The 71395-nt window shown below is 41.3% G+C and overlaps 5 protein-coding genes across 11 annotated transcripts; 1 reads left to right on the top strand and 4 right to left on the bottom strand.

The window, feature by feature from the left end:
- Positions 1-1863: 1863 nt before the first annotated feature.
- LOC122406516 (uncharacterized) lies at positions 1864-5297 on the bottom strand. Its single transcript, XM_043412015.1, has 3 exons — positions 5045-5297; positions 3750-4263; positions 1864-3667 (listed from the first exon to the last, which is right to left on the bottom strand). Exons 2-3 carry the CDS (start codon positions 4252-4254, stop codon positions 3294-3296), a joined length of 879 nt encoding a protein of 292 aa, XP_043267950.1. The 5' UTR covers positions 4255-4263; positions 5045-5297; the 3' UTR covers positions 1864-3293.
- Positions 5298-10092: 4795 nt separating this feature from the next.
- LOC122407366 (uncharacterized) lies at positions 10093-21399 on the bottom strand. Its single transcript, XM_043413531.1, has 9 exons — positions 21254-21399; positions 19460-20274; positions 18651-18770; positions 18270-18556; positions 16300-16712; positions 12391-12548; positions 11860-12175; positions 11572-11765; positions 10093-10907 (listed from the first exon to the last, which is right to left on the bottom strand). The coding sequence occupies exons 2-9, from the start codon at positions 20148-20150 to the stop codon at positions 10528-10530; spliced, it is 2559 nt and encodes an 852-aa protein (XP_043269466.1). The 5' UTR covers positions 20151-20274; positions 21254-21399; the 3' UTR covers positions 10093-10527.
- Positions 21400-24058: 2659 nt separating this feature from the next.
- Positions 24059-28051, bottom strand: LOC122405949 (uncharacterized). The gene is made up of 4 exons (XM_043411037.1): positions 27393-28051; positions 26905-27166; positions 25086-25346; positions 24059-24600 (listed from the first exon to the last, which is right to left on the bottom strand). The coding sequence occupies exons 1-4, from the start codon at positions 27666-27668 to the stop codon at positions 24467-24469; spliced, it is 933 nt and encodes a 310-aa protein (XP_043266972.1). The 5' UTR covers positions 27669-28051; the 3' UTR covers positions 24059-24466.
- A 7528-nt stretch (positions 28052-35579) lies between these two features.
- On the top strand, positions 35580-41367 carry Sfxn1-3 (Sideroflexin-1-3). Of its 7 annotated transcripts, none has more exons than XM_043411553.1 (6): positions 35581-35937; positions 36065-36194; positions 36276-36481; positions 37416-37592; positions 38554-38942; positions 40589-41367. In XM_043411553.1, exons 3-6 carry the CDS (start codon positions 36294-36296, stop codon positions 40831-40833), a joined length of 999 nt encoding a protein of 332 aa, XP_043267488.1. In that variant the 5' UTR covers positions 35581-35937; positions 36065-36194; positions 36276-36293; the 3' UTR covers positions 40834-41367. The 7 variants fall into 7 exon arrangements, with proteins under 7 accessions (XP_043267490.1, XP_043267494.1, XP_043267489.1 ...); XM_043411556.1 differs by having other exon boundaries at positions 35581-35922; XM_043411558.1 differs by having other exon boundaries at positions 35581-35889.
- Positions 41368-41370: 3 nt separating this feature from the next.
- On the bottom strand, positions 41371-43077 carry mRpL2 (mitochondrial ribosomal protein L2). Its single transcript, XM_043411561.1, has 2 exons — positions 42830-43077; positions 41371-42113 (listed from the first exon to the last, which is right to left on the bottom strand). The coding sequence occupies exons 1-2, from the start codon at positions 43068-43070 to the stop codon at positions 41437-41439; spliced, it is 918 nt and encodes a 305-aa protein (XP_043267496.1). The 5' UTR covers positions 43071-43077; the 3' UTR covers positions 41371-41436.
- Positions 43078-71395: the final 28318 nt, after the last annotated feature.

A 71395-nucleotide genomic window follows, 5' to 3' on the forward strand; every position in this document is an offset into this window, starting at 1 on the left:
ATGCGCAGAGACACGTTGCACCGAACTCTTGTCACTTTGCTGGTCGACTGTTTCTACAGAATAACTCAATGAAGCTTTTGACTCTCATCATATGTGCATTTAATTGTAATCTTAATCACGTTTAACTGCTGCCGCTTGCTCGCTCAAAGAAGCATCGGCTTGCCAGAATTTTGTTGAAATTAGTCTGTGCATTTTTGACTTGCATTCGATACTCGATCGCTCAATTACAGTGAACGAAAGGGAGAATTTATCTGCAAAGTATATGTAACGACTGAGGAAAATTTTTTAATTAACCCTAGAACGCATGACTGGGGTGTGAGCACACCCCACGCGAACTTCAAACTACGCTCCCGTCCTAACAAGCGACATTATCGACTGATTATCGACGGATTTTTTTATATATAAATTCAATTGAAATTAGTTTTATCGAACATCATTCTTTTCGTTATAAAAAAACGAAGAAAATGGTGTAGGATAAAGTCAGTTTAGCATCGTAGGACCGGATTTATAAGCAGAAAAAGATTGGGGTGCATTCAAACCCCGGTCATGAGGTTGAGGGTATGAAAAAAGGCACATGAGGTGTAGGGTTTATTTTAATGATTCTTGTATTTTAATGATTCGTGTAGGGTTTATTTTAATGATTCTTGAAATTTCCATATTCCCGAATGTTTCGTTCTCTCATTCAATAATTTATTAAACCATCGATGCCTGTCCTCAAGATCGCATTATAATTAAATGTTGTCTTAAATTTACGAAAAATTTAAAAAATGTGGAAGCCCACGAAAATGGCGACGATCTATGATCAGCACACTTGATCCGGCTGTGGAGAACAGTCGAAACCGGTAAACGCCTATAGTCGCTCTACTTTTGACTCGATTGTCCCATTTATGGATCTCATTCATCCGGAAACGAAAATATGACGATTTTTTTCTCGAACCGAAGCAACAGTGCGTCGAGAAAACGTTGTAAAAATAAAGTTGATACTGAGGAGGAAAAAATTGATTGATCGAATGAGATCAAGGGAAACTGAAAGTCCGGGACAGGATAATTCTTGTGTCAAGAAGTTTTAGCTCGTTTTTATTGTTTGGTGCACACAGCGAGTGTACGTATATAAGTATAGTGGGCTGGAGCTCTGGACGATCGGCTCGATCGCACGCAAGTGGAGAAAGCTGACCAGTCCTGGAAACGAGGACGAGACTCACTCGTATATAAAGGTTTTAAAATGGCCGTCTCCTTATTTTCTCCACTGCGACGAGGAGCGATTCCGAGCATTTTTTCCTCCGATCCGAGGTCATATGTGCATCCTCGTATGGCGATTGGAGATCTCAATTCGACCGGGGATCCGTAGGTCGATCGGCTTTGGATTTTGGCCAGGTTAAAACTTATAACGGTATTTTGCACGGTACGATTCACGCGCGACGTGATGAATGAACGTGAGAAAGCACCGATCGATCGCAGGGTGCTGATAATCGATCGTTACCATCGATTCGATACTGCTTCGATTTCAGATACGAATTAATCGAGTAATGTTTGAAATAAACTCGTTAAAAGGCATGTGCAAGCATGCGAGAATTTTCATGGCTTTACGCATAAGAGATAATGGGTGTTGGGTGAAAAATTAAACTTTATAATTGAACGGTCTAACAATATTGCTCGGTAATAAGCATTTGAATTCTTAATTAAGCTGATCGCTGTGTTTGATAGTTCACATTAACTTGTGCTACATTATTGTCTTATTAAGTTTTCAAACGCTCTAGAAATCAGGGCTTCCAAGAGGGTACATATCTTTCAACGCATTCGTATATAATACTCGTTCACAAACAGACGATTAAATGAAACAATGTAATAAATATGAATGGGATGTTTAAAAAACAACAATAAATACGTTTATTTTAACGATAAACAGTAACAATCGTATCATACAATCGCCAGGCTATATGTCAACATGATGAAATAAGTTAATACAATTACGAATGTCATAGCATGTTATGATAATAATGATAATAAGGTACCATTTTTGTGTAATGAGAAAAATATGATCGGTAATGAGGCGCTTTTCGACGCGAGCGTGCACGCTTTAATAATCTAGAATTGTCCCTGGATCTCGATTGAATCGTGTATAAATTGTTCTGACGTATCATGAATATTGTTATTACAGTCACGCGATACCGTCCTGTCGTCATGGCTCGCTGATATTAGCAGCTGAAAATAACGTCCGTCATTATATGCGGCAAAAGTTTAGTCGCTAAACGTCTGTCAGTCACAATAGGTCGTTTCGTGTCGCTTCGTTTATCCGCAAGAACAAACGTTTGTTTGTTAGACCGGCGGGAAAATATTTTTTCTCCCAATTTATTGATAATTTAATTTGCTTGTTTATCGAGTTCTCTGTGACCGTTTGTTCACTCGTGCAAATCAGACGAAATCTTAAAAATTCATTGTACATGCTCGGGCGAAACTAAAGTCACTAGTTTCGTTAGTCGCGGAATTGGAAAGTAGGCGAGGCCTGGAATTGAGGCGCGTAAACGGATCTCGTATACGAGATTAGGCACACGCACCTTGATATCCAACTCGCCGTAAGAATCCGTAATATCACATCGTCCGTGTTATCATATCAGTCAGGTAAAAGTAGGCGTGGATTTCTATGTTAAATCCGAGAATTCGCGTCCGTGTAAAAGCGTACCAGTATAGTCCATTGTCTAGGATCGTCAATGGGTCAGATTCGTCGAGTGGCAGGTCAGTAACTATTGTCCCGGTATTGGTTTTATGAAAATGCTGATTGCGTCCGCCTGTGAAGTTGCTGCTCAAAAATGTTATCGGTCCATTTGAACTTGGTTCATAATTAGATACGACATTCTGCTCGGTTCTAAGGCTTGGTAGGTAACAACGAGAAGAGACGAGAACGAGTTGAATAAAAGTGAGAGAAACGTGACGATTGGTTCAGGGACTGATGTGATTGCTTCGATCGACCGGGGGATTGAGACTTTTTTCAGGGGTTCGAGGTTGGTGAGCGTTAGACCCTGGTGAATGTGAACTATTTGTCGAGCTTATGAAATTCGGTTTAGTAGGATCGATGAAAATAACCCGATTGACGAAAGCGTGAGACGAGTTTTGAGATTTTCCCACTTTTTAAAAATCCAAGGAAAAGCATTTTTTTCTTTTTTCCCTCCTTCCTTCGAATGCGGTTACATTCACTTTCTCTTGCATTTGCTTTCTCTCGTCTCGCTCGTCTTTCGTCTTGATCCCGGCGGAGACCGCATGGCCTACCACTATCAATGCAATTCTTCATGCTCGCCTTAATTGTCCTTCTTTATGTGAGCGGAATACGCCATTTCCTGTGGACTTCGTGAGCCAGCGAGTGGGGCTACCTGACCGTGAAAACTTCTCGCCCATCCGCTGGAATAGCTATCACCGTGACCGTGTCCTTCGCTAAACGAGTGACTCGAGCTGTGATGAGGATGAGCGACGACCTCATACGTAACGTGCTTCTCGTGTGAGAAGAGCTTCTTCAAGCCAATTATACTTGCGAGGAGAAGCGCTATCTTCGAAAGTAGCAAAGCTTTACCGACGAGAAGAGCAAGCCCCTTGAAAGCTAAACCACCAATAAGACCAATTTTCAGGACAGCTGCAGCCAAAAGGGGTCCCATGTTGTTGTTCTTCTTGCCACGGCCTTGAAAAATTAAAGTGTAATTTTAAGGGCTTTATTATACATTGGAGCTTTCAATAAAAAATATATCAGCTATAAAATTTACCATCTTGGACTGCATTATCGGCTCGTTCGATAGAGAGACCAAGGTTTAAAGAACCACTGTCATCTTCCGAAGCTGAGACAACAACGTCGTCTTCGGGAAGTACTCGCCACTTTATGCTTCGCGATTTAACGAAGGAGTATGCCTTGCTCGTGATAAGGTCAAGCACCTCAGACTCATCATCCTGGCTTCGACCAGCTTCAAACGTCACAACCTCCTCCGTGGCCTGACTCGTTTTTCTTATCTCAATGTCATCTGTCAACTCGATCGATGCCTTTTTCAACAGCTTGTTCATGTATGTCACCAGTTTGAGCATAACACAACTGCTTATGTCATTCTGCGTACACTTCGAATTGAGTTTACGCATCAATTCCTCTTCGTATTTTGCACGATCGGACAGCGTGACAGTCTGTTGCTCGAGCACACTGATTTTATCCACCTTCTCAAGAGGGCTTGCTAGACTGACACTTATGGTGCAAAGCACGAGTAATCCGATGATAGTATTCATCTTTGTGATCTGTAAATCGATTCATAAAATCAATTAGTTTTCATTGGATACTTGAAGACAGCAAGGTTCAGGGATGATCATTCAGACAGGAATTCATGACATGACCCCAGACCTCAATATACATTTCTGTACGATTGATTGGTAGAAATGTTTGAAAATTTTTGGATTTTGGAATTTCAATTCTCGTCGCAATTCCTCGACTCTTCTGGTTAGCTCTGTGTTACGATTAGTCTTGCTATGGATCGAACTCTTGCGAAGACAGCAGGATAAATTGAAGAAGGGAATCGCTCATCAAAAATGAAAATGAATTGGAATGGATATGTCAGTTGAACTGCGGAATTAAACTTCTCATGAACGTATATCGACCCCTATCCAGCGCCATAAGTTGATATTGCTCTTTGCTGACAATCTCAATTTAACCCACATCGAAACCCGTTCATTAATTTATCACCTCAGGTGATGATCAGAATATTTTTAAAATATCGTTTTGCAGAATGAAACGTTCACCACTCGTGAATCCTACAGTTGAATAAGAATGGTGGACGTGCGATCTCTAGTGACAGAATACCCAGACAGTCGATGTTTTATTTTAATCTAGCCAATAAACGGCGAAATATTGGATTTTATTTGATGAATTTACCAACATGATTCGAACTTGAATGAACAGTGAAAAAGCCATCAACAGACACCTAATCATCATGGACCTTTGGAAATGTTTGAAAGCAAAGACTCCAAATTCAGTTCCTCAGTCTTCACTGGTTCAACTACTATAACAAGAAGAAAGACTTACCTCCTGGTGTCTTCTGGTCGCCGCTTTTGTACAATATCGTAGTCACTCACTCTTCGTCAACGTCCTTGAACTAGCACCAGCGTCTTCCTTCCCTCACACACTCACTCTTCTTTAAAAGTTGCCTCCTCCCTTGAATCTATCTCGGCGGATGTCCCGATAAGAGGGCGGGATAACTTGGGTGCTGGTACTGGGAAGAGGGACCCTTATCGATGCGTGAACGAGCGTAGCAAGGCTTCTGAACCGCATCTCGCCCTGGCGACTTTATATATGTAAGATGAGCGCTACAATGGAGCAGTATGCAGCCACCACCTCCTGGTGGAGATTCGCAGAAGACGAAGGTGGTGGTGATACGTTGGCACAAGCTTTCGTCCAGCAGCCGAGTGTCAGTGGTTGCAGGTAGTGGTAGGTTTCAGTTTAAGTGGTAGTAGTGCAACTTGTGGTGGTATCAGTGGAGGCTGTATTGCAGTAGGCATTAAAGTAGATGTGTTCTTGGTGTGGCTAAGCGAAACTATGATGGGGTACCGTTGATGAAGTTGGTAATGGTAATGGTAAAGCAGCACCGGCACCAGCGGTGGTGGTAGTAGTGGGAAACTCGCTCGGGCGAACCAACATCAAGATCTTAGGTGCTCAAGAAGAGAGAAGAAGTGATCCCGCCTTTGGAAGGATGTTCATCCGACTCGTTTAGCCAAAGCTAAACTGGTTCTCTCGTATGCACGTACGCGTACATACGACAACGACAAGCATCCCACGGCGATGCGATAGCATAATTTATACACGCATTCGCATACCACGCGAGTTATGTTCCTGAGAGTGGTCAGAAAATCGCCCATATGAATCCTACACCGACATGTGCGAGTGGCTTGTATTAGTAAAGTGCGATGCCTTTTTGTACTTACTCAGATGCATAATGCTTGCTCTACCATAAACGTATAGAAATTCTACAGGTGTGGAGACCAAGGGGAACTTCGCGGTTAATGCGCGCGCCCCCACGTTCATGATCTTGCATATGCAGGATGTGCGCATCTACGCAGTCTTGGTGCTTGCAATCGTCATCGTACATTCTTTCTCTCCTTTTTTTTCACTGCAATAACGTGTTATTGTACTGGTGTGCATCCAAGAAAGCCTTCGAGACTGGAGGAAGCCGATCTTCCAGACCAGACCAGCCACCATCGACCAAGAACAACCAACAGCACGAGAACCGTGTCACGGATGTGGAGCACGCACGCCATCCATCCAAGCTCAAACTATGTTGTATTTATATGTATACGTATATCTCACCTTATATGCCAAATAGCAACCTCCTCGACGCCTGAATCGCCTGATAGTTCATTATATGTACATATACATTCGTTATACGCGTGGATTCTAGTAAAACCTGCCGAGCGATGAGGCAGTCTCTTCATTCAACTGGTGCAGGATCGTATTCGCATGGCAGTGTTTCCCAATTCTGCCGATACTTGGACCACAATTTTCGGAGTAGACCGACTCGAATTCTAGATTAAGAGACAGCCCATCAAAACTGGACTTTTAAAAGCCAATAACTGGAAGAGCTTTAGATTGCAATATAAAAAACTTGTTTCCTTCGTGTGAAACGGGAACGCACGACGAGTGTCCGCAAGAGAAATCGAACTTCCGCAAATCTTTATTTTCCCTCTTTCTCCTTCTTCCTCTTTATTTACTGGCGAAACCCCTCCAAGGGACAAGGAGAGATGTCCATTCCTCATCGCGTGCACTAAAAGGTCAACCACTTGAGGCTGAGACTATTTTACGAACGTTCATTGCTTCAGTTTCGCGTACACCAAGATTCTCCTTTTGTTTCACAAACGAACAAACACCTTTGAACACTATTTTACCGGGAAAAAACGAATTCAGAACAAGTAGTTTACTTTCAAAGCATATCGTGACACAGAGATCGAGAAGCCAAGAAATTATAGATGTACGCTAACCTGCCATTCCCACGATACAGATATGAAACTTAATTATCGGTATGCCTCTCGACGTAGATGCGTTGCAGTAAGCGCTACCGCATACCCAACTGCCTAGTGAATGAAGTCAAATAGAACAGAATGCAACGAATGGCCCAGATTATGAGCTTCATATCCACTTTTCATCTCCTATTAAATTATATTTTCTCATTGTGCTTTTAAACATTTCATGATTTAAAATAAACAACGATTACGACAAAGTCACACGGTGCCGAATTAATTTAAAAAAATTGCATTTTTACCGTTCTGACACTAAATCCAGACCAATAAAAGACTAAAACTCGGGTTGATACAATTTGGAAAAATCGTAATAAACAGTAATTTCACATCAAGTAGCGAGATAGCTATGAATGAAGTATTTCGTAGTACAACAATGAATCACGAAACTCATGAGTTTATCGATGCAATATCGTTCAGAGGATCTAACTTCACTGATTATTGATTCGGAGGCTTCGCTAGCCTCGTCGTCTAGGTTTGATCTTTGACTTGCTTTTATTTTTTTCATTCCGAGTCCCCGAGTCCATTTGGACCACGATGCTGGAAATGCTAAGTGGTTCCGGACCTTTCGGTACTCATTGCATCCTTCACAACGTTCAAGGACCGTTAAATCGATTTTCACGATGACGAGGCAAGTTCCCATTCGGGGGAACATTGTTGCTTTTCATCAAGAGATATCGATTTTATTACATTAAAAAGTAACCAAATTGGTCGCGGCAACGGTGGACCATACTGCCATTGAGCCCCAGATTTTGGGTTCGACTTATTCCAGATCCCTCAGTTTCAACGACTCATTTCCGGAACGCTTGTTTTTTATGTTTTTTCAGTTATTTTGAGCGACCGACCCCCTTATTTTTATCTTGGTTGACCTCGATCAGAAACCGATGATGTGTAACATTGCTTAACGGAATATTTCCAATTTTTAGACAGTGTTCAAAAGCCTACGAGTTCACCGAGTAGGAATGTTCAAAAGCAGAGAAGATACTTAACCTTCGTATTTTCTACTCGCCCATATTTTCATAACCAAAAGCATCGGATCAGTAACTTTATACCTCCCACCGTCTTTCACTTCACACGTACTGCGTTAATTACATCTATCATGCCTTTTAATTAATTTCATTCTGTACTCACTACTGTGGGATGGGCGTCGCTGGTGTGTTCAGCATTGCTATGGAGCGTTAAAATATATGGTGTTCGTTAGAAAAGTTAATTGTGCATTAGTCAGTGAGAAAAATGTATTTCGTGGTGCCTCTGCTGGTTGGAAGAGTGTGCATCGAAGCACACCTGAAGTAAGTACATATCAAGTTCTCGCGAGAAGAAACAAGATGGCGAAAATCGACGTCGTCTATAACCGCCGTTTCCGGTATCGAGTTGAAGCCGAGGAATGAGGCTACTTGGTCAATGGGCCCGTTTCGTACAATTCTCAGGACCGTGAGTGAGAACGTATTCGACCGGTTCCTTCTCATATGTTCTATTCACCTGTTTCATCCTATGGCATTTACTTCTCTGTCACTGTTTCCAGATACCCTGCTGCTGCATCGAACTAAATCGGATTAGCGCGCAGCGAAACCTTTCAGCTGTCAACCATCCGGAATATCTGGAAAAATCACAGCAAATAATAAAAACGAAATCCCTGAGACACCCTGAACTTTAAAATACCTGGAGAAATTTTCAATCGTACGAATATCCAGCTGCAGGGTTACGTCCTTGAACCTGGAATGAATCGCGCGAGGATCCGGACGCGATCCTTTCTCCCGTTTCTTTTTTTTGCCCTCCTTCGTTTTTCGAACGATTCTCAGCACGCGAACGGCAGTATCGCATACACATAAGGAAAAACAACTTTCTGATTTCTTGCATGCATAAACAACACGATACAAGGTGGGACACCATAAATATGTTCATCCTTCCTCGTGATATATTATCCACTCATGTCAAAATTATTTTCACTAAGCGCATCATAAATTTCAAACATTTTGCTTACAAATTATTTGCAGCCTTAGACTTCAATTCAACCGTAGACTCTCTTTTGATTGAAAGCAAATCTGCCGTTAATTGACGACCTATTTCTTGCCTTCTGAAGACTCTGATTAGTCACAACAACTTTTAATCCGGTTATTAAACTTCATCGACCACTTTATTATTGGACTGCAAAATGTTTGAAGCCATAATCAACCAGTAAAAAATGCAAGGGCTCAGAATATTATTGGAACTCGATTTAGAGCAAAAACGACTTTGACAATGACATTCAGATTTGTCTTTCTGCAAATCTATAGAAGTCTCTAAAAAGACGTTTTTTCGAAACTTTTACTCTGAAGTTATCCAAAATTCAACATGCTTTGGTGGCCACCATTGAAAACCTTTAGCGTCGAGAATTGTTTCAGTAGTTGAAAGCAGCTTGAAACTTTCAAGCAATTTTCATTCTTGCATGTCTGTAATGACTTGTCCGTTAAGAGGCGAGGGGTTGTTTTTCCACTTTCCAGAGTACGTATAAACACTTAACTCATTAACTCCGCGCATTCCACTCACGTTGGCCGAATGATATTATACATATACCAGGCGAAGAGGCCGTAATCGCGCCGGCCGTGACCTTCTTTCAACAGCGCATTCCTTCCGGTTCGAATATCGCATCGTGTCTATGTTGCGTACGAGTTTCCCCATATATGTGCGGCGTGCCTATTCAGTGCTGTAAAAAACTCGATGCACTCGATCGTAATCACGAGTGAAAATGGCAAGGAATCAACTGTGGCAAATCGCCGCTCGTTGATCGACTTGACCAAGACAGAAAAATGGCATTCGAGTTTTTCTCTGCGTCTTGACGTGATTCGATTCGAGAGGGGATGCGGCTATAAAATTACTCAGCGTGTTACCACATCCGGTGTAGTGTCCGGCTTGTTCACCATGGGTGCGTTCGATTAAGCCAACGCTATTTTCAAATCAAAGTGGGAGTTTTCGGATGAAGAATCAAAACTCAAGTTTCAGAAGAGGAAGATACGAATAAATCACTAAAAAAGCAACGAAGAGGAGTGGAACGGGGAGCAGAGAAGGGTTGTTCAGAGAACTCATTGGATCAACGATTGAAGATCCAGTAGTGAAAGTCCCAAACTCTTCACTTTGTTTCACTCCGATACAACAAATTTTGATACACTTACGTTGTACTCCTTTATAATTCACATTTACATGTAAACATCAAAGTCTTAATTCTATACATAAATAAGCGAGTACAAAAAACAAACAATGAAAAACATACGGCACACGTGTTATACATTTCACAATTTCTCACTTTGTATTATGTACACCAACTAATGCAGTTACTGCGTAGTCAAACGGAAAAAACAGTTCGTTGAGCTTAACCGGAATATTGTATCGTATAAATAATAAATTTCAGTCTGTTGTAACGTTGTAACATTCACTGGCTTTCACACGCGTTCATCAGACGCTTTCCAATGTACATTTCTCGTAAACATCAAAATTAACATGTTCGTTCGTCCGGTTGAGTTAACTTTACGAGTTCTGATACGTTCTATATCCCTGATACGCGATATCCTGCCCGAACGAGTCACCCTGATACGTGTTATGATATCCACCCGGATTCTCGTGGTAAGAGGAATGCTCGATGGGGTATCCGTGATTTAGCGAGCTCTCCTTGTAATGTGGAAAACCGATGCCACTTTGGCTGTAAATCGGTGGCTGATAATTCTGTAGCATTGGCTTGAAGAATTTGAAAAAACCGATCAGGCCTGGGATCACGATTGCCATGAAACCGAGGAACTTTTTGAACGATGCGAGCCCAAGTATCAGGGGCAAGAATAACAGAAGCTTCAACTTGAACAGCTTCAGGACAATCAGCATTGGGATGAACAAACGCTTCAACCGGTTTCGAGCTGGGGAACGATCGAATTGTGATACAATTATAATGCCAAAAGAACACAAGGGAACAAAGTTTGATGTATGCGTTGAAAAATAATTTGGGATCATTGCGCAAGTCCGGATTCGAGCAAGAAAATTGTTGCTTCTGACAGGATATTCTTTTTCGATGGATGCTCAATATTTCAACAAATAAATGTAGCGACAGATAAACGAAATAATAGGATACGATAAACAAGTATGGCGCTGAAGTTTGCAACGTTGGACTCCAACGAAATGATCTAAAAAAATCTTCCAATAATTCCAGTAACTCTCCAATTTCCCCGCCGAACTAGTAGTTTTTCAACCTGCACCGATACTCCGTGCAATAAAAAATTGATGAATTACAAATACTTTTTTCCTTCATTTCGTTGACCTCCAACGTTGCAAACTTCAGCGTCGTTAGATAGTCAGGTAAACAAGTAACGAAAGAGTCAGATAAAAAAAATCGGCGGTTTTCTAGTTCCGACGTTCATGAAATCCCTACCTTAATAGGTGAAAAATTCAAGAGAGTCTATGATGAAAATGGGGAATCTCATTTTGGTCAGACGTTTTTAGACGATTGATAGTCGAATAATCACATCAATAGATCTCTCAAGTTCGTTGGGCAAAAATTTCTGGTAGATTCGTCTTAATACTTACAGAATAAAGTATCTTTTTTGTTTTCCAAAGTATCGATCTCGTCCGCAATTTCATCCAAAAATCTGGGTGAGTATTCATCGTGTTCGCCACTAGCCCAGGACGGAACTTCGACTTCGAACGCCGCAGTTTTGACGAACTTCTCGGCTTTCCTTACTGCGAATTGCACCAGCTGATCCCATTCCGTATCCCCCGATCTGCGATGGGGAAAAATTTCAAAGTATGTTGTCGAAAGATCGTCGAAAATATAACGAAGAAGGAACGTCTCGAAATTAGCATTCTTTTTATTACCTGGGCGTTCCAGTGTACTCGTACGGCTGACGATTCACTTCCTGCACAACGTCTCTAGGCATTCTTACAACTCTAACATTGTCGTTCACACTGTATTCGGATTGATCGAAAAATTGGGAAAAGGAGTTCAGTGCTCTGGATTTGAAACATTCGGCGAAGTCACCACCCAAACAAGCCTGATTAATTTTGGCCAGATAAGGATCAACGTGATGACCTGTACCGAGGCCGATCCAGTCGAAGAGATCCTTGCCCTCTCGAGTCCGATTTCTCACGTTGTTAGTTTCGGAGTTGGTGTCAAAAGGTGTTTGGCCACCGTCTGAAACGAAACACAACAATAAAATAGTCACGAGTGCTCGTCATTATTCAAAGTGCCAATTTTGCTGTGCTTCCGATCGATAAAAACCGAACGGTAAATCGATGACGTGAATTTTCTACATAGCAAAAGTTCCGCCCTTTCCAGAGATAGAAAAGAGCTTAGCATTGACCGACAGTCAGGAAGAAGGTGACGATGGAAGAACGAGTCTCGCGTACCTTTTTCTCCACGCTCCTCGGTCGGGGAATCCTCGAAGGTAACTCGGTCGTTCGCTTGACCTTGAGCAGTCGGTAACGTTATCGACAGTGCCAAAGCCCCTATTAATAATCCTACCACGTTGTTCACCATCTTCTCTGGGTGAAAGACCGCCGGTAACCTGATTTGTAAAACAAAAAAGATTTTTATCAATTTACTGAAATATTCAACAACGTTTTTACCCACGGGGACGAAGTATAGTTACAAAATTCATTTTTTCGTGTCGACGCTTTTGACTTATCTTTCAAAAATTTTTCTATTTTTACCGCACCAAAAATGCATTCGTTTGAATTCACGTGAGTAGCAACAACACATCGTTTTACGTCCACGTGGTTTCCCCATGCAAAAGTGTCACAAATAAATCGAAGCAGAAAGTATAGAATAACGCGTTTTGAAAAATGTCCAGGGTGTTTCGTGTGATCCCCATTTCTTCACTCTTGTATCCATAAAACTTTGACAAGCCGTTTATTTAAAAATTAAATTGAGCTCTGTCAGGTTTGGTTTGCTTATTGAGCCTCCTGGTCGCTAACATCTCCGAACGACCATGAATATTTATGGGAATCGAATTTTATCAGTGTTGCAATTAAGCACAAAGTACTTCGCGAGTCAAAGCAGCAAGTCTCATTTTGTTTAACGTTTTATTTTCATGAATTTTTGCATCTGTGCTCGTGTTTACAAGAAATCGTCTTTGTTGCAATGTTTATAAAAAATTAAGTTGATCTTACCGTGAATCGTCAGAAATTCATAATCCGTGCAAAAGCAAGTTACAAACCATCAAACTATTTGTTTTTTCGTGAATTTTGCAATTTAAAAAGCACTCGAATCAACAACAAACTCAAAATACTTGCTCAAGACGCGGCGCTCATGCGTTGTTCCGACACACTACCTGACAGCATCAGCGTACGCGCGATGGCCACGAAATGCCGTTAGCTTCCACGGGCCAATGGGGGGATTAACCGGCGAAGCATAGTCTCGGCACGTCGTAAGGGGTCCGCTTTTACACGCTTTAAAATTGGTTGGAGAACCTTATCGCTCCCGATTCTTTATAAAGAGATCCAAGTACGTGACAATGCAATTGTGAATGATGGCGGAGTGTACCGTACTTCGTTTGTTCACTTGAGAAACTCGTTTTTCCTCAGGTTGACCATCCGACGGTAAACTATTCCACGTGACTATGTTTTCGCAGGGCTATTCACAGTGCAAGTGAAATTGAAATAACTCAGAACTTGAATAAACTAAAAGTGAATCCGTGTAGTCGGGTTTCCGGAAATTTCGATTCACAACGACGCCTATCACAAGCTATTTCTATACTGAATCGTAATGAAATTCTAGTCCCAGAATCCAACGTTTTCCACAAAACAAAAATACTCTAAATTGTGTCCTTTTTGAATTTGCATACATTTATTTATAAATAGCCCCAAAAATCTTCTGAGCACGTTGCTTTGAAAGCGAATGGAAATGCATTCGAAGATTTATTTTTCGGAGGCTGTGACATTTTTAAATTGTTCAACGAAACACTGCTGACAATTTTATTCTCTTGTCACATTCATGCACAATTTTTTTCGTGATTTTTAAATTTTGTTACTTACCTTTAAGACGAAAAACTGTTCGACTAGAATGCCTTCTTTAGAAAATGAGATTTGAATATACGCAGAAAAGTGGATTTTGCTGACTGAAAAAACTCCACGTCCAGCCCGATCGGTAACTCAGTCATGTATGTGGGATGTATTTTCACGAGCTGGGTTTATATGGGGGAGCTCTGTTACGAGATGAACTGCGAAGCAGAGTGAAAGATCCGTGTGGGTTTGTTGTTACGAAACGTTGTTAGTGGAGCAACGGTGCAGTGGCGATGGGAGCGAAGAAGAAGCGGAGAAAGACAGAAGGTCTCTGCAATTGTCGAAAAATCGAGAGTGAAAGTGATCCACGCATAGGATACGGTACCGGAACTTGGGATTTTTAAGCCTCCCTGCAAACTCGTGTGACGGAGTGAGGGTAAGTTCAGCGAAGTCGTTAAAGAGAGTGTGACCTGCGTTTGGACGCGTCACTGGGAATTCTGCGGTTACACCGGAACGTTGTGTGCGTCATCGTTCCACGAATTGGGTTTTCTACCTGACCACAAAGGGTTATGAAAGTTAATCTTCCGTCTCGTCCACTTTGGCTCTTTCAGATCCGCAACAGAAGAAGCGATGTTGGTACAGTTTCGCGCTTGGAGACGCGTGTCCTCTTCGTTTGCTAAGTAAATAGATTCAGACGCGTGTCTGCGGTAGAGAGCTGAGAGGAAAAGTCCCAGCGCCACTCTTTTCAATCGCACCGACAACGCCCAACAAGGTGAATCCGGTTGATGCTAAATACCTTCAGCGTTTTGTTCAAATACTTTCACTCGGATTTGCGCTGGGAGGCAAACATTTGTTTAGATTATACTCGTTGATATCGGCCAGGGTATATCTTACTCGTGGTTCCCTCGTCGCGTTGAACCAGAGTCGAACTGTGGAGGAGCCTCTCCGTTGGAAAAGTGTCAACAAGACACGGAGAAACTCGTCAGTTACTTTACTTTCGATAAAAATGAAGCTCGTCTCGTTTCGCATTCTCAAATTCAAAAAAAAAATCATTAAATTCACCTACCGAGTCCAGTAATTCATTTTTATTGTTTGATTCTCTTGAAAAGGGTCGCCAGTCAGACAAAAATTCAATCGGAATGGTAAATTTTCGAATATATCAAGCCTTCTGAGTCAAACGAATACAATTAATCCATTTTTTTTATTATTTATACAAGTGTCAAATTTGTTTTTCGTTGCTTTTTTATATAGACTCCCACGATTATTACGTTTAGGAAGGAAGACACAAGAAAACGATCCCAGAGTACAGTTCGCGTTGTATGGAAACTCGAAAATTTTTTTATTCAAGATCAACTGTCAAGAGGATCCGATTGTCAAGTGTCAATCACACAGGAGGGGGTTAAAATCTGTTATTTTTGGAATTCCTTGTTTCTTTGTCAATTCACCATGAGTTCCTCACTCCTAAAACGATCTCTGCTGTTTCGATATCGGAATATCACGTATTCGATAGACAATAAATAAATAAAGAAATAAATAAATAAACAATAATCAACAGAAAAAACGTGACTGAATTTCTTGAAAGGTGAATTAGATACCGAAAGAAGAAACACAAGGGCTCGATTAATCGAGTTGTCAAATCATTGAACGAAATATTTTTCCATCCCTTCTTCAGGTATCTATGCTTTCCGTAAACACTCATACGTACATACGCACACACTGCACATTGACACATTCGCCCAGTGATATTCATTCGCATCAGACATCAAGCAACGAGCTGCAAACATGCAGCATTTTCTTGAAAGCATGTTTAACTCACGTTCAATTTCTTCGCGTAGTGTAATACAATTAAAAAGTGAGTTCCAAATGATTCCCAGCGTACGCACGGTGGAGCTCAAGTTCCGAGATTGATCTTGATATGTCAGAGTCTTCAATTATGGTTTCTTTTTCATGCTCGATATTAAGGAAGTCTGAATGAATGACATGTCACAAATTATCGTTGCCATTATTGAGCGGTTTTACGGATTAAATTTTCATACAAAAGTATGAGAATTCTACAGGATCATTTCTGTGGTGGTTACTCGATTCAGCTTGACGTTAAAAATATGTGAACGAAGGAATGAGTTTCCCACAGTTTGTAGAAGAATTCTAACAACGAACAAAGTCGATGAGCCTCGCGGAACTTGCGGTTGAGTGAGCATAATTTTCCCGAGGCGCATCAAATTAGTTCTCGATTGAAATAACGCGCTTTTTCGTACCTCGTTTCGTCCGTTTTTTTAAATCGTAGTAACGCGTGTGTTATATCATATTCATAATTTTCGCGCTTGCACCAGTTTGTCAATGTCCTGATAGGTCGCCAACATCGCTTGGTTCTGTCGGAGACTCGGATCGTCTCGTGCCACTTCGCAAGAGGAATAAATGTTCTCGCACCTCACGCCATCCTGTCCGTCTTTGGCGGCCTTCATGTATCTGAAGAAGCGCAAAACATCGGGATTATCGCTGCTTGGCCGTCGGAGCTCGTTCAATTCCCTCGACAACTGTGCTGAGACGAGATTCGAATACGGTGCGTAACGCGCCGGACTTCGATACATCGCGCAAACTGCAAATTCTCGACAACCTTCCGTTGTGTGTCCCAACCTCGAAAAAACAGCATCCAGACGCGACAATAATGGCGAATAAAATGGATCGTAGTTCGTCAGCAGCAGAGAACTCGTTGGGATTTCGTGGAAAACCTTTTAGGGAAAAAACAGTTTTTGTAGTTTCTAGTGGTAACGACAATAACGAAATTGAGAGCATTGGGTTTATAGAATTTGAAACTTTCACGTGAAATTTGTGAGATCAACGAAGCTATCCCAGCTGTTACTCACTGAATTCAAATAAAAAAAAAAAAAAAAAAAAAAAAAAAAAAAAAAAAAAATTAAAGCATCGATAAACTTATTAATTATGGAATTTATTATTCAGTAAAATTCTCGAAAAGTCTTGCAAAAAGTACGGTACAGTTACCCTCGAGCTGTGTCATTCTCAGTGTTATAACGAAAAGTTAACATTTTATCAAAATTCTACGACAGAATTCCCGCCAGGATAGAGGATTTTTGTTGACCCCATTTTTCGTCGTTTCATCGTGAATATAAATTTGAAATAAAGTATATTTACAAACAGAGTGCATGCGGTGGTATAAAACGTGAAGAAATGTGAAAAAAGTGATGGAAAAAACACCAAATTAAGTGTGCGTGAAAAAATGGTTAAGGGGTCAATTCGGTGAAAAAAATTTTAATAATTTTTTTAGACGCTACAGATAATACAAATCTATTTTTATGATTGTGATATCATAATACAATATATAGTCAAAATGTCCTGGATTTTTAAAAGTTGAATATCAATAGTTAACTCGAGGGTAGCAGAGATAGTTCGGAAAAAAGTTGTCTACCGATGAACAGTGTAAACCGAAATCTACTCGACCGATCCTTTCGAAATTTAGCATGTTACTTCCTCACACAATTGACCAGGTATGTGCGAGAGGTTTTTTCCAATTTTTCATAATTATCAATTTTACAATAACAAATAGGCTCATCTTTTAGGCGAAAATCAGCAGTGTTATCACTTCTAAGTCTCACAAAAAATGCAAAAAATCGAAAAAAAATCCTTTCGTAGGTACCTGGTCAATTGTGTAAGGAATTAACATGCCAAATTTCAAATAGAACGGTCGAGTAGATTTCTACTTATACTGTTCACTGATGGACAACTTTTTTCTGAAGTGCCTCTGAAGATTTGCTACCATCGACTTAATTATTGTCGTTCGGGTTTTAGAAATTCCGGTAATATTGTTCATGAAATTCTGGTAATATGACGTCGAAATCAATAAAATTGATTTGCGATTACCCGTAGTGTCTAAAAAAATTCTTAAAATTGAACCTTTTTTCATTGAATAGGCATTACCACACCCTTAAGACGATTGAATATTATCGGATTTATTATTATTGATCATGCGATATTGTAATCTACTTGGATGTATAACTGGAAATATTCTTAATAAAATATGCGCACGTTGGAGATCATTTTTCAATACACATTTTCAGAATACCACAGGAATTCAGGAGAGCTCCTGAAATTCATGGAATTGAATATCCAACACATTCCAGCGGGATCTCAATCGAATTGCTGGAATCTAATGCTGTTCTGTAATATCTGGAGGTCAAGAGGACGTCGATTCGACTCATTTGTATAGTCGTGAGAATTGGTTCATAATAATCATTTGAATCGCGCTTGGTGAGAACGAGTCTGATTCTTACCTTGAAATCTTGCTTTTTGGGGAGTCCAGATGCTACGTGCCTTGTGTAATAACGATCGGAATAGAAATTGACATTGGGAAGCCGAGGATCGACGAACGAGTATCTCGAAGCTATTTCCGGTTTTTTTGTGAGCATACTCTCGTCATACATAGCGGAAGCTGGTAGAGTCCCTAATGGTTGTCGCGTCATATAATCCTCGCTGTACAAATCGGAATTGTCCTTGAACTCAAAGTTTTCTTCAGGCTGAGCTGTAGCGCCTTGTGAAGTTTGAGCAAATGACGATAGCCCTGGAAACATGTACGATATACGATTCGAGGAAAGAGACAAAAAAGTTCAAAACTAGTGAAAGAAGTATCGACGATTATCGAAAAATCTTCTTACCTTTTCCGACGATTTTACCGAGACTGCCAATGAGACTGGGCAGGAGGAGCGCAAGAAGGACACTCTTTACCAACTTGGCGCCAATCACTAATGGTATCAACAGCTTCTTGAGACCAAATGCTAGAAAACCAAGTCCGAAGCCTGTTAAAAACGTGTTTTTTCCATCTACAGTAGTAGCTGAAAGCAAAAGTACCAGCGCCATTAAAGCTCTGCGGTTAGTCCATAAAAGCCATGCGCTCTGCTGTCTTAGATATCGCCTTCGTGTTCCACTAATCTCTCTATGCGACTGCCCTACGAGAAAGCGTTTTGGCACGCTCTCCGGTGAAGTTTTCTGTGAAATAATTCCAGTATATCAGCTGAAAGGTTTAACTAGCTTTGAACCCCGAGCTAAAAAGTATCGAGTTTAGAGAGAAAAAATAAATAATCGATACCCTCGTTCCAGGCAGATACTAGATTAGCAATGAATTCATGTCATTCATTCCAAGCAGCAATTACAATTTGCGTAGAGATATTTTTGAGTGAAGGCATTCGGCGTATGCGTCGGTTCGTGGAATGGAAGCTCCAGCAGAAAGGATTTAGATTTAAAAATACGATAGATTCGATTTTATCAGTAGTTTAAAATTGTGTTTTCAGCGAATGGTATTTCCGAGCAACCCAAAATCCTTGGAGAATATTCATAGGCTTTATAAATTCAGCGAATTATAATTCAGCATAGCAAGTTTCAAGCGAATAAAGCGACTATAGAAAGAGCCACGTGCTAAAATAATGAAAGTCAGTAAAAGCGATAGAAAATCAAAAAGAACGCTCACCTCCGAAGAAAGTTCGCGCTTGGCGATAAGTCACGAGTTCATTTGGCATGCTAATTCTCAGCACATGATTTTTAGCGAACCTGTGAACTTTATCTAAAATATCATATTTTCCTAAATTAACTCTAAAATCCCGGATAGGATCAGTGGCGTTTTTAGTTTTCACTATTTGAAGTGACTCGGTAAGATTAATGGCATCAAAGTTATCCATATTTTCCAAAATATCAGAGAGACACTCTTTGAGACAGGCCATTGAAACTCCACCGCTGCACTCGTCTACTTGATCCATTCGGTCCAGAGTGTGGCTGGGATGACTTTCGCTCGACAGATTTCCGAGTCTTTCTGCCTCAGCGTCGTGAAGATTTTTGCGATCGGTATGAATCATGTCGCTGATATCTAGATCGAGTTTCGTAGGTTTATCGTCCATCGAATGGGGGTGAGTCTGAGGGTTTTCGATTCCCGGATCAACCATGTCAGGGATCTGAGTCGCAAAAGAGGATTGTTCAGCCTCCTCATCTCGAGGGTCATCGTAATGGATTTCATTGTTTTCAGAATTCTCAGTCACTTCTTCCGTAACGTCCAACGACCTTTCGCTGACCTTGACCCCGAAGGACACGCCAAGCAGACACGCGAGTGTAACAAACACGAAGGCTAGCGTTGTCCATCGACTTTTTGTCGCTACCCAATGGGCCATTCTCTTGCTGGCTATCTCCGTTCCTTTCACCCAGCTTTTAACGAGCCACTCAACCCTTGTCACCGCAGGTGTTACAAGCGATACAACATCTGCATCGTAACCTTGGCTGGATGACTTCTGCGACCTGCAATAGAAAAATGAATCCACCATTATTTTCCCGATTACATTTTTACTCAAATGAAGCGTATAATATCATATCCATAATCCCGTTGATTGCGGGGCTATCAAAATCGCGTGGAAGGCCTTTAAAACTTGTTTCGATGTTAACAGAATTCGAGAAAGTGCCTAACGGCTCATACGTCTAAATAGAACGAGCTTCTAACGCTCGTTCCGAGTTCTTAGCGTGCCATGATGTCACCTCGACACCGAGGTTCGCTCATTATGACGGACCTGAGTGTGTTCATCGACTACAGACCCGTTGAAACCAACCTGAATAGAACCCATCAATAATTCACATAGAAATGGTAAAAACTATGTGAAATCAAGACAACCTGCTGCGATGCTTGGATCATGTGAGAACTCCTTACGCGTAGTCTGAGACAAAAATTAACCTGGATAGTCGAGGGCGGATCTGGCCCATCGAGTCGATCTTCACTCTCCTTTATGGGCCACTGGTCGGCTCAGTGAATTCGGCACAGCAGCTCAACGGGGGGCTCTCTGTTCAGTTTCGAATTAAGAAACTCGAACGAGACCTTCGACCAGGTTTATTTACATGAGTTAGTCTCCAAATTTCACGAACTTACACGAAGCATAATTAAACGTATGCTGCTCGAAGACTCAACGGCGAGCCCATTCGCTGACCGGGTGAATGTACTTTGGAGTATGGACAGTCTCGAATAAGTTTCGATTCCTTGAACCTGATAATCGCGGTTACGGAAAAGCATGCTTTGCATCGTCATTATACGAGTACATGCTACTCGGAGGAATTAAAAACCTTGATTCAAGTGACCCAGAGCTGGAGTAGTTTCTGCCAAGAGCAATCCGTATTTTCAAGAATCTCGAAGTATCTTCAATTTGGACATCACGGAAAATTGAGCTCGTTTAAATGAACCGATTTTTACAGCTCCCTTTCGGCAAGTGGGCAATTTAAATTACGAACTTACTCGTTAAGCACGGCAGGACGTTCATTCAGTCAAGATCACGTCCTTCAATTGCGGTCCACGTAAAATAAAAAATAATAAACAGCACCGGTAAAACTGGATTGACGAAAAATAATTGAAACTTCGTTTTTGCTCAGGGAATATTAGAAAATAAGAATATTCTCGTGGACTAGGAACTCGTTTCGTTTTAGTGTCGAGTGTGTTCGACGGACGACACGGTACTGGCGAGCAGAGCCGGAGAATCGGCGGGACTAACCGATCTGGGTTACCCGGCCATTCGTCCGTCGCTTCTTCTTGCTGCTTACCTCGCGTCCATTCGTACCTACACGGTATAGATATAAATATGCGTATACACATCGATGATACAGCGCACAAAATTCACCGTCGATTCTCCTTCCTTTTTCATTTTCTCGGCTGTGCGTTAACCCATCGCCTAAAAATCTTTCCACCGCTTGAAGCACCGCCGCTCTTTCTCAAATTTCGTGGTTCCGTGTTTTCGTCGTCCCGAGCAGTAAATTTTCCTCTTTTTATCGATTATTTTTATCGAAAATACTCCATCAATAAGAAGGCCCATTGGAATTTTCACCGGATGTGGACAAACGAGCCTGAGTCTGCAGCACAGATGCATAAAATTTGAGGAAAAAGTTCTCGCTGTCAGTCGGAAAAATCTTACTCCATGACACACACAAAAAATGACACTTGGTGCTTGAAGTTAAAGTACTTTGGGTTTTGCCGCACGGAGATACACTGCCGACCGATGAATAACCGTTCGATCGTTAAATAATAAATTTTTATGCGCCAGCACTCGAGTTTTGGTATTTCCTTTTTAGGTATAAATTCCTCTTTGTTCACGGATCGTACAAAACATAAACATACAAATCATCAGTTCGGCGAAGCGTGAAATGGTCGTAAATGATGGAAATGTGGATCTCAAACGATCTTTGGAGTAACACGTTCCTTCGTTACATTGCCAAAAGGATGTTTTTCTGAAAAATTGTTCATGCAGCTCAAATTCAATGACGGATTGGCTCGAGCGGATCTGACAAGAAATTTCGGAGTAAAAGGCGAGAGTGCCGAGTCCTCGCGACGCGGGCGTTGTTTCCCCTGACCGATTTTTTTCGTTCAATCGGAATTGAGCTTCTGTGCAATTCTACCGACGATTGATCGCCATGCTCCAAATCGACCCTTAAAGTGCACAAATCGCACATTCCGCGTAGTTTCTGGAACCGTCATAACTGAATCTCCGATTCTCTTTGTCACATAAACATAACTTGAAAAAAGGTGAATTATAGTTGCGTGTATTCGCCGATATATGGACAAAGTTCCGTTACGTTAATGTGACTTTTTTCGTTCCCTCGCATAACGTAACGGTCGAGTTGACCGGTGCACTTTGCTGGCAGATCGAACTCAGGTTGGCGTGTCGAACATTTTACTTTTCGATTATATCGTACGTCCGGATTTAATGTTTGATTATCGTTATTAACGAACAACCGGAACGAAGGAACGCGGAGAAGCCCAAACGAGAGCCAGGCACAAAGAGACCGAGAAACGATGACGAAGGAAACGAATCGAACGACGCCATCAGGCAGTCGGTAACTCAGCAAACATTGTTACCTCCCAAATATCGTACGGTTATTGTGAAGAAGAAATAATGTATAATATCAGTGTTCCAACCTCTTCGCACATTTCTCATTGCAAAACAATAATCATCGAGTATCGACTTGAAATCCACTATTGCTCCTGCAACAACTTCCAGGAACTGCTTGTCATTTTCGGAAGTATGACGTTCTTACAATGTTATTGTTGATAGGAAACCGATAATTTCGTTCAATAATGAACTGCTGAACAAAAAACGAAGCTAAAAAAAAGTAGACATTGACTCCTACATTAAATGAGTTCCAACTTTTCATCATGAGGTTTCTTCTCTTTCATTACAGGCTTATCAAGAAGACGGAAAATGTTTTAAAAACTTTTAACGATGAAAAAGTTTTTCGAAGTGTTTTCGATTATTTTGAAGATCTGTGGAGAGATTCTGGCTTCTGCGGAGAGCACTGGAGACAGACACTGCCTTCCAGACGTCTCGCTTATTGTTGTATGTTGAACTTATTGATGGAATGTTCGGAACGAATTCATTGGTACTTGCACAAATCGGTTATTAACGAGGAAACATGAGCTACCGAATTTTTGCTACTGACGAGAATGATCATTTTCGAATTCTGATCTTTTCAAACCATTTTTTTTCATCAAACTGTATAGTTGAGAAAAAATGAGTGTTGCTCGAGCGATTTGAACGAGTAAACATTCTTTGAAGCAGATGATTCGTTATGAGTTGAAAAGGTGCGTACGTGCTCAGTATCCATAGAGCCGATACATGGACGCACACGCCGGTGGCACCCATCCAAATCTGTCAGTGGGTCAGTGGTGCCACGAGGCCAATGGACTTGCGGTGGGCGTTCTCAATAATCCTTGTCGACCTTGAGGGAGAAACACTACCTGTTTGCTCCCTCGTGTGGCAAAGGAGGTCATTTCCTCGTAGAGTCCCCCGAATTTCGTTCTCCTCTCTTGACGCGTGTGTTTTCAATAATCCAATGATCGTGTATCCAAATTTTGCGACAAATGCTGGAGAAGTGAGTCAGAAGGTATCGAACGAATTCTCGGAAATCGTGAAAGAAACGGTTTCGTTGCGTTCACGTTGGCAGAAACATTTTCTTTAGTTCTGAAACCTCGAATTCTTCAATCACATTCGTTTTCGTCGACCAATTTCGAATCGATAAATGATCATTGAGGTAAATTTTTGAAAGAAAAAATTGAAATCTTTTCATTGAAATATTTTCTGAGTTTTTTTCTAAACATTTTTTCCTCAATTCACCCACTTTCGCCATTTCGAATCGACTTTATCTTTTTTTCTTTACAAAACCATTTTTTCGTCAAAAACATCATTCGAATATCTCCAATATTCTATAGTTCTAATCTTAATGAGCAAAGTAACGAACTGATAGGGAGCCAGGATGGATTCCAGGCAATAAATAACGATCAATGAAGCATCGAGATTCAAATTCCCCCAGACCACTTTTCCGTCCTTTTATTCGCACCATATAAACCGTCGACCCGAGTTTTTCAAAGGCGAAATATTCGACACTGCGCAAAGCAGTAAAGCCATTTCCAACCATTATTTCCGTAGTTAATATTGAGCAGCGGTTTTCTCGAATTGATTCATCACCGCCGTTGTCTGTGATTTCCGTAATAAGCTGAATAGGGTCCATAACCGTGATATCCTGCCCCGCCGTAGCCCAAACCAGCCACGAGGTCGTTCCTGTGACCCCATCCTGGTGGCTCGTCTTGCGCGTATCCTGAAATCGTAATAAAATATTTCAAAATTCGCAAATTAAACAACCAAATGATCGTTACAATGAAATGTCAATTAAAATCATTTTTCTAGGACGTATTTGACAAAATTACTTGATAAAAAATCTCCTTCGTTCTGAAGAATAAATGCATATATAAGTAACCATGGAAAAGAATCATAAAAGCTTGTGTCGCTAAACGCGAAGTATACTCGATGAGGAACGTCAATTAAACAAGGATTCAGGGCATGAAAAAGTATTCAGTCCCAGCTCAGATATTATTTCACACCTCAGAGTCTCGATCGTATGAGATTGCGATTGGATTAAGGGGACAAAGTAATTTCTTGAAGCTCATACATTTTCATAACAATAAACAAATAATTGTTTATTTTTAAGCATGAAATTGATAAAAATGGAAAAAATAAGTAAATTCATTATTCAGTGGAATTAATCGTTGAATTGTTAAATGTTTCTGGTAAATGAATGCTTACCCGTCGGATAATCAACAGGAGTTTCAGCCGCTGTAGCCCAAGTGTGAAAGGGATAATTGTGCGGCATTTGATACGGGACTTTACAGATCTTAAGATGCTTGAGGATGGATGGTAGGAAAAGACCACCGATAACTATGAGCTTCTTGATGAAATGCACACCGAGCAGTATCGGCAGTAATAACAGCTTCAGTTTCACGAGGTTCAACAGTATGAGGATCGGAAATATTAAGTTCTTTTTCTTCTTGAACAAGCGCCAGTCATCTGTGTCAAAAGAAGAAAATCTTATTTTTATTCAGTTCATTATTGTCGCCCTATTCGAGCCAAAAGGTTCGATTTTATAGTGAGAGGAATCGGTTTATAACTCGTCGACAAGATTGAATGTGTTGCTGACCTGGAATGTAACACTCTCGATAGCCTGCTCCTACTTATTATCACAAAAATGAACGTTAGAATGTTCAACGATTCGAAACTAAAGTCAACACCACAATTTCTTCGATTTGTAGATGCTCTCGAAGGGTCTTAATTAAGAGATGAACAAAGTAGAACATGAATTTGAGGCTTTCTACTTCGAATCTAATGGTCGGTGATCCTGTTGTTTCGAAAGATTTATTCCGTGTAAAGGCGCTTCATCTGGGAATGTTTTCCGACGGACTGAATAAACACATAATTGCGAACTTTTCACCATGGATTTATCCATATGAAAAGGGCAGCAAAGTTGTCAGGCACAATAATGAGCGACGACTCCGAGCTCAAAAAAATGTAAAGTATGCTTTAAATATGAATAAACATAAGGTGGAAAGTTCACAAACGTATGCAATGTTGGTCAAAAAAAAAATCCGAAAAAAGTAAAAAAGCTTTTACACGAGCTGACTGCTTATTCTTTTATAATATTATTTGTTCAGCCTAAAAAGCAAACATTGCACCGAAACAACGTTTCAACACTTCTGTTACTATTTTTCAACTCCGAGGATCCAAGCTAATATTTCAATTAGAGTTTTTTTCATTTTTCTAAAAAAAATTATTTCACCTTGGGATTTCAGATATTTGAAGATTCACAACGATGCTTCTATATAATTTTAAGGGTCCAACACAATTCAGTAATTCAGAAAGTCTCAATGGACCATTTGGGCATAGAAAACAATTTAAATCATTCCAGCAAACACTTTTTCATAATAACGAAGTCACTATAAACTAAGCACTCGTAACCGAATTTCTCTCCCCCTTATTATACAAATTATGAAAAAGCAACGAACTATCGACGTGTCTTCGCAGTCTGAAAACGAAATTGGTGCACAAAGAACTTGCCATTCCATTCGACAACAGCTCCAATGTTTTATATAATAATTGTCAAAAGAGAATTGCCAGCAAAGTAGGTGTAGCTATCCGATAAAAAAAAGTACATTCCGTTCCGTTACAAGAAAAATATTTTTGAAGCATCTGCAAGCGAGCGTAAATCTGTTACGTTCTCCCCGAAGATAATAAGAATATGATGAAAGCCAATAAAAACTTTTTACCCTTCGCTCAAGAATAGTATAGAAAACAAATATCGTAATATCGAATAAGTCTCTCGAGTTATCCTCGGCTAACAGGGATCGAAAAAAAAATAAATCTACAAATCTTGGAGCACGAACAAAAACAACATTCCGTCATAGGAGATTTAATGATCCTAAGCAGCGAGCGATGGTTCTGGTTTGAAAAAGATCAGCAACGAATTTATCTCTACGGACTAAATCGTTTTTGTCGATATGGAAGGTGCGTTGAGTCTCCTTCATCTTTTAGTGGCTTTTTTGATCTCGAGCTGAACTGGAACTCAACTGACCTGGTTTCCCTCTTTGCATATCAAGCATCTCGTCCTCGTCGAGTATCATCGGGCCAGATGCGAGGGCTCTTGCGCCTACCGGCTGATCGTACGTATACACCAATGCACGTCTCGTCACCACATCTTCGGCGATGTCTCTAACGAATTTGAGCGTTTCGCCAACTCCGAATTTGAGATCACGAGGCTTCGGGAATTCGGGCAATATTGGAACCGTGTTCGTTGACGGTATCCTTATAACCCTGAAGGGTCCGTAACTTATCTCCTGAATCAAGGAAAACCAGTCAGTAAACGATAGACAACGATTTAATAATCAGAAATCACGAGATCAGTGAAATTATTAAAATTTCAATGTGCCCAAACATTTTCTTATAACAAGGTGAATTTTTCGGAATATTTCTGTTCAACGACCCCGTCGACAAAGTTATTTTTGTTGAAATCGACGAAGAAGCAAAGAAAGAAAGAAATCGACAGTGAAGCGATCGTCCTACCTTTTGCCTGACGACTTCGTTGAGCCACCGCACCACCCTGTATTTCCCACATACGATAACATTTTTTTTCACGATGCAATCTCGCCGGCAACGTTCGACGAAGTCGTTAGGCGAAGATTCGTCGAGAATATGTGAGGAAGAGTGTCCCAACAGGAGGAACATGAGGATGCTGCATTTAACAACTCTACATAGTAGCGTACCATTGGCACCGGCACCGATTGAACGTTCCCAATGACGTGACCTTTCCCGCACTCGGTCGAAGGTTGTTAACAGCATTTTGCCGTTGCGTATGTAAGCGTTCGTTTACGTATAAATTAATCATTAATTTAACTGTACTGAGTCGTCATTTGAAGTATTGTTTCAAACTCTGATGGATATCACATTGGTTTTTCCCTTTCTTGCTTCGTTTACGAAATTATCGATGATGGCACATTGAACGAAGTTCATTCACGCTCGTGCAGAGTAGTGTGGTAAATTTCAACTGTTATTCCATCGGAAATAGCACAATTATATTTTCCGTGCACAAGCTCTTCGTCGAGTGTGTAACAAACGCAAATTCTTTGACTGCCAACGAAATATCAAAAGAATTCGTGAATTACATCGTTGACACATGCAAGCACGCAAATAAGCACGAAATTAGAGATTACAAACACGAGAACGCCGACGAGCTCACTGATCTTGCTTAGAGGATCTCTTGAGCATATATACGAGATACGATTTAGGTCGGTGGGGGTAACGGTCCATGTGGCTTAGATTCGTCCTGCAAGAGCGAGGAGATTGCACACTGTGCTCTTCTCTCTGCTGCTGCAGACTCCAGCTCCATGCGTTGTCAAATCTATATCTGTATGTGTCCGGTGTTTAGAAATATGTCGGGACACATACGTTTGTTTAGGTTACACTGAGAAAAAATGATTCCATATTATTAGTAATGGCATCGCTTATCTCATTGAAAACGTTACAATCGGAGTGCTTGAGTCTCGTTAATTTGAAGCTGGAGTCTTCTCGTACGACTCTATCATCCGAATGTTTACGAACATCACGCATTCCATTCGCATCGTCCAATCCGACAGTTTGTTTATCCAAAAGCTATTTACTCTCGGTGCAGCCAGAATGACCACCAACCGTTGCTGCCAACGATTCTTCACTATTTTTTTTTTTTTTTTTTTTTGATAGAGAAAAATAACGTTGCTATGAGGACTCGCGAGGCTTTGAATTTGTTCAGAAACTTTATCATCAATAGTAGTATCCTGAAAAAGACAGTAAAAATGTCGATAGAAAAGGGCTCTCGAGAGATAATTACTGATATTCCTATAGCTAGCGTCTCGCCATAAGCGCTGTTAGCAGACGTTATTCCACGTATTAATCCAATTCGATAAAAAAACACTTCATCCGGTTATTCCTCAAGTAACCAGTCGTGTGAATTCGAGTGCGTTGAGTATATTTGCAATTAGAAGCACTGCACATGAGTATACAGACACGTTGAATCTTGAATTTATTCGTTCGTAGTCTCTGACTGACACGAGAGCTTAGCAAATAGAGTAAAACCGTCGAAACTTGGCGTTTGGCTTTCAACTCAAAGGAATAAGGTAATCCGTCAATTTTTGTAAAAGTTTAATTAACATAATTCTAAATCGACACAAACGAATTTAAAAAAAGGAGTCACAAGTTGCAGGGTTCAAAAACCTTGAAAAACTTATCTGAGAGGGACACCACGTTCCAAAAAAACACACGTTTTAGCTAAATAAACTTTGCTCCATTGTTGAAACAGCGACTGCACTGAAAATCGCAATGAAAACGCATGCAAAGAACTTGTTCTCAAACGTTTCATGGAATTGACGAAAAAAATATCCGTAAAGAAATTTAATTCACGTAACAAGTATATGTCTCGCATTGCGAGCTACATTCTTGACGTTTCAGAGGCGAGTCACGTCCGATAAAGTCATGACCAGCGCACATTCATCGAAGCAAAATCCCGGGCGTTTTATGTATCTCAAACGCATCTTGCTTTTTTGTAGAATCTCTGGGAAAATTAGCGTTAAAAGATCGAGGTCAAGCGATTATAATCGGTCAATCAATCAATCAATCAATCGAATAGAGCATCGGATTATCGAATTGATCAAATAAATCGGTGAGCTTGAAAAAATGTGTCATTCTTACATTTGTTTTCGTTTCGAACGAAATTCTGCTTTTCCCATTTTCAATATAATACACGATACCATGATACTCGAGACTCAAATTCCTTGGACCAGCCAGTGCATGAAACAACAGAAACGACCCGTTGGCGGTTACCTTTGAAAAGTGCTATTTGAATTTCAGATCGAATCGATGCAGGTCAAACGAAGATTCGTAGGACTCTACGAGCTACCTAGTTAGCGAATACTTCGAATAACCTGCGTGGCCCCTAGCCCACTTACGGGTAAAATGTCACCTCAATTTAATGCCTAGCATTAAAATCAAATTCATGGTCACACACTTCTATGTGCTTGCTGCTGAAAACCTTTACAAGCTCACGATCAGATGGTTGTAAAAGATAGTGTACTAAAAAAAGCTCGAGACTTTGCGAGTATAAGTATTCCTATTACTGCCGTCGAATCCCGTTTACTCGCAGACAGTTATGGCCACTCGCAATGACAAATACACATTAATGGGGACCAACGATTCAAGAAAATGATCAGTATCATGTCTTGGGCGGCACATCATTTGGGCTTTCTGACCATTCCTGGACGAGTCCGATGAAGTAACATCATTGCCCAACTTTTGGAGGATTACAAAATATTTCATTTTCGGTATACAGTCTGTCCAATTCCCATTTTTTTTATTTCTTTAACACCTTCGATGGAATCTTTCCGTATTTCTAAATTCTTTGAAATGCATGACGATTAACCACTCAAATTTGTTACAATATCCATAGATTTTCAAACTACAATTCCTGTTAATCCAATAAATTTGCACTCCTTCAATTATGGCTTGCAGCAGTGAGCCGATTGATCCTGAAACAGATCGATTTTGCATGGCTTTTTAGAACACGCAATTGTGTCATCTGGTTTAATATTCGAAAAAAAGCCAAGATGTAATGTTTCAATAGTATATTTTCGCAAAAAAGATCACTCTTGTACAGCTATAATTTCTGATTTTCATAACGACAGCAGCTCTCTAGCATGTAATTTTCATCAAGTGGACATCGATTATCGTTTAAGATGCCTTTATACAGGCATGCCAGCGTCTCCATAAGATACAATTGCAAATAGTAATAAAAGTATCCGCTTGACGCCACGAATATAACACTGTTAGCCTCTTTACAGAGACCGGTTTGTTTTTACCCTTGTTCCCCGTATACGTTCACACACTTTTCTGTATACAGAGTGTCCTAAATGTTTCTTCCGATTAACCGAGTGGACATGGCGGGTAAAAACATTGAGGACTTTCATATACGTCTTTTCATTGAGAGGGAAAGATGATCGGTTGAATGACTCTGGTTTGTTGAATGTCTCCGACTCATCTCGATTATTTGAATCTTCTGTTTTTATTGTTTTACTGCTGATTGAGAAGATTTTGGACATTTTTTTCGAAAGTTTTCAGAAATAACAAAACACCGTATGGGAAATTTTTTTCCTGAAAATTCACAAAAAGGCAGCCCATTTATGATTACAGATTTTGTCTCCTGTTGACAGTTGTTTGTTCATAAAATAATATAAACACCAAAAGATCTTTTTTGACGAAGGAATAGCGTGAACAATAATGAAGGGAATTTACGGTTGACTACTCACGATCAATCACCATTTTATGTTGTCATAATTTTTATCTACTTTTTTCGATCCATTAAGAACGTAAAATAAAAACAACTTTCGACTTAGTGTAACTCTAGCACGCGGTGAGGAAAAATTCAGTCCATTCCATAAGAGAAAAAATAAAAAAATTAGTAGACAAAGCATGACGTGCACGATTACATTTGAATTCGTGCATATATTGAGGTCTTTCAACCATGAATTTAAAAATTGTACTTAAACATAAATAAATTTATCTATTGTGAAAAATACAAGAACATCAAACAATATCGAACGAAGTAAAATCATTTTTTGAATTCAATATCCAGTGCTTACACGTCAGGAACGCCAAAGACTTGCAGACGAAGCCTCGAAAAAAGTTTCTGAAAAAAAAAGAAACGTTGCATACGTACAGAGTTTACATAGGGAAGGCACACGATATAGATCAACATTGCGAATGTTCATTTATCAGGAGTGGTTTGGTCTGAAAAGTCAACCCAGATTATAATCATTAACCTATATTTAAAGGTGGAGTATTTTAATTATGCACTTTGAGGCGAGTCAATACATTTTCAATAGAAACAAATTTGAGATTAGTATGAACTAATTATCGTAGCAAACGAAAAGAATGCAGAAAAAAGTGTAGAACCGAGAAATTATGCCATTGAGGAACGGTCAGAAAAATGCATGATCTCGAGAGCAGCTAGGATTTGCCCTGGAGGCAAAAAACTTCGCTGAAATGTAGACGTAGAAAAAGCGGTTGAATTTGAAAGACAGAGGTGACAGAACGTCCTAGGAAACGTCGCTACGTAATCACTTTACACATCTACTATATTTCTGAAGTTTTTGCTCAACTGTAACCCGATTTAAAACTGGTTCAAATTAGTGATCGATAATTCGCTTCCTCGTTCTACGCTCCACGGTGAGTACACAAACTTATCTACTTTGTAGCCAATACCATCGGATGATATAATTATTTAGTCGCCTCTTTCTCATCTCACATTGAAATTCTTCGCTCTTCTTTTCTGTAGATTAATGAAAAACTCACCTGACATCTTCAATATTAAGATCGTATTAATTTCTTTCGTCCATGAAAGGTTCGCATGATAAAGGTAATTTATCAAGCATGCATTAATGACCGATGTGCTGCCAGTATAATTCTACTCTTCGTCCATCGAGGACGCCCAAGTTAGAAAATATTGGCCCGAGATGTCGAGAGTCCAGTGAATACTCGCGTGATGAAATAAGTTGTGAAAAAAAGCGAGCAACCGAACGTACAATGAAGCGAGCTTGTACCAATTCGACTGGCCTATTCTCGGCGCATATTTCTTTTTCATAAAGTATTAATTACGTGCCACACGGCCGTGTTCTGTGAGCGAAAATTTATCCTGGAACAGAACTGGTGGTCCGCTTCAGCAACAACACTCTTAAGCATATTATTAGACGAATTATTTGTGTCGATGTAGTCGCTAGGTGCGGTGGGTCAAGAAAGTTCGGTTCAAGGGTCCTTCAGCTGTATTCCGAACATATTTGAGTATAATGTAGTTCTTCGTGCACAGCAAGCATAATAAATGGCTGAGCGTCGAAAGGCAATTATGATAATGAATAAATGTGAGGAATACACGGAATATCAAAGTCACGGTCACATACGTCATCGATGTACGCTTGCATCTAGTAATTAATCATTAAAGAGGTCGAGTTTATTGATGTTTCTTTTAACTTCTTTTCTAGTAAAAAGGTTTACTACAGAAATGTAAAAATGTGGAGGGAAATATTTACGATCGAGGATAAATTCGTGTCAATAGGTGCGAACTTTTTTTTATATATGCCCTGCTCTGTACGGGGCATCTCATGCCAAATAGACTCATTCAATGAATTTTTATGTGCGATTACATCTTCAGAATTGGAACGAGTTTGTGTGTTTAGTGGAAAAAAACTTGTATCACTGTTTCGGGGATGTGGATTTTTTGGCAATTCGATAATTTCTTGTGGTCCATGAACTTTGAAAAAATTGATCGATTCGGTCGTTTTTTTCCAAGCTTTCATTTTTTTACGTAAATCTCAAGAGAAAGAAACATTTTTTGCTTGAGTCGAGACGATTTTTCATTCAATCTTTCGTTGTAATCGCGTTTTTAAGGATGCGTGAATCGTTAAAATTTCTTGAATAAATTCTCAACAATAGTGGACCGCGGTTAAACATTTTGAAGCCTGCTCTCAAGTTTTTACTTTTCAAATTCTGAAATTTTTCATGATTTTCTACTTCCTCCAGGAATCTCAGTATGACGCGAAATGCCTTATATGGTGCATGGAGCAAAACCCTGGAGAACATTCTCGGTATTCTGCATCGATATTTTTCACACATTTCTATGTTATGGCTTTCGTTTTCGGTCGTATTGCACCGCGTGAATCTCGCTTAAGCGCAATTTAAGGAAGTGGGCCAGGAGGATATGGTCACAGCAACTTGTTAGTGTCAGCGATGTCTAGGCATCAGAAATTAATGAACGGCGGTCATGACAGAAGCTATCGAGCCCCATCGACATTTTCTCATAGCATTGTCATAAATATCACTCCTTAAGACTGAATTGTGTGGTTGAAAAATCATGAGAGACCTCGTCATTGAAATTTTTCATGAAATTCGCACAATTGTTTCAACACCGCAAAGTATTTACTGCTTGCGTTCCATCATCTTCAAGTGGTAGACCAGAATTTTGTCATTTGTTTTACTTTTATGAACAATCTCGAAGCCGTGGGAACTTTACTCTTCTGCTTATTCAGATTCTTCGGTATTTCGAATTTCCGCAGTCAATTTTCCATCATTGCACAATGCACTATTGGAGTGAGTTGACGATGTGCATAAACGTTCTAGTTTGTAACAAAAATCAACAAAATGGGAGGGAAAACTCGTTTTTCCAGGATAGAGGCTTGAAAACAAAAAATAATCGAAAAGGCGTTTTTGAAGAAAATTTTTTTTAATAAACTCGGTGATATAAATTATTTATTCAAATATTTTAGTGCCGAAAACGAGTTACACTTGTTGACAATGCAAAACAATTTGATTAGCGGATGTGATTAAAAAAGCAGTAAAAAATTATCCGCTCCGGAACTGTCCGTGATGAAGAAAGAATCGGGTCAATATCGCTCGGGTAACGATAGACGTTGATTAAAGAAGCTCGCAGCATCGAGTTTTGAATTAGAGCGCTCGAAGAATCTTATCCTTACATTCTTTTCTTGAAAAACGATGCTCTACATTATGAGTTACGATTCCACAAGCCCGAGGCTAGTCCTGTTCATATCGATGCGTGTCACGACTTATTTTCATAACAAATTATTTTTTCATATATATTTTTACGTTCCAGCCTTACTCTGAACGCTCCACACTTTTTTCCTCCAGAGTAACCTATCGACCTCGTACCATCAGAGGGTACACTTCTAAACACTAGAATTCCTGCTCAAAAGATTTTCCGAACTCTGAATACCTCGATCGAATTTTCCTTCAATCATATCTTCGGAAAAGTCTTCCCAATATTCAAAATCAGTCGTCAAACTAGGTCACCCACTTTAAGACCTCTTACCCGATCGAAATAAAATACCATAATAAAATAATTCCCCTCTACAAAATCCCAAGTCCAAAAAACTTACTGAATCTTCAACTTCAAATAACTAACAACAAATTAATAATTAATTAAATATTAATTAAATTAATAATAATAATAATCTTATCCAAATGAATTTCGAAAAATATTTTAAAGACCTTCAACACCGTTTTCGTAGTTGGAAATCTCTTTCAATTCATGATCAAAACTGTGTGATCCCTTCTAAATTTTCCGAAAAAATTAACGTCGAATTTACTTATGTGCCGTTCATTTAAAGTCCGAAAATAAATATTCAGCGAAAAATCTACTGCAAGCTTTCGAAATAAAAGTTCGAAATTAAGGATCATTTTTATTCAGCGAACAATCAGCAATCGCTTCGAATCGGTAGCAGCCTCCCCGACTTCAAATTTTGCATGGCAAACAGCAAAAATTCTGCGAAACACGGAAAGATACAAGTGCATCTGGCATCATGCCACGAAAGTGTACGAGACCGCGTAAATGCCTAAATGCACGTGGGTAAAATATACCGATTCGATGCTGGCTCCGAGCACCTTCGTCTCCGCCTCGTCCGACTGGCTTTTCATAAACCAATTTGGCGCACCATCTCGTGGTAAAACTGGAAAGTGTGGATTCTCGTGGGCGTTTGTTGCGCGCGCAGCAGTCAAGTTATCGATGGGAGTTTTGATTTTGTATTGGTGTCTATACGTTTTAGCTTTCTCGTACGTACACTTTTAAAGGGACGAGAAGAGAGGGTGCAGCAGAGAGAGAGAGAGAGAGAGAGAGAGAGAGAGCCGATGATGAGCTGAAGGAAAGAACGCAGAGAAGCAGGGACGAATGATACGCGGATAAAACTGGCTGATCAGCAAGAGGAAGAGCAGCATAATGAATACACGCGAAAACATAGAGACGTGGGTTTAAAAAGTTGGTTCATGCGCGGGGCTCGAAAGAGATAAGTGCACTCGGCGACGAGAGAGGTGAAGAGAAGAAGAGAAGGGGCTAGTACGCATGCACAAGCGCAGACGAATATACCGCGAAAGTGAGAAAGATCACTGGACCCTGGAGAGAGCCACAGCTGCTGCTGGTCGGTGGTCAAGCATCTCGGGAGTTTTGTGTTGTGAGCAAAAACATGTTTAGATGAAGGTGATCCACGTTGAATTTGAACTCACGTTCGAAGTGCGAATAATTATGGTATCGTAATAAGAGTTCTGAGTCGCGATCGATTTATAGATTTGGCAGTTCGTCCAGTCTCAGTACTTTGGTGTGCGTCGCGTGCTTTTCGCCTGTTTGTTAAATCGAGTGATCGCTTGCTTCGCAGGTGAGTGTGAAATACGTCAGCGTAGATCCGCAGCTCGAGCAGCAGACGACAAGCCTCGACTGAGAGAAAGGCAATACGCGTGGATTTTTTCGTTCGGTTGAAAAGAGAGGCCAGTGAAGAAGAATTTGAGGTGAAGTCGCTACGCATTTATCCAAGAAGGGAATAGAAAATTTAATTTCTTTCCATCTCTTTCATACATAACGACGAAAAGTTCGAAACAACAGGCGTCATGTCGAAATCCAAAGACTCGAAGCTCAGGGACGGTGGCGCAACGAGAATAGACATTGACAAACCCAGATGGGACCAAAGCACCTACGTCGGGAGAGCCAAACACTTCCTGTATCTCACTAATCCACTCAATGTTTTTGCATCGGATAGCCAACTCGAACGGGCTCATGATATTGTCTCAAAATATAGGTGAGTTCCCGTTGAGTCACGTACTCACGAATTCACTGCCAAATCACATTAAATTCCTCCAGATGTTGGCAAACATTGAGACCAGCTTTGAATTTCAGATAAGAACGATATCCCGAGGTTCTAACCTTCCAAACGGGCTTAATTGCTTTCTTAACACAGACTTCATATTATTCATTTTCTCAAGCGTCAGTTTTATCGCATTCGAATTTTTTGTCTTTGAATAATAACTGAAGCGAAACTTTTGTTGGACTGTTCGTTCTTTACGAAAAGTTTGAAGAGTTTAACGATTGTGTTTGAAAATACGAATATTGAGCTTCGGTATCGAAACGTTCCAGTCATCAAATTGATCGTAACCTTCAAATAATTGATTTTCAGATCTGTGTTTGGCACCGATATTCTTACACAAGATTTATCTTCATAAAATAATAATTTGAAAAAAATATGAAAACGACCGACAGATCTTGAATTTTTCTTCACTCAAATGATGATTTACGAAACCAGTTCAATTCTTCCTCGTCACTAAAGTACATTTTTACGCAGTGGATATTTAAATGAGAGCATATGTTCGGCTGGTCTGATGGAGGTCGCAGGCTGACGCACGTTAAACGATAAATATCTTGTATACATTTAATCGTTCAACTGCCCGTGAATTCGTAATGGAAAAAAGTTCATGGAACTTTAGGTTCAACGAACACTCGATCGACTAAGGCTATGCACGCCAACAATCACAATAGTTCATGGGACGCTTGTAAGGCGATCGATCTTACGAGCCGAGACACACTCCTCTGTTGTTCTGTCGATTACGAAATGCGGAGCCGTTCTTTTATCACTCAACAAAGCTTGTTTTTCTTACTGGCTGCAATTGCATTTTCGAATACTTGCAATAAAATGACTATCGGAACTCGATGATTTTCACTTTTTCTTTCATTTTCAGAAAAGGTGAAACGCTGGATCGCCTCAAGATTTCAGAAGATGAATTATGGACGTGCAAATATTTGTACGACAGTGCTTACCACCCGGACACCGGTGAAAAAATGGTCCGAGTGGGACGAATGAGTGCCCAAGTTCCTATGAATATGATCATCACAGGCTGCATGATGACATTTTACAAGTACGAATGAAAAGAGAGCGAGCAGAAAAACAGGAGTTCCGTTGTTCAATCTCGATTATTCTTATCGATTTTCTCCAACGCAAATCACGAAAATTGTTGTTGTATAACGAGGCATTTAGTGAAGCGAACGCATGAACGTATACCGAATCGTTATACGAGAAAGAAGTGATGAAAAGAAGGCAGAAAATGGGATTTACGATAACTGATAAGAACTAGTCGCAACCTTGATCCATAACCCCGAGTCATTTCTTTTTGGGTTCGTTTAAACTGTCAGATTGTTCTACTTTCGGAGCCTCTGCGATCCAAGATTTCTTGGGACTTTGGACATTGTGACTGAATCCTCGTACAGCGAGTAACGATAACTCAATTCGTTAGAAAAATAATTATTACGTACGCTGTTGAGCCGATGCATTAATGAAGTCAGCGAAATAACGAAAACAAAAACACTGCGATAGCTCTCGCGCTTTTCTACGTAACTCGATACCTCATCCTTCCAGTATTTCTGCCTTTTTTCATCGCGCTTTTCGGCCATCGTGCGCCTACGCATAGCTCATGAATTAGACTCACGCACCCACGCCGTCGGAACACAGAGAGTTTGAGAAGAAAATAAAAAGCACTGAAACACTCAATTGGATGCTATTTTCGTCCGGGTTTCACGAGTCAGAAAAAAATCGCCACATTCATTAACGTTTGTCGGAGTAATGTAAATCGAAACTGTTGTTGAAAGAACGAGCATTTGTGCAGTGAAGCTCAATGAACGTTTTATATAGAAATGAATTTGTATGCTCGCACAATTGAAAGTGAAGTTGAGTTTGAGCGAAAGCATGGTGAAAACAGTGGAAATTTTGTCGAGAAATTTTAACTCGATAACTTTTTTTTTTAATTCTCATTCGATATTTTTTACTCTCTTCAATAATGCGATTGAAATACTGCGTTATTATATTAAAGTATGAATTTTCAGATCCACACCAGCCGTAATTTTTTGGCAATGGTGCAATCAGTCGTTCAACGCGGTTGTTAATTATACGAATCGTAGCGGAGCTAGTCCCATACCAGTTGAGACACTGGTCCAGAGTTACGTCGGTGCTGTGGGTGGTGCAGTAGCCACGGCGCTAAGTTTGAATCGCTTAGCGAGTCGGGCACCACCTTTGGCCGGCCGTCTTGTACCTTTGGCTGCTGTGGCAGCCGCTAATTGCGTTAATATTCCACTCATGAGAATTACGGAGCTTCGTAACGGGATCGATCTTCACGACGAGGAAGGAAATAAGCTTGGAAACAGCAGAAAAGCTGCACGCGAGGCAATCGCGTCAGTTACTCTCTCACGAGTCCTCATGTCTTCTCCGAGCATGGGTCAGTCTTTATATATTCAATTAAATCTTATTATTAACCTTTCGAATGAGCCTGAGAACATGGCGAATGAATTGCACCTTCAGGAGCCACTTTGGCATGTTCTTTTCGGTAAAGTACTCGATCATTAACCTCAAACTACAAAATCGGTCACACGCACAGAGAGATTTCATAATCTGATTTGCTGATACTCAAAAGCATTAATTTTGCAAAATAATTTTTTTTACCACTAAAATTATTATTGGGGCTTGACAGTACAACGAGTCGGGCACTGTTGGTGCATGCTAGGAAATAAGCGTATGAACTCACTCGTTGGCAAAAAAAGTAGAAATACTAGTCAAATTATTCGAAAAATAATAAGCAACTTTTTTGATCGTCACGAAGAAAACGAGGCCGAAAATTCTAGAAAAAAGTACTAGGAATATAGTATCTCGATTGCAGCATTAATTCGAAGAGCAGTAATAAGAATTGTTGTATCCACCACAGTAAAAAGACTAATACCCATACTTTTTATTCAAAAGACTCAAAAATGTTTTTCTCTGTAGCATAGTAAGAAAATTTTTTCAGTCACTTCAAATGGTTATGTTGTAAAGTATGCCCGGGCAACGCTGAAAAAGCTTTAAGCATTGTTCTAAAAGCTTGAGAAAGCAATTTGTTACTTTTAATTTTTTTTTTAAATAAAATTTTAATTTATTTATCGACTTTTAACTTTTCCAAATTAATTTTCAAAAATTAAAGCGGATTTTTCGAAAAACTCATGTTTACGTAAAATTCCAAAAATCATAAAATTTAAACCGCTCAACCGATATTTCATAAATTCAATACCAACCTTCCTATTATGATAATCTATTCATAAAAAAAAATTAGCAATAAATCTTAAAACTTCCGGAAGTTAGAGCGTCGACACCATTTTTTAAAAAATTTCAAAATGTCGTAAGATTCGTATTTTTTTTCAAATTTTGACAAAATTATCTGAGAAAGAAAAGCTTGTTCAGATTAACATCTATGCAAAACGGTAGCCCTGTGTCTCAAATCGTTTTCGAGTTATAAGCGTTTGAATTTTGCAGTGCCTTAACATACACACACATGCACACATCCGGAAATTTTTTCTAGATATGATTTTTTGATGTTTTTGGACATTTTAAGCACATTGACATTGAAAACTGGAAAAAAAAAATGTTCATCGTCACATAGCTTCCTCTATAAAGAGGCAAAAAAAGCTATTCGGTAAAACGTCACACGTATTCGGTGTATATTCGTGTATTAATCATAAAATTTACCATGCTGACAGTGAAAATTTGTGATTTACAATACATTTCCACTTATCAGTAAATGCTAGTTTGACATGCTGAATAACACTCGAAAACAAAACGAAATATAGTTTTCACGTGCATCACTTTTTTGGTATCTCCATAAAGCTGTTTAGAATTCAAGAGACGAAAAATTGGAAAATTCAAAAATACTATGCTGTTTGTAATCGATGCCTAAATAGTTTAAAAATTCTTGAAAAAAAAATATATTCCTTACTATACAAAACAAATCCGTTTTCTCCGTGTACGAAGAAAATGTTGTTTTCTATTTCGAATCGAATGTGCATATTTTTCATAATAGTATTTCTCAAACCATTACTACCCATCGATGCTTTTCAGTTCTGGCTCCGGTGCTGATGAATTTTCTGGAGAAGCGAAACACATTGGCTCGGGCTAAATGGGCAGCGGCTCCGATACAGCTGGCGGTATGTGGCGTTTGTCTGACATTTGCGACGCCATTATGTTGCGCGTTGTTTGCGCAAAGAGTACCGATATCGGTCGACCGCTTGGAGCCGGAAGTGCGTGAGGAAATATTGTCGAAAAACTCGAATATTCAGACGGTTATTTACAACAAGGGTTTGTAAGGAACCAGGCTTTATGTGTCGTAGCCACGAATGTGGCAATTTGGTCCGAAACTCGTTAAGAGAGCATGGGACACGCGTCGATAACGAGAACTATTTTGCTTCGCAAGAAAAATAACGCGAATCTGGGACATCGATGAAACCTCAGGGACGCCGATATTGAGAGGCGAAAGAACGAAATACGTAAAGTAGGATTGAATGATTCGAACTAATCGCAAGTGTTCTTACTCGAGTTTGTTCGATTCGATCAACTTTCAATACGAGTCTCAATGTAGAAATATCGCAAAACTTCCAGCCTCGATGGCCTCATAATTTTAAAAAAGCGTTTGCGTCACAAATGTATAATTACACATAAATTATTTCGTCCTGCCTCGAGCATTTTCAATTCGAATTTGACGAAATTTCAGTTAATTCTATAATATTGGTGTTTATCATGCATACGAACGAGAGATGATCGAAGAGAGTGCGATTGAATCGCATTCTATCTCACTTAATCGATGAACAAATGACAATAAATGAAAATGTTATAAAACCAAAGCGTTTACAGCTATTCACATGTTTATTTGAAATATTATTGAGTCCATAAACTTTCTTAAAGTTGCCTCTCTAAACGACAAGCGTCAGATTCAAAATGTTGTCTGGCTTTTTTTCGCAAAGGTCGAACCGTCGAGTCGGTGGCAACGGACGAATTTTGCGTCCACAATAACCGTCCTTGCGTTGCCACAAGCCACTCCTTGGACGATTTCCGAGTTCTCGATTGCGTTGGGCACTGCCGACGGGGGTTGAACCGTGTAGGACGTTCGATAGTCGTCCAACCGTCGCCATGCAGTGTTGACTAAGACTGAAGGTCCTCTTACTCGGCACTTGTACGATTATACGATCTTCCCCATCTTTTCGCAATATTGTGCCTTCCGTACCGGCTGCGTGGATAAGGAAACCACCCAAGCCGGGATATTTCTCGACGCAATTTACCTTCGTGCCCAGCGGCAGCGCGCCGAGAGGATAAGCGTCGCCCTCGAACGCTCGCACCGGATTTCTCGGTATGGCTTGCGACGTTTTCAGTATCATTCCAGGCTTCATGTTCTCCGTTGCGAGAATGTACTTCATCTCATTGCCACTGGCCACCAAAGCCACCCAAGAAGTTCTGCAACCGTCCTCAAAAACCGCCAATACTTTCTCTTCTTTCGGTGGCTCGTCCAAACTTTTTGGACCTTCTCTTTTCCAATTGATCCAGTGATATTTGTGCTTTATACCTCCACCGATTCCCTTCGCCACCACGCGACCTGTGTTCGCATGAAAATGCAAAATCATTAACGACAACAAATCGATTACGTTCAATGATTTTTTTTCCATCATAGTGACGAATGGATCAGAAAAAATGTGAATCCAGCATTGAAAATGATTCATTTTTATTACATTAATTCAGGAGTAATTGAAAGTTGGTAAATTTTGAATTATTCATTTAAGGAGGGTGGATCGCGACGAGACAATGTTGCCATGCTAAACCATGTTGAAAATATTAAGAATTTCAAAATGATAAGAATTTAATAAAATTTGGTAAATGTATTCTTTAAAAATATATAAGACATTTTTTACATCTCGTGCATAAGAATTTCATTTTAACGCTCAATTATTCGATAACCACGAGATAAAAAAATTTGAAAAAAATTGTATTTGTGTACTTGATGCCAAAGAATGTTATCACCAAATTTTATCAAATTCTGATTATTTTCATTTCGTGATCCACCATCCTTAAATCATTTTTCGACACGACTCGTTTTTTTCGTGCGATTGCTCAAAATGTTTCCTTCTTAACCGATTTAGTTCATTGGCTCTCCGCCAGAGTCCAATCACGTTCGGCACCAGAGATTTTAGAGCCAAAAAAATACACGAAATAAATAAAACGTGAAAATCCTGTTTTTAATTAAGGGAGTCGATAGAAAAAACAAAAAGGAAGAGATTTTTTGGAAGAGCGAGAGTAGAAAAATCAATGACTTGCCTGAGACGGGATCACGACCAGCGAGGTTAGTAACCTCCAAAGGTTCCACAGTGTACGAGTCCTTGTAGTGAACGATTCGACGCCAACATTTACCGTTTATGCCAGGTTTAGGTGTGATCTTAGGCTTCCACATTCCCGCATTCCGACTAGGTTGAATTTGACACGCGGCAGGCACATTGTGAGCGATTAAGTCAGAAAAATGAGTGCATAAAACACGCCGAAGCATCGCGACAGCTGACATGTTTGTTTCTATCGGTGAGGCGAGAGTGCTGCTCCTCACGTCGTCACGAGTGACCGCAACGATTGATTTCCGAAGGAATCAACGGTCGGTACAGCAGTGTTCTGAAAAAAAAATAATGACTACGGTAAGGTAGGGTGTTCAATCGGTAAAAATCGTATATTCTCCAGTTTCCAAAATCGAATCTCAAAAATTCGATTTCCAAACTCGGTGTTCAGAACATCAAAGGACTCTTTTAAATAAAAAAACAAATTTAAGGAATTAGATGAAGGACAGTAATCGAAAAAAGGGATCCAACAATTAACTTTTCACAATTCCCACGGATACTTTACTGTCTGAAACGAGTAGATAAGCGAGAAACCTGATTAACCTTTTGCCACGATAACCAGTGAAATTCATCCGCGATACGAAGAAATTTGTAAAGGATTTTTTCTCGAGATGAATTCCACGCAAACGTCTTCGATGGAAAAGCCACTAAACATGCCGGATTTGGCTAAGGAATAAAAAAATATAACAGTATAGAAAAACGAGATTTCGACTCAATAACAATCGATTGTTTACGAATGCGTGGCAATCCAAACAAAAAGAGCGTTCATACGCGAAAGACATATTAAATTAATTCCGTTGCGGATCGCTGCTCGCAGGATTAAGTGTACGAAGAAAAATCCCGATAACGGATCATCCGAGCCGATGAATTTGGTACAAAGCGTACGATTATTCACCGCGCTGTATCCAAAATTCAAATTCCACTGTAAAAAGCGGGGGGGGGGGGGGGGGGCGGATAGAAAAGCAAAGGGAACAGTTAGGTGGAATAAGCGGAAAGCAGAGGGATTGGTATACTGTGCAAACCCGATAAAAGCCAAAATTACCGATGAACGACGAGAGCCATTACCACCCCCGTCGGTCCACCCTACGGGCAATCAGTTCGAGCTTTCATTGGGAGTATGGTCGGGGTGCGAGCGAGAGAGAGACGAAGCGTGTTATGTCCGATACATTATGTACGTGTGTGAAAGCTGCGTACATACGTGTATGTCGAGAGGTGTATATGCAAAGTGTCTATACAACGAAAACGGCGTGTACAGCGGCATCGGAGTGGCCGCAAAGTTCTGGCATCCCTGCGGAACGGGCGGCGGCACGGCGCGGCTGAGTTTCGCGAAAGCCCGAGGGTTGGGCAGGGCTCTTAATTGACTCAGGGTAATTATTTTATTAAGTGAGAAGATGGCGGACGGAATGTTAAGAGCGAAGGGAGAGAGCGGGACCAAAAGATACCCTCGGCTGTATACACGGGTTCTCGCGAATGTTGCTGAGTTTCCGGTATTTCGTGTGGATACGAAAGAGCTAAAGTTTTGGATGTTCAACCACTCAAAGACGTTTGTAGAAAGAGAGAGAGAGGGAGAAGACGGAAATGGAGACTCGACGTGAGTCCGAAATAAACACCTGAGGACTTGATACACGAATCGATTACTGAGAAACCAAAAGACGTGCTCGCAGCCCGGCACACAACTTATTTCGGATGGAGTAGCACGCGAGTGTGGAAATTTCGAAAATCTACGGAGAAAGATGTCGAGGCGCAATGAATGTGAGTTGGCGCGTCGTGCCCATAATCCCATGGATCGCGCGTGTTCTTCTTGTGAGACCGATTCCGGAGTCCGGTCGAATCTAGGCCTGAGTATATCTGTACGGGGATGTGTACTATTACTGGAGTATGCATGCATAATTACTGCTCGTCTTAGCGAGCGGTAACACTTCGCCTCGCCTCGGAAAGTTGTCTCGTTCTAGCACACGCTATTCGAGCTCGTCTCTGCTTCCTTTCCGTTTTGCGTTAATGCCAACACAATACGCTCGCGAGGAACGGTAATGGCGCTGGTGTTAGTACTCGTCCAATCTCAATTGCAGTGTCGGGGGAGTATCTCTCTCGGTGTGGTGTTCGTGACCGCGCGCGTGTGTGGGTGCGTGTGTAAGAGCGGAGCGAAGGTGCGCGCGCCCGTTAACCGCTTCTCTCTCCGTTGCGAAGGAGGAACATCTATTATCCGGTACATGGACCAGGCGAGCGGCCTGTGTGGAGAAATCGGTGCGAAGAGAAGAGAGGGGGGCTTCGGTGCGGGCAAGAGTAGTCGAGCGGCAAATTGTCCGCCATCTTACCCACCTTATACCTTACCTCACACTCTTGTCTCTCCACGCGCGCACACGTTCTACCACTTCCTCGCTGCCTCGCTTTCTCTCGATCCTTCCGAATGGCTCCGTCTCCCTTTTTTCGTGGGAGAAACATCCTTTGCTATTTCCCCTCGGCCGACTCCCCCCGCGTCTTCTGCACGACGCCAACTGTCTTCCTCCCTCTTTTGTCGTTTTCTCCGGCAACGAATAACCACCCTTCGCCCTTCGTGAGCCATCGAGTTACGCTTACTTCCTCTTTCACGAGCTCACCCGCTGCCTCCTCCTCCTGCTCCTCAACCTCCTACTGAAGCAACAAACCCTCCCTTCGTGACGACGCCGCCACCGCCTCGAAAGCTTTAGATTACCTACCCCTTATAAGCGCTCGTGTTGCCCATTTATTACCACGACTGCGACAACCACGCGCGAGACCACCTCCAGTGACGGGCTTCCGCTCTCTCTCTCCTTCTCCTTCCCTCCAGTTGCTCCCTTTCCCTCGGCTCTTCCTCTCAAATCCTGGACGAACGTGGGCTTTTACTTTATGGCGTATGTGTGTGTGTGTGTGTGTGTGTGTTTGTGTGTTTGTGTGTAGATATTTCAAGCTACACAAACTCGAGGAAAAGGAACCGCGAAGATTAGCTTGTCGGTGTTCGGATTAGAGAAACATGATGAGGAAAATTGCTGAGATCTTAGAGATTTATTATCATCCACGAATGCTACATGTTCGTAGATCCTATTTATTCTATCATAAGCTCGAGCTCGTATGACTAGATCGTCAAATTCCTTGCTGTTTTGCTCGAATACACATATTTTATAAGTGTAGACGTTTGGGAGTGCGGAGACGATAATATACGAAGGCTGAGGAACTTCGTACTTTCGTAATTTTGTGTAAGCCTCTGGAATAAAAATGCGAAGAGGTTGGAACACTTTGGTAAAACCTCGGGACACATATAGCTCGACATAACTCTCCAAAACGATCCGAAAAACTAAAACTCTACGGTGAATATACTCTCACACTTTTTCTTGAGCATAGCCTGAGGGCGATACAGAGGAGCGATGTTCTTCATCCGGTACCATCGTCCGTGACGATAAAGCGAGAGATCAAGGAAGCAGGAGAGGAGGGGTAACTAGTGAAGAAGGTGGATAAAGAGATGGAGGAGCGGAGAGAAAAAGTGTGTGGAACACGGTCGATGAAACGTTTCCTCGGGGAGACTGTTGGTCGACGCCGCGGCTCGGGATGATCCTCCATCCGGAAAAGAAAAGTCTGCGCGCGAAGATGGCATTCGCCCTTGTTGTAAAGTTTTTCGTCCACGGACGTGGATGCGAGTCTAATCGCAAAGAGAAAAAAGCGACAGGGAAGGGGAGTTTGAGAGGCAGCGGAAGGATCGCGAGGACAAAAAAGCCTCAAACTCCTTCTGGGCACCCTTGCTTTACTCCTAACTCCTGTACACTCCTTCGGTAACTCTCTTGAGAGGGCGCAGAAAGAGAGTTGAAGAAAAGGGATGCGTAGAGGAAGAGTAGGAAGCTTGATCGAAGCTGGCTAGGTAGTGAGATTGCTGGGAGGCGGCGAGAAAAAAGTCATCGAAGAGATTGCCCCGGTTGAAATAAAGGCAGAGAAAAGGGATGCAGACCATTTCGACCTTTTCATCCCAATTGGTCGACGCACCTTGAAGGAACGATGCAAGCAAAAATAACTCCATAAAAAAGCCGATACAAGTGCCAGGCCGGAATGAAGCGAAGGGTGGAAAGAGGACGAGGGGGAGGAAGAGGAGATGAAAGCGTGAGCGAAACAACGAGAGCGGGCAAGAGTCGCGCGAGAGACAACTGCCGCCACCGCCAGCATCACCATCACCGCAGAGGAGATCAAGAGCAAGCATCGTGCGAGAGAGCAAATCAACGGACGAAGCAGGAAGGCGAGAACGAGACAGAGAGAAGAGGTGAAGAGTCAGGAGGAGCGCAAAGGAGGGTGCAAATAATAACAATAATCATATTTCGCGGCAACATGGCCGCTATGAAAAGGATGGTTGGGTTGGTTGAATAGCGAAGAAGAGGAGGAGGAAGAGGGCGAAGAGGGTGCTGCTGCCGGCGGTAGTGATGCAGGATGAGGACGAGTAGAACGATGTGGATGCCGCCGTCCGGGGGGGTTTTGCCAGAGGAACGGGGCAGGCTGGGGGAAGTTCGGCTGCCCCCTTTCCCCTCCTCTTCCCACGAAACGGGGGAGGAAGAACGTGCTCTCTCTACACCCCGGCAAAAGCGAGAGGGCGACTACTCTCAGCAGCAATGGTGGGGTACAAACAGGCTGGGTTATCATAATATTACAAACCACCGCCGCAGGGCCGTATCTATATAACACGCGATATACACGTACTAAGTCCCGGCGCGCAATTCGCGCGAATCACCGCATCCGGCAATTGTCGCGTCGGCTGCTCGTTTCGGTTATACGACCACTGCAGAAATACCGAGCGAGAGGCAAGCGAACGAGCTATGCTCGAGAGCTCCACAGCACGATATCCGAGCACCGAGGACGCGCAAAAGAGATGGAATAACGAGGGACTCTCTGAATATTGGCTCCGGCACTCTACTACTCACTGTGTACACACGTGTGTGCATACAGACTGATGCACAATTCGATATAACGACCTGCGGAGGAGCATTATGCCAGGATATTTTTCCAATATACTTTCCCACTCTAGCAACTCAACGAAAGCCCTGAAATATCACTCCCGAGACTTAAATCCTCATATAGTTTTAGTTTGAAAATCTCATCGACGTGCTGCGTGGGACACGAGCCTTTTCTACTGCCCTTGCTATTATTTTTGACGATGAAAATTTTTCCTCCTTCGTTTAAACACAAACCCTGGCACTCGTCCCACTTCCAATCGGTGCAAATGAACACTCCATTCTCAGAAACCTCCAGTTTTCTTTGTTTTCGAGGATTTTTTAGTTTTGAATTCACCTGTATAAACTCCCTACGATCGAGTACAGTAGTGGATGTATACAATATGTGCCGGCGTTGATGCTGGAAACGGTAACACGGTTACCTGGCTTTTCTACCACGCCCTCTCGTCCGTAGACTCCGTTATATTCCTTTTCTCTCTTATATTCTCTCTCGGTTATGCACTCCACAGAATTTCTATCTCGCACCTCGCCCGCCTCCCCATTGGCGGAAACTCGAAATGAACTTGTCCTCCCTGATTTTTCCGAGTTTCATGCTATACCCCCCCCCCCCCCCTCCCGCCCCTCTGCCCCTCAAAACAATACTAAATGCGTGTACATGTAGCAGAACGTAAGTACATCTAATTAAATTACTCACTTCTGTAAGAGGACGAGTGCATGAAAAAATTAATTGGGAGCAGATGTTTTTTTTTGTCGGTATTCGAAGGTACAAATCCAGATTCAACTGTTCAAGGCGTGAGCAAATCGCACAGTATTGAAAACAGTCATGATCTTTGTTGCTTCGAATATTTCAAACGATCGAATAGATTTCTATGTGTTTGTTTCCTCGGAGGGTTTCTCAAATGGATGGAAATGATGTTGAATGCTCGTTGTGAAAGTAAAATACGACGGGCGCAAAATCATAGCACGGAATCAAGGCGTCGATCTGAGGACGAAGGAAAATCGCCGAATTCCGAGTGCAAATACGCTGCACGTGTATTTTCGTGTATGTTCCGTTTTGTTCAAATAATTTAAACGAGTCGGGATGAAAAATTTTGTAGATGGGAAATACAGTTTTCGTACTGCTGTTCTCAGGGCAGTTCCAGATTCGATTCCAATCGTGATCAGTTCTCATCATTTCGTTGTCCACAGAAGCTTATGTCGGAGAAAAACAAAGCGATGATCCATCGCGCAGCGTTTAACATATTTTTCGTATTCGACGAATCGAAGAAAACGCGGATTTTCCAACCGCTATTTGTGAGCCTAATTCAAGATGCGTTCAGACGGATTCCATCGCTCCAAAAAATCCAAGGAGACAGAACAGATTCACTTATTTCTCGAATAGAACTCTAATATTCTCCAGATGTCAGTGAGGCTCGGTTTCGCCACCCACGAGCGAGTCACAACCTTCGCACAGTCTCCGCTTACAGAACCAACCCCCGTATCCGTAAACGAAAGAAAAATAAAAACACAAGTACGAGTGTGAAAGAGGCGGAAGAGAATTGTGAATAAACAAAACGAAAAGGCTCGATAGATCCATGGATTTCAGCAAATCTCTCAATAGGTTGGATCCTGGAGGATGAATTGTAACATTTATGTAATCTATTCTTGGGGCGATAGAAAAATGGGCGTGAAGCTATATCTCTGAGCGGAAGCAACGGTAGAATTTCGAGTGGTCTTAAAAAAGCAAATACGAAGAATCACAAGAAATATATCCAGCGATATATCTATCGTAAAAAAAGGAACAACCGGCAACTACACGAATGCTCGAGTTTTCGAGCAACACCGAAGGAGAGCTGTTTAAAAATCCGATGCGCTTCCTCCCTCCGTCTCGCTCGCGCTTACTCCGTCGATAGATCCGAGTCCTTGGGATGCTATAGAGTAGGATTTAAGGTGGAGAGAGCGGGAAATCGAGTGCGAGAAGAGCAGACCGAGGACAGGGTGGCAGTTGGATAAAAATGTGAGTGTGTTTACGTGTACATTTGTGTGAGCAGGAAGCGTGTAGTGAGCCGAGAAAAGAAAGAGATGGGAAAGTGTATACATGTATAAATTGATAGTGTAGCGAATGCCTGAAGTGACACCGCGAGCACATCCGAGTCCAGGAAAAGATAGAGAGAAGAAAAGAAAGAGTGAGAGAGAGAGAGAGAGAGAGAGAGAGAGCAGGAGGAAAAGCGCGACAAAAAGCTTCATGGGGGTCGTCCTCATCGTCGCCGTCTACGCTGAGCGTGAGATCGAGAGAGCTCGGGGATCGGCTTCCCCGCGAAGGGGACGATGCCGAAGGAAGCACTTAAAGAATTATCTGAACTCGCGAACGCAAGAGGGCGCGCGGTCGAGACACATATACACGTATATATTGAATGACTGAGAGGGTCAGGGATGCTGCTGCTGATGCTTGTGTAGGATTCCTCCAACGCCAGAGAGGCACGTGCATTCATTCCCAGGCCAACACCTAATACCTACTAATACCGTGCCCGTGTATCTATCTACCCTTTTACCGCTCAACGCGAGTCCTACTAGCCAGGACCACGGAAAGAGTAAGTAGGGTCGGGTTATAGTATACAAGGTGCCCCCCTCCGCACCCTCCTTTCTCTCGAAGCCCTTAATGTTTTCTAGCTTCTGTCTCTTTCACACTTTCTTCCAGTCACCATCTTCCCCCTTCTCCCTCGGCTTTCAACACACGTGAGGTTTCCTCAGTGAAAGAGCCAAAAACAGGAAGAAAAAGTGTGACGTCAGCTAGAATAGATTTGCCAAGCACAGACGTTGCATAGGGGAAAAAACGATTCCGCAGTGGCTTCCATTCGCGAATAGATCCGCGTCAAGAAACGTGATCGCAAGATCGTGGGAAGTCACACAGATTATACGCTCAGGTGAGCTTTTCACTAGTACCACACTCCCTTAATATATGCATCACACTTTTATGCTTATCTATTCGCCTTTTTTGTAAGATCGTCTATGAACAGTAATTCTCATGAGGCTTGAATTACGATTGGTTACGATAAACGATGAGCAAATTCTCATATTGATCGAGACGAGCAAGCTCTGCTCTGCTTTTCAATGTTACCGATAATAATGGCGTAACAGATAAAAAATGAGCCAACAACATCGTGCTTTTTCGAGCTATTTCAGAATGCTAGTCATTTATAAAACACTGCATAATTCATCAAACAATCATTCTAAATGACGAATGGCATCACATAATTTATTTAACAACCGTCCTAAACTTCCCAATACATTCTAAACCACTAAACTATAAACTACCTGTCCGGTGAATTAGGTGAGGCGCGCCAACGAGAGGAAGCAATTCTCAGCTCTGACAAACTAATTACTCGGCAGAGCTCTCGTTGTACGGTGGCGTTTCGTGCAATGCGTAGAATGCTAGAGCGTGCAAGCTAATTAACGAAAATTCAACGATCGTCTTCTCTTCGACGTCGGTCCAAATTCTGAGGAGTTTCATGTCCATTGCCTCATCCCGTTTTGCGTCTCCTTTTTCCTCGTTATATTTCCGGTAATCGGTGAAGTTATTCGACGAGCAGTGATTGACGAGGGTCTCTTTTTTAATGACTCGACAAACAGAGCTTTAGCAAAATAAGGAAGTCGTTGGGTCGGAGTATCGTGCGGAGCATCCGGGAGGTCCTTAATAAGCTGTTCTCGCGTCGTATCATCGTAAAGGAACTCTCGTCGCCAGACTGCATGGGATCCAAAGAGTGTGAGGTCCTGCCAGACAGCGAGTCTCGAGACTCGAACTTCTCGTGTGTCGTTATTCTCCACGGTTTCTTAGAAACATCGGCTCTGTTCCCCGCACTATTTTTCGGGTTACTTTTCTTCCTGCTAAGCAGTTTCCTCTTTTTTTCGAGTCTTCGGGGGCAACCGAGGCGATAGTGGAGTCTTAAAAGCGTTCCGCAACGATTCTCTCATCTCTCGTTCGCCCCTCGCTCGCTTTGTGCGTGACGACGTTGTACGAATCGCAGCTTTTACAAGTCAGTTACTAACAGTGTGCGATGCGTGATACGAGATAAATACGCGTATGTGTATTTACACGTATTAGATACAGCGTAAAATGAACTGGTGTGTATGTGTCGCACGTGTTTCTACAAAACGCGCATTCCCCGACAAATTGACTTCAGGCCTTGATGCGCTCGCACCCCGTGACGTCCTGCGTGCGGCCTTTCCTCTTTTTTCGTACGGTCGTTCGGTGCACACACATACATACTATATATTAATACGTGTATGACAGTTTTGCGACGTTCGTCCTCGTCGAAAAACTTCTTCTATTTCGAAGCGTCCTCTTAAAGCGATACTCGACCATATATTTCTCCTTTTCTCAGTCTCATTTGAAACGTGCTATATGCTAACATAACTTCCTTCCTTATTCACACCCTTTCGAATTCCCTCGCTTATTCACTCTGCCCTTTTGCTGTCGTTACGAGAAGGTTTTTTTTTTTATTTTTTATTTTATTTTTTTAATTCTGTCCCCACCACCATCACCACCAACGTCGTCGTCGTTGACGGCGACGCCTTTATTATTAGCCGCTCCTCTTGTACACCGTAAGCTAGTTAACCGAGTTAGTTAAGTGAGAATTATTATTTAGCTCGTCGGATACACTCTCGTCCCGTGTGTCCCCTCGTCGACGCTCCCTCGTGCTTTCGACCCTCTCCACATGAACTCCCACCATCGGAGACTACTCGCTCCATATAATTATCTTTGTCTCTTGCACGCTCTCGGCAAAACTAAGTCGAGCAATCTCGGATGGAGCGAGAGAGAGAGAGAGAGAGCGAGAGCGAATATTACTCAAGTTCCCAGCAACGTAGAAATCCGTGGAACACTTGGCCGCACCGCGGGAATCTCGCGCTGACACGACTCCATCGCGCGTGTTCCCTCTCGACCTCTTATTTGTCCAGGACCGCAGAGGTGTCGAGCACTTTACGATTTCCGACCGTCGGATTTTGTTTTTACTCTCCTCTCATATTTATGTATGTATTATTATATAGATCTGACGACGAAACCTACAATTATACACAGCCGCCGTCTCCTTTTCGCTCTCCCTCTCCGTGCCGCGCCATTTTTAATTTCAGCATCCAACTCGGCTCTTTAAGTAAACGATGCGTCCGCAACAGAAACATAAATAAAAATGAATCGGAAAACAAAAAGATAAGAAAGAGAGAGCGGGGAAAGGGCAGGGGGAAGGGAAATACGCGATTATAACGTGAAATGAAACGTAGAAACTTGTTACAAGGTGACATAAATAGTTGATATATATTTCGAGGTGGTAAATAAGCGTAGGAGAATCCAACGACGCATGGCGTACGGGGCCTCTACCTAAAATCTCAATTACACTGTATCACGATTTTGCTCAACGACTCGATGATTTTTTTACCACTGCCATGATCATTTGTCATTCTTTAATGTTATTATTATAGCACGTGGGTGACGTATGCTCGTGCTCTTGGCGCAGCGTATTAAAATATCTTTGCTACATATAAATATAGATTGGTTGGCAGAGAACGTAGTTTCGCGGTTTACACACACAGTCATCATTATCCGGCAACTGAACTTAATTATACCTAATGGTCTGCTCGACGTATTGTGATTAATGATTGATAGAGCAACGCGTCCGTGAGCAGATTAATATTTAATCGTACGCGGATGTATATAAGTGTATATAGCGGTTCATACAGCTTATTATCGTTCAAAGTTCAATCTAATGAAGCAAGTCTTCGTATCAATAGCCAACAGACGATGCGAGACCAAATCAATTTGGGTGTGCAAGATCCAAATAAAGAAAGTTTCTTTCTTCTAATAAATCGATGAGCATGTTTTTTTTTTCGTGAGGAAGAAAATAAGGGGATGGAGTAAAATGAGAATGGCTACTCATTCTCTGGCTGTTACTTTTTTATCGTCGTTACGATTATAGGTTGGGTCTCGATATGTACCCTTCATGTACTCAAAGAAAATCCCTCTTTCACGATCCTCCATTTCTCAAGCCTCTTTTCTTCATCCAGCATGCTTTGTAGGGCGGTGAAAAGGAGAAAAAGGTTGCAGGATTTTGCAAGCTCTTCTTAATCGTCACGATTATTCGTGTCACTCGGCAAAAGCTTGGAAAGGTCCCTCTTAACAGCTCATCGCGAGAACGAGTCATCTGTGAAACGAGCGAATTTCCGTCAAGCTGTTAAATCAAATAAACAGACAGGAGTAAAGTGGGAAGGAAGGGGCTAAGTAACTATCTTTCCTGTCCTTATTTTTATTCGTATCCTCGCTACTACTTACAAATTGCATTTCGATTATTCAGAGTTGCTGTTACGAAAAAGTCGTTTTGCAACATTTTTTGAGAAGTGAGCTCCCCGTTCCTTGTAGAAAAAAATTCCCTTGAAATTTTAAGCTCACGTTGCAGTGCAGGAAAATTCTACGGAACGAGGGGATTTTCACATTTTAAAAAACACACTTCAACGATTGTCATGTTGCAGAACACGCGAAACGTGCAAAATCTACGTATTTAGCCGATCTTACAGTACACTTTACATAGAAAATTGTATTTAAAGTGCACGAATACTTTTTGTAGCCGCACTGTATATTTAATGGAATTAAACACCCCTCGGCTCATAACAACTTACGTTCTTTTTTTGGTAAATTCTGAAACATTTTTTTTTTTTTTTTTTTTTTTTTTTTTAGTTTTGGACGAGGACAGCGTAGACTCGATGATACAAAACTGATGAACAGGGTATCATTTCTCATTCATAAAAATGAATTATAAAAATAATTGGAATAATTTCCATAGACTATTATTGAACAAGGCACGATAACGATCGTGTATTCAATCAATGGCTACTCGACCAAATAGTTACAATTCCAAGTCTGCAAGTATCCAAATCAGTGACATAGCAACAAGATCCTGAAGAGGCTCTGAAACCCAACGGAGAACGTGCTCTCAACAGAGTTGATATAGAACAAGAAAAATAGTGTGCTGACTGCTTCAGTGGTTCAATGGCGTAACATCAAGCTGAGGGACGGTCTCTCCCTCAGGTATTTCACGTTCAAACGATCCGAATCCAGAACTGTGAGTATGTGAATTCGAGCGAGAATGTTGGCGCTTTCCTCGCGAGGGCGCGCAGCATCGAGAAGCTTGACGCGTATAAGGGTGACGATGCTGCGAGTGTTTCGCGGGTGCTCGCTTCCGAGATGAGAGTAGGTGGCGAAAGCTTTCGCATTGGAAAGGGCGCAACGCGGCGGGGAGAAGCGCCGATACAGAGCGGCAGAGGGCGCACGGTGGCGGAGGGAAAGCCGCGGGAAGGGAATAGGGATTCCATTATTTAACCGAGGTAGTTTAGGCGAGTATTAGGGGTTTGAGTTTATGACACCCCTCGGTTGCCCGGATTGCCTATTAATACGATATGAGCTGCGCTCTCTCGGTTTGCCCACCGCCTTGCCAGCGGTGTAACGTGATGTATATCTGTACGGATGAGGGGGTGCCGTGTGTTGCGGAAAACTGTGATGGTATTTGGCGGGGTGTAGGGTTGCACGGTGTTCCAGCGGAGCTCCACCCCCACGATGAGAGCGCTCTCGCTTCCTCTCCCATTTTGCCAAAGCTTTTTTTCGCTTTTTGCAACGCTTCGAATTTTTTCCACGCTACCCGCTCAACCGAGCAGAGCCAACCCCCTGCGTTTTGTTATGGGTGTTGGTGGTGACTATGGTGGTGGTTACGCCGCCGAGCCCCCTTCGCAACCGTCCCTCGTTCTCCAGCCCTCGCTTCCTACCTACTCGCCTCCACCTCTTCTTGGTGTCTCGTCGTTATGAATACAGATACAGAGACGAATATACAAAAGTGAACTGATATGTGTGACGGAACGGAGTACCCGAGAGCCAATATCCTTCAAACTACCGATGTTCCTTTGTTATTTACTCACAACGAGACTATTTCTCACTCCTTTTTTTAAGCCTCGTATGAAAACGTTTATTTCTCGCTACGAGTTTTTTACTTGGGCGAATCATCGCCACGTTTTTGAGTGAAAATTTCTTGCCGTTAACGCGACTGGGGCGGATGACAAATATATTCTATAACAACGAAGCTTTCTCTTGGAGTTTGGAAACCAAAAATTGGAGTACAATTTTTCAACCTCAATGCCGCATCAACCATTGTGCCATGATTTTCAACCTGAAGCCGAATTGCAAATTCGAGCTTCAGAGTTTAGTGAAGCCAACAAACGTTTCCCAATCGCTATTTTTATTTGTTCTTCTCGAAATACCGAATAGCTGCGCCCTCAGTTTATATGGAAGACCCAGAATCTCCGAGTGCATACCTGAGAAATGCTCGCGTACACGGGTTCACGATAAAAGCATGCGAGTATGAATCCAACATGTATATTTGCAAATCGCATTCTTTGAATATATCTGCGGAAATGGAATTACTCGTTTCACGGTAAGAGCCGATTGGACCGGGGATGCGGAAGACGTTTATAAAAAGTAATTAATCACTCACTCCATATGAATATACACATGTGACTTGCCGGTAAGAAAGAGGGAAAGGGGTGAAGCACAGAGAAAGAAAAAGACTAAAAGGAAAGTCGGATTAGAGGGCAGTGCATCGTTCCCAATGTAGGAACACTCACACCCCCAACTTTCTTTTTGCCTTCTCTCCACTAGCCCTCATTTCGTTTTCGCGTTCTCTGATAGCATCCCCTCTAATACTGTTCTTCCGTTTTCCAACGCAATCAGCGTCGGAGACGCTTTCCGCAGTTTCGCGGTCCACGTAGCCACCAGACGACTTTCTCCACAATCACCCATACAGTTAACTCTCTGTAGTAATTTCAGTGTGGAACGAGAGTACCCAGGGTGCATCGGTGTGTGTGTGTGTGTGTGTGTGTGTGTGCGTACACGTATAAAACGCGCATAAATGCCTGTGTATGTGTCTGTGTGCGTAGTGGATCGTGTACCCCTTTGAAACACTCGAACTCGCTTTCTCGTTCAGACTCCCTGTGCCCATCCCTGAATCCCTTAACGTTTTCGAACTCACCGCGAAACGCCACAAGGGGATGGAGCGAGGGAACGAGATTCCCTTTGGCGCAGAACGCGCTGCCAAGTCGCTCGTCGATCGTTTTCTAATTTGGCGAGCAAACACTCGAACGAAAGCCCCGATTCTATCCTCCCCGTACCACCGGAAAGCCCGTCGTCGTTCTCTCGATCGCGTCGTCCGTCAGTCCGTTCCTCAATTCTCTACCCCCGAAAATCCTCGCCCCGAACCTTATATATGAGCCTGCCCATGGTTGACGTAAACGTTTGTACTCTATATGCAAACCTGCGACGACCGATCACCACGAAAGTCTACACTTAGCCCATATACAGAATAGATTTGTATGTTGGTTCAAAACTACCCCAACGCTATGATCACCGATGGCTCTCTCTCCTTCTACGAGTAAACGGGCTCGAACCCTGTACAATGGGACACTGTTCTCTCTTACGTTTGCATAGATGCCTATTCTATTTGATTGTCAAACCGCGAATCGAGTTTCCCGACAATTTGAACCTTCCAAAACAGTGCAATCTCGCCGGAAACTTTTGGTAATATGGATAAACGAGTCAACACTACATCAATCAAGTGTCGAACTAAATTATTTCCAGCTTAATGGTTAAGACACTTTTATTTTTGGGAGCAGTCGGGGATTTAATGGACGAACGTCTTATTGTGTAATAGGCAAGACCGTAGGTAGTTGGCTAGATTTTTTACTACCGCTCGCACAAAATGAACTAGTGAATATTTAAACCAACATATATTCTTGTTTTAAGATGATGGATCAGTTGGTAATCACAACCGTGAGTGTGAGAGTGATAGCTGCAAATTTTGAAAAGAAAATTTTTCCACATCGTTCGTCTGATCGAAAAAATAAAAATGTCATCGGATTTTTGCGATCGTGCTGCGTACGATGACATTTTTATTATTTTAATCGGACGAACGATGTCAAAGAGTTTCAATTTCAAAAATTCGAGGTGTGATTACCGACTGATCCATCATCTTAAGGCAAAGTATTTGCCACTTTATCGCATGAATATTCTCAACTTTTCATAAAATACCAACGGGCTATTGGGAATCTGTTCGTATGTCAGCCGAGCCGAATGTGGGGCTAGGTTCACGCAAGCTATCAGCGAGCCCAAATCAATTTCATTGTTTCAGATACAAAACACCTCATCCGCGAATTAGAAAAAGAATCGGGAAAATGCCACGCCGGACTGGGAATGTATGCAGTTTTGTAGAATACTTGCAACAAATAGAAACAATTGAAAAATCATCCGGAGCAGGAGGAAATAGGGAAGATCGACGAAATAATATTTTCCCACACAATTTTGTGCTCCAGTATTATATTAATAACAGATAATTGTATCAAAAGGATGTTCGAGCCAGGAGAGGATGGAAAAGATCGCAAAACACTATAATTTAGGATCTTGATATTTGAAAATCATTGACTCCTTCTAGACGACGTGATTCTCCCCAACGTGTTGAGAGACATGAATGAGCGAGAGGTTATAATGAAGATAATAACAAACGTGCATATGTTTACATTTTGGATTTGGATAATATATTGTGTCATTGATAAGTTAGCCTTTCAGAGTTCTCCAATTGCTGATCAGAAATGAAGAATTCCAACAAATCAAGACTTTTAATCTCAACGAACTGTTAATATTAGCCCTAGAAATAATGGTAAATATTTGCAATACTTACTTTTGCTAAAAATGGTCCTAATATTTTTTTCAGCATTATTCTCAATAAGAACGAATGATATGGGGATTAATTTTAGGGGAGGGGAAGGTACAAAAACCAAGAAAAAATTGTGAATAAATCCAAATGAAATTTCAGTTTCTCCGCTATTGTCATCAACGAGAAATGGTCCCAAAATTTTTGGCGACGTGTAGCATTGATAAAAAATTATATTACAATTAATTTTAAGAATGGGGAAGGTTAAAAAAAACAAAAAAAAAACACATTTTCGTTTTTTTATTACAGGAATTTCAATTTCTCAGCCACTATAATCATTTATTCTTTCAGTATTCATTGTGCCAAGCCTATACAACCCCTTATCTTTAACACATAGAAATGGTAGGATAGGTTTTGTAACTATTGTAAATATTTACCAAAATAATTGTCACTATGAGAAAAGCGACGTCTTCGTTTCGAGTTATTCACGAAATTGTGATTTCGCTGTGACATAGCGAAGTTTAGTCCCATAAATTATAAAATTTCGTGAAATTATTGAGCAATGAAAATGTGGTAAAGCAGAACAAATATTCGAGTACCCAGTTACCATTGTGTTTGTTGTAATTCACAAAGGAATAAATACGAATTTCTCTGTTTATATGATTCGGTTTATTGGAACGATTTTCCAAATCCCTTATTTTATCCCCACGAGTATTTTACCATTACTAACATTAGTGGCACTGCGAGGTATTGATGTTGGTAATGGCGCTGGTACTCACGTCTTCCTATATTTATATATATTTATGCCAAAGTACATACGGACTTACATACATATACAGATATACACGAAGACGTCCATACGGATATACGCATATAAATTCACTCGAATACGAGTATGTGAGTTTGTGTAAAGTGGTCCGCGTGTATCATCCCACTGCACGCGGCCAACAGAAGGCAGATCTCTCCCGGGAGACTCGACGCTTGTTTGCGCTGCTTATCATCAGTTCCCATTAATATTAAACCGCATTCAACGAACGAACGAGCCAGCCAGTCAGCCATCCAGCCGGTGTTACTGCCCCCTCATGGTGAAAGAGAGAGAAAGAGAGAGAGAGAGAGAGGGAGACAGGAAACAACCCCAGAATACATCCCCTCTTTTACCTTCTGTCTCCCTCGAAACACACACGCACACACATACAGTCTCCAATCCTATGCGACGTTACACCGTTACGCCAGAGCTATATATGTCAATTTCCCTTTTGTTTACACACTGGTACACGTAAATATAGACACATAATAGAAGTGTAGTTAATTCATGCAGCCATCGATTTGCACAGGTGCGATGTAACACTTGAATAGAAAATTCGAGCTGCTCTATTACGATGTCTGACCCTGTATTTACGTGCAATGGAATAAAAGTGCATCGATACGATTCGGTGTATACGAGAAAATGTCAAAATTTTGTATATTTTACGTGCGTAAAAAAGAAAAAAAGTGGTCGTTACGCGCAGCATCCTTCCGGGGCTCTCATTACACGAAGCGTCTTTTCGGAGATAGTTATACGTAATTCTCGCATGATTTCTGTCATCACAAAATATTGTGGGACCAAATAAATTTGGTTACTGCATATATTTTCTCTTGAGAAATAATCGTGAGTTGAATTATTATTTGTTTTTGATGTGCTGTGCGTTTAAAAGTTTAAAATAATGATGGTTAACATCGATTGGTAAATGAAACGTTTAGTTCAACTTTAGCGAAATTTTTTGGCGGTCTCGGAGCAAGCCCGATTCTTTTTTCGTCCATCTTTTTTGTTGCTCTGCCATACGACGAAAACTGTTCGCGAAGCTTTTTAGGGGACAGCCTGAATACGGCCAGAGCCTGAAGCCGCTAGCAAAGACCAAGGGTGCTCAATTTTCACCCTTTGTTTAATCGCCGCTCAGAGTCGACTACATTAATTTAATACTCGTGCGTGCATGCCTGCTACCGCGCGAGAGCCACTTGGTCGTTCCTACGGGAAAAGGGGCAATGTAGCCGGTTTCATTTTCTTCTGACTTATAATTTATTCTGCGGAGTTGAGCAAACGACTGTAAGGAATGCCTGGGAAATTTGCGTTTTCCGAGGCAGCCTTAAGTTTACGGATAAATTTGGGGTTGGCATAATTCGAAGGAAATGTTAATCGAGCCAATTTGAAGGAAATTTCCCATTCAGAATTTTCATCTGGAAATAAAATCCGTTTTATCTGAAAGGATCGTCGAAAAGATAGAAAATTGTGAAATTCACTTTTTCACGGCTGATTTTTCACAAGACCATTTGCATCAAGCTATTTTCTTGTTCAGAAAGAAACGTCAAGCTTTTTGAGCAAGCTTCATGCAGCGAACTTCATTTGCCGAAAACTTCCCATTTGAACGTCCCTTCGCACTGAAATCTTCAGGGACTCTTTCACAGAAATTCGTTAAGTATTATCGACGAACGAATAAGCTTTCCGTGATTTCGTAAGTGAATCTCACGCTAATCTCATTTAATTGACAACTTTCGATAATGCCATAAAATTGAATTTCCCTTAATTAACAAGTATCGCAACACATTATGGATTTACGTTCGTAACTTCATAATTGATCTTCATATCGAATTAATATCGAATCGAGTTTGATGCTTATCCATATATGAGCATATTTCGTGGTAATTATACGGTAATTACTCATGTGCAGTGACTGAGTAATTACAGTAATCGGGCGAGTGATGCACGGTGAGAATGAAATAACTAATGAAAGAGAGAGACGGATGTATCGCGGGGTATACAAAACGGCAAAATGCCGGTCACGTTTTTCGAGATTACTTCTCAATTATCAATTATTGCCACTGCTAAATCTGCCTTTTTGCTCTCATTCCAATTATTCGTTGATCAAGATTTGTATTGAAATCGTAAAGCGTTTTTGTTTTTTCCAACAGAGTTATTTTGTTCTCACATTTCGAGAGTATCGTTACTGTAAATGTACATTGCCAAGCTCAGAAATTCGATGCAATAAAATCAGAACAAAAATAAATTCTTGGACTCACGAAAAATTTCATTGATTCACTTCGTTCCGTTGGTCAAATATTTCTTGCTAAGACGAAAACATCGCTGAACCAATTTTCTTTCAATCCACAGTTTCTTTTTTTAGTGCATAAAAAATGCTAAACAATCTCATCTCCAGAAAATCGAATTTATATGATGAAAGGGCACGTTAGATCACTTTCTTGTGACCGGGTATTGGCATCCGTAAACGTGTACGCTCGTGTACGAGTGTGTTTCAGTTTGAGGGATGCTCTCGTATCGCTGGTAGGAGATGAGGCGATCACTTAAGAGGCCGAAGGACATTCAATTAGGGTCGATCGGAGTAATTCTCCTTCGCTACTACCTACAATCGTTCATTGAACACTGTTATAGATATTCTCATGTGAAATTCGTTAGTGACTGCCTAACCCTCAATGCTTTGTGCGGTGTATAAAGCATATTCGTGAATGTAGGCGGATTTAGCCAACCGAAATCAGTGTCCCGATATTCCTGGAGGCTTTGGTACTTTGATGCACCCAACACCCGTACACGCTCATTGGGTACACAAAATAATTAATTATGGCAATTAAGGGCATATTCAAAAGTACTATGCAATCTTCACTTTTATTCAGGCATTTTCTATAATTATCTCAAATGTTTGATATCAAATTTTCAGTGACTTTCCGCTTGTCTCAATCTCCAAAAAATCCGAGTCAGATCGATTCGATTCGTTTGTCGATTAAACCACGTTGATCGACCCAAAATTATCTTCCCAGCCATGGACTATTTCAGTATTTGAATAAAAAGAAAAAAAATACTTTTTTCAAAACTTTTTCGCTCGAATCAGCTGATGAATCGAGGGCAACTATTTTTCTCAGCTCGTCAAAGTACAAGCAACGAACACCTTCGATTAATCGAAGGAATAATGGGGAGGGAAAAAAAACTAAAATATGGGGTAATGATCAATCCAGTGGATCTTGATAGAAGCAGATAAATAATGAAACAAATAGTACCAATGTAATATAATAGCCTCAGTAGATCTGGTGACTTGAAGTAATAGAAACGGATCACATTCGAGTGTTGTGCCCGTTAAGGCATCTTGGCATACCGATCGCTCTTTCCACCCCTGCGTGCTGGACCCTCTGAATTTTATGGCCAACGAGCACACATCCACGAGAAAAGAGAGTTAGGAAATGCCCAAGGAAGAAAGAGAGTGAGATGGAGGCCGAGAGAGAAACGTAGCTGTGTCATTGCTCCACCAGCGAGGCCAGGGTGACATCTCATTAGTGAGACAAATTGCTTCACCTTCTACGTCTTCTCAACACCCCGCTCTCTGTAACGTTTTCTCGGTATTTTACCGCACAAACGCGTTCTTAGTTGCCACCGCTGCGTACCTCGTATCCTTAATCATATCAAAGTATTTTCAATTTAACGATATTGTTACTAGAGTGATCGAAACAAGAGGCCAATATTGATTTTCTTAGTATTTAAAAAAAAAAATATCAAGCAATTATTTATATTTTAAAAATCTCGTTCTTCTGAAAGGAAACGCCGAAATTTCGATTTTGTTTGATCCGACGAAATGAAATTCTACGAACTTGTAAAAAAACGCCGATTCAGCCGATTTTAACGATACTGTATTCTTACCTTGTTGAAAAAATGTCGTCCGTCAAATATGTTGCTTTATTAGAAAAAGTCACATCCACCATTTTTTCGTCCAATTAAGCGGAGGTTTGTTCAGTCGCCAATTTTTCCTTAGCGTCTATTCCGCGCATGTTACTCATGACAAAGTATAATAATGCTGAAGAAAGATGGAGAAAGAAAACGAGTTTGTGTTCTATACTTGGATACGTACACAGAGTTGAAGTACGAGGCGTGTGTAGGGTCGAATCGAGTCTGAAGGAGTGTTGAGGACACGCGCGGAGGCGTTGAGCCTCCGCGAGTGTGAACGCAGTTATCATCGCCCGTGCGTGCAAACCGCCATTCGCCAGGAGACACTGACGATAATCCCTATAACTTGCAATGGAAAAAAGCGTCCTTGATTGTGCCTGAGAGAGAACCTTTTTACGCAAGACGCCGAGTTCGCGGTCTCGTTGGAATAATATTTCAAATACTAAAGAGTCTACGAACAATAAAATCCAATAACGAATCGAAAAAATGAAGGATGGATAAAGCAATGGGAGTAAAATTTTTATCAGAGGCTGCACACATTTGCAAATGGATCGGCGTGCAGTACATGCAATGAAAGCTCGAACGTAGTACGTCTGCGGTACACGAACCTCCAACAGATTCAGGTAGTGTGCTGTAATGGCAATGTGTGTACGTAGGCAGTTCCTAATATCATCCTCTCGTTGCAGGTCGCTGCGCGCGGAAAGGGGAAGGGAGAGAGAGAGGGAGAAGGGAAGGAGAGGAAGAGAAACAGCCAAAGATCGTATATACCGGCGACATGGTGACGATGCAGTCTGCAGGAGTGAGAGCAGAGAGCGGGGGAAATGTATTAGGGGCTCGCATAGCTAAACTAATTGGTTAAATCTGTTGGGCCGCATAACTGGGAGGCTAATTGGGTGATTTCCTGACAAATTATATCCACCCCGACGACTACGCCCACTCGGTAGCGGGACCGTTTGTCACTTGACACTTTGAAGAGGTCTCTCTCCCTCGCTCCCCTTTCCTTTACTGCCATATACACGTAAAAGATCATTCGAACGCCTGAGGCAAAGAGAGAGATGGACCGAAGAGAGACGCGAATGTGGAAAAGATTTAGTCCGTGTGTATGGAAGCTCGCGGTCGTGATCGTCACGATGTTTTGAGGCTTTTTGAAGAACTTTTGCCCAATTTGTATATGTATATACATAGATATATATATATATAAGTTTTCGTTGCGAGGTATGCTTCTCCAACTGTTATAACCCCTTCTGACAAACGTGGAAACGACGACCGCGACGAGCGACCAAGTTATAGACTCGTTAGTTTAAGTTCCCTCCGACTGGGCTTTTGCTAACGTGTCTAATATCTCGACAGGACGATTATATATATAAAGTCGGTTGAGCGAGAAACACTATTTACGCACTTTCTGATATACGCGTCCTCCTATCTTCGCGCAAAGAAGAGCGAGCGACGAATTTCCGTCACGAGTGCGAGGCATGCCCGAGTTGTCTCCTCGTTCGTTTAATTCTCGCCACGAGACTACACGTCTCACCGATCTCTTTGTGAGACGAGTTGGATGAGATGTCTCTGATGAGTACAAAGTACCCGAGGACTTAAATATTTTTCTTCCCTCTTATTTTTCATCTTCAATACGAGATTATTGGAACGAGGCCTCCCAAAAAAGACAACACTGAGGAATTTTCAGCGAGTACATAAAAGCTATTATTGTATTTCTGAATTAGCACCTCCGTCCGAGTATATTATGAACAAAATTATGGAACTTCGAGCCCGAAAAGGCTTATTTGTAGAACGTTTATCCCAAACCCGTTGAACAAGCAAACCTCGAGGCGCTTAAATCGTGTTGAATTAATTCCGTTTTCTCCTTTGATGAAAGGTTTTAAACTCCACGATTTCTGAAAGTAAAACCAAAAAAATCGAGGTCGAAAATATTTATTTTGCTCGAATAACTGATTATTAATTCAGAAATTCTTAGAAATTAAACACACTTTTGAATCCCTGCATGCCATGATTAATGAAGTTCGAAGCATGCAGGTCGACGAAAAAAAAGCCATCGCGAATTCCGGTAGAACCCTCGCACTCGACTTTGATTTCTGTCGGTCCTTTAATTTTATCGAAAATTGATGAAGCTCCATCTTTGCATTAAACTTGAAAAAGCATCACTTTTGTAAGAAGATTATTGTTCTGAATTATTTGTCAAGCAACTTTGGAGATTTTTCCAAAATTTTCTTGCCTCTTCTATTTATTTAATATTTGACATGGACTTTGCAAAAAAGTCTTTCACTGTGTTCAGCATTGTTTATCAAGCTGATAAAATCCGCGCCACGGAAAGTGAAGGAGAAATTAGTAAACAAAAATGAAAAAAGTAAAAACTTTTGTTTTCGACGATTCTTGTATTCTCAGGAATGAAGAGTGCAGTCAACAACGTGTTGAAAAAATACTTTGGCCCTTCCCACATTGTACAAAAATAGTCCTTTGGAAACAGACGACAAATTGAACTTGAGAAACGAAGGAAAATAATGAGTTCGAAATGATTTAGCCCATTCCAAGGCAAAAGCTCGGCTCAATGAATTTGGAATGACATGTGACACCGTCTGGTCCATTCGTCGAGTTACAGAAAGCAAGCGCGTCAAACTAATAATGAGAAATTAATTAAAAGAAAAAAGGACGACCGTAAATGAGGAAAGCGGTGAAGCGTCAGAAGAAGGAGAAGAAGTGGAAGAGGTCAAAAACGATATCGAGAAATGCGAGCGAGACCTCCGCGAGCCAGCCGCAATTCGGTCGTCTAACATTCACGTGTTCTCCATCTGCTGTTCCTCATTTTTTCTTTCTTCCTTCCTTTTTTTCTCTCGATCTTCCTCTTTTCGTATTTGTCACGATGACGAAGTGCGCGAGTTTTCAAATTGTTTTCAACCATAACGATAGCGAGATCTCCCGACTATTTTTATGCCTGCTACTCCGTATTTCTCTGAATCTCTGTGCCCGTGTAAAAGCACGTGTGTGTGTATATCCCTGCACGCGTATCACAGTCTCCGACACGAATTAATTCGCAAATGAATGCGCGAGCTCGGACGATTTTCGTACAGGTCTCCACAAGCGGAAATAAACCAAGCGGATTCTCGTTCAAGTGAGCGGATGAGTATGAAGCTGTCTCCTGTTCAACGCAAAGAAGATTCATCTCCAATTCACATACACATGGATACACAGATCCTGTATAAAACGAAAACTCGAAAGCTTCAATGCGCCAGTCCCGCAAAATATACGCGGTTCAGTGGGGCCGCCGACAAAAACGTGAAACAAGAGAGAAGCGGTATGACGGGGGTTGTGCGGTACCGAGGGGGTTAACTCGATCCCCGAACCCCCAAAAATTCTCATTTCGTGTAACTGAAAAATTCATTTCACGATTCCAACGTACTCTCGCCCGGCTGTACCATGTACTATATATCTAGATTTCCATCCTCGTGTGTATGTATATTCGCATCATGTGTAACTCTCATCGGAGGTCGCAAAGGGGCGGGCACAGGATATGCCCGAGGATAACTTTGTGTGCGCTCATTTAAATGTGTATGTCACATTGATTGGATGCGGGAATTTGTGTCGCCCGAGTGAGCCCTGATTTTTTGGGAAAAATTAATTGACCTCCAAATCACGCTATACACACACGTGCCAAAGTCCGAGGTCGTTCTATGTGAAATGAGGCACGCTCGAACTCCTTTAACAGGCTTTGGAAGATCCTCCACTATTTTTTGCATTAATATTTTCGAGGAATTCGGGAATATTTTTAAAAATCGAAAAATATATAATTGCCCTATCACTGTGACATCAGTCAAAAATAAGGGGAATCCTGACTGTATTTATGCAGAAAAAAAAACATGAAAAATTATTTTTCATCCAATTTTACATGATTTATTGCTCAAATATCGAAATACTGCTTGCCATCGCCTGTTTTATTCTTACACATACATAATCACAGAAAACCTGCTTGACTTACCACCAAAAAAATTTCATTTGAGATAAATGCCCTGGAAATGCGTGGTAAAAATGACTAAATGTAATTTTAATATCGAAGCTCGACGTCGACAACAATAGTGACGATTTTATTGCCCAAGTAACATTATAAAATATATTTCTATGGAAAAACTGCGTTCAACGTCGGATTATGTGACGTGTTGACGAAATTCTTCATCGTTTGGGAACAGTAAATCTCGTAAGAATCATTGTAATAATTGCTTAATCTCATCAGTAGTCGTGATAAGATACGTAGTTGATCAAACAATTCTTTCCCTCTGTTCAATAGGATTTGATCCACCGATAAAGGGTTTTTCGAAATTGCTGAAACCAGACGGGAAAATTCGTGGTAATCGGGGTTTTTTCTCCCGTGAATAACCTATAAAAATATATATATATATAAATTGAATTGAAGAAATATATATAGAAGTTGAGTACGATCGGCTCGTTAATCCGTGGACGGTTGCGAATTTACGAGTGACCTGATGGTGTTCCGGCTGCAGTATGTACGTGTATAGTTGCAATTGATACCCTGTGATGACTCCAGTTAGACGTATCATTGAGTTGCAATCGGAAATGCCGATTGGAACAGTCAATCCCTACGGATCGATTGCATGTGACCGAGACAAAAGAAAAGTGTTTAAATCGTAACTAATAGGTCGATTTTTCCACAGTTACGAAATCGAGATTGTGCAAGTTGCAAAAAAGTAGTTGGGCCGTTCTATCACTAGTCAAGTTTGCAACTACTTTGTGCTGATTAATTTTGAGTTCAAATTATTAATAAAATTAATAAGCACTTACATTGAGAATATTTTTATAACAAGAATGTAATAAAATGCTTTTAAAGTATCATAAAAGATAAAATTTATACACCAACTTGACTAGTTAATAATGGAGTCCGACATTTTAAATACACATAACCTAGGTAACATTTTTTTTCTTCGAAAGAAAGTTTATATCGGTGTTCCGGCACCGAGATAAAAAAAATAGTCAATTCGTTGCAAAAAGCGAAGCTACTAGATGAACAAATTCCCGAATTTCCCCGAAGTTCAATCAGCTTTTACCAGCAGTCCAATAACGTAATGGCCGACGTCCACTTTCGACACGTCAAAAACTAAAGTTTTTTCATGTTTTCTTTCTTAAAAACCCCGTAAGGTAATGTTTTTTTTAAAGGAACGGAATCTGTGATAAATTTTCTTCGCGATATAAACTTTTCCGAAGCTCGCACACCGTAAACAATTTCCACAATTAATATTGTTGTGAGTTCTCCCGCAGGGTACCGTGTTAAAAATTCAAAATTGTAAATGAAATAATTTCAAATTTTGCCCCGTAAGAAGTTCCGGAACGATGCTTATCGTTACCAGGGGACCTTAAACTAACATCAACCACCCAAAAAAGTGGAGCTCCACCGTACTTTTGATTTTTTTGATAACTGGCAAAGTTACTACGTACTTGAATTAACTGGACAAATATTATTCGAAATATGACATCTGTCGTTTATTGTATCCACCATAAAGCGACGATTTTCTCCGCGGCAGTGATTCTGGAAAAAATATGACAGTACTAAATAACGAATAAAGCGTGGTGGATTGTTCGTAATCTTTGAATCCCTGGCTCGTTAATCCACGAACACGCTCGTTATAAAACTAGGAGAATAAGAGAGCGAGAGGAAAGGGGATTTCCAGCTTGGGTGGCGAATCCTCTCGAGCGTATTACACTCGGGGGTTACAATTAGACGCATCATTAGATCGAAATCTCGAGTCGATAGCGCTTTCTGCCAAATGTTGTCGTCCGTTGGCGGGATTTTCAGCAGCGAGTTTTCTATCGCTTTCGACGGTGCAGCAACGTGTACGAGAAACTTGAGTATATGATCGTTCTCCATGGACTGGATATTCGTTACGCAAGAACAAAAATGAGAGAAAGAAAGAGAGAGAAATATGGGGAGAAAGGGACAAGCCGAATGTTACGCGATACGAGATATATTACGCCGGGACAGCGACACGCGCTCGTGTGGTGCAAGGATATGGGTATCATTGCCGACACCCTCTATAATAAGGGAGAATCTCTCCGTGGCCGTTTTAACCCCATGTACGGACATGCTCGTCGTTGTCGTCGTTTGGTCGTGCCACACCCTCGTCCACGAGGTTCTGGCTTCGAGCTATTTTTCCTGCTCCCTTTAACCGAAAGATAGAAAAGGAGAGAGCGGCGTCATGGGCCGTGGTGTATGAGTGGCATGGATCAGATCGCAGTTAGGGAAAATCCCAAGGAGGGAATCTTTTAATTTGACGCGCCATAAAGCACGCCTAGCCGGTTCACCATTCAAGCCTCACCGTCCTCCTTCTCGCTTTCTTTTCCTTTCCCTTGCCAATACGGCGTGACAGTTGGTAGGTACGTTTTGCCTGGGACATACGTACACCGTCCATACATATATATTGCACGGTTAGGAAGGGCTCGGGAGTTACCCCCATGGGAACAGGTCACGGGTGACACCACGGCGTGTCGTATCGCTGCAATAATAACGCGTAAGCGATACCCGCGTCGTGAGGATCGCCCTAATATGTGTCTCGTTACATTATATCATATCCAGCACCGACGGGGACCAGTATATCGCTCTCTTGGTGCTAAAAAGGCGCGAAGTCTTCATTCAAAGCTATTTTATACGACATTGTAACGTTTAACGAGCCATACACGTACCACTGCATGTTCCCTGCTCTACTGGTGTATAGACACGCATTTTACGCCTCATTCTCCTCTTGCATCATTTACTATAATAAAGCTTCATATATATGTTACGTTTATACACCTACTTACACCGTATACATCGTAATGTAGAGCATGCATCATACATTTACGTTGATGAGCATCCTACTGCATTCTGAACACTACAAACTATTGTGCCACTTCGTGTACGTACGAACGTGCAACATGTGTAGGCGCAGAACTCGTGAACTCCACGAGTCTATTGCCTGGACCCTGTAATCACCTCCTTGGGGTCCCATTCGCTCTTTCGCACAGGATCCTCCTCTGCGTGTGGATATTTACAGTATCTATACATACTTGAGCGAGGACGATGGATATTCACGGGATCGTACCGACCCACCAAATCCCGATAATACTGAGCGCATATACTCCAAATGGTTCGTTTAATTATGCGTTTTGTCCTCGATTCGCACATATTGCAACGGGACGTTGGTACGCGAGCTAAAAGAGCAGGCTCGACGAGCGAGATCTTATTTTATTAATGATCACCCACCTCGATGAATAGTTATTTCGGCGTTATCGACTGACTAAATATTACCGTATGAAGCACCAGGAAAATTTTCGTTGTTTCGCTCCGCCTCCTCTGTCTCTCTTTCCTTCCACCCTCTTTTACTCTCGTTTGTTCAAACTCAACTGGGTGAAATGTAGCGAAACATAGAGTTGAAATCGTTTTTCTATTTATAAACGAGAATTGATATGTAACTATATGTATGGCATGTGCATATAAAAAGACCACGAGAGATTGACTACGTTCGGGAAACTGTTAGCGCCACCATAGGCGGGGCAACACATTTTTTTGCTTTATAGGATATTGAGGAAGCGAGAAAAAAGATAATCCGATATATCGCATACGTGCATGGGTACGTGCCATTCTAGGGATTTTTGATCGGATGAGTATTATGCAATATGGTCGACCAATTGACGAGTGAAATGTAGGGGAAATAAAAGGAAAAGAATTTCTACACGATCCGAGATTTTTTACTGGACGGTGTTTTTACAAAAAATATTTTCGGTACTTGGATATTTAAAAACAATTTGAGAATAAGATTTTTCCATTTTTTTCATACAGCAGGTTTAAATTCATAGGAAATTTAAGTAATAGAAAAAATCAATTAGAGAAAAAATTTCCTTCATTTTCAGACTGACAAATCGTTATAGATATTTTCAGTTTCGAGTCATTCCGGAAATTGAATGTTCCGAGCGTCCTTCTCACTCGACGACTTTCGTCGCCAAGAGCCTCGCCCAAAGTCGAAAATGATGGAAGCTCGTGACAGCAAGACAAACTTCACCCGTTTAAAATGCCAGATGCGCGAACCCAGCCACATTGAAGAACTCAATTTCCCTTGGTCATGGATAATTAATACCAATTTTTCAGAAGA

This window comes from Venturia canescens, chromosome 2, assembly GCF_019457755.1.
Source record: "Venturia canescens isolate UGA chromosome 2, ASM1945775v1, whole genome shotgun sequence".
NCBI lineage: Eukaryota > Metazoa > Arthropoda > Insecta > Hymenoptera > Ichneumonidae > Venturia > Venturia canescens.

Coding starts and splice junctions, on each gene's coding strand:
- LOC122406516 (XM_043412015.1), bottom strand. CDS start 4,254: ATGAATACTATCATCGGATTACTCGTGCTTTGCACCATAAGTGTCAGT. Junction 3,668..3,749: donor CGATAATGCAGTCCAAGATG/GTAAATTTTATA, acceptor TAATTTTTCAAG/GCCGTGGCAAGAAGAACAAC.
- LOC122407366 (XM_043413531.1), bottom strand. CDS start 20,150: ATGGCCCATTGGGTAGCGACAAAAAGTCGATGGACAACGCTAGCCTTC. Junction 18,557..18,650: donor CGGTAAAATCGTCGGAAAAG/GTAAGAAGATTT, acceptor ACATGTTTCCAG/GGCTATCGTCATTTGCTCAA. Junction 10,908..11,571: donor CAAAAAAGATACTTTATTCT/GTAAGTATTAAG, acceptor ATCGTTCCCCAG/CTCGAAACCGGTTGAAGCGT.
- LOC122405949 (XM_043411037.1), bottom strand. CDS start 27,668: ATGCTGTTAACAACCTTCGACCGAGTGCGGGAAAGGTCACGTCATTGG. Junction 25,347..26,904: donor TATGCAAAGAGGGAAACCAG/GTCAGTTGAGTT, acceptor CTTTTGACACAG/ATGACTGGCGCTTGTTCAAG. Junction 24,601..25,085: donor TCCTGTTGATTATCCGACGG/GTAAGCATTCAT, acceptor TTACGATTTCAG/GATACGCGCAAGACGAGCCA.
- Sfxn1-3 (XM_043411555.1), top strand. CDS start 36,294: ATGTCGAAATCCAAAGACTCGAAGCTCAGGGACGGTGGCGCAACGAGA. Junction 36,482..37,415: donor GATATTGTCTCAAAATATAG/GTGAGTTCCCGT, acceptor TTTCATTTTCAG/AAAAGGTGAAACGCTGGATC. Junction 37,593..38,553: donor TGCATGATGACATTTTACAA/GTACGAATGAAA, acceptor ATGAATTTTCAG/ATCCACACCAGCCGTAATTT.
- mRpL2 (XM_043411561.1), bottom strand. CDS start 43,070: ATGTCAGCTGTCGCGATGCTTCGGCGTGTTTTATGCACTCATTTTTCT. Junction 42,114..42,829: donor TGGTCGTGATCCCGTCTCAG/GCAAGTCATTGA, acceptor ATGCGAACACAG/GTCGCGTGGTGGCGAAGGGA.